Below are 72,089 nucleotides of genomic sequence, written 5' to 3'. Positions count from 1 at the left end.
TCTGCAAATATTGAAATTCTGCTCTATGTCCCCAACAAGACCATTAATAAGAGGGCCCAATACTGACCCCTGTGGTACCCCACTGCTAACCGCGACCCAGTCCGAGTGTGCTCCATTAATAATCACCCTTTGTTTCCTATCCCTGAGCCAGCTCTTAACCCACTTACACATTTTCCCCTATCCCCATTATTCTCATTTTATGTATCAGCCTTTTGTGTGGCAGCATATCAAAAGCTTTTGAAAAGTCCATATACACTACATCTACTGCGTTCCCTTGGTCCAGTCTGGAATTTACCTCTTCATAGAAATTGATTAAATTAGTCTGACATGAACGGTCCCTAGTAAACCCGTGCTGATACTGGGTCATGAGGTTATTCCTCTTCAGATACTCCAGTTTAGCATCCCTTAGAATGCCCTCCAGGATTTTACCCACAGTAGAGGTTAAGCTTACTGGCCTATAATATCCGAGTTCAGTTTTTGTCCCCTCTTTGAATATTGGCATCACATTTGCTATACACCAGTCATGTGGAACAGACCCGGTTATTATGGAGTCTTTAAACAATAAAAATGGTCTATCAATGACTGTACCTAATTCCTGCAGTACTCGGGGGTGTATACCATCTGGGCCCAGAGATTTACCAATTTTAGTGATTTTTAGACGCTAACGTACTTCCTGCTGGGTTAAGCAGGTGACATTTAATGGGGAATTTTTATCACTGATCATTTTGTCGGTCATGGGATTTTCTTGAGTAAATACTGTTGGAGTCATTTAGCATATTGGCTTATTCCTCATCCACCATTTCACCCAGGCTATTTTTAAGGGGGCCAACACTATCATTTTTTAGTTTCTTACTATTTACATAGTTAAAGAATATTTTAAGATTATTTTTATGAGTCTCTCTGTCTCATAGTAACATAGTAAAATAGTAACATAGTTAGTAAGGCCGAAAAAAGACATTTGTCCATCCAGTTCAGCCTATATTCCATCATAATAAATACCCAGATCTACGTCCTTCTACAGAACCTATCTGTAGCTGTCTCAATCTTTGCTGCCTTGATTTGCTTTTTAAAGAATTTATTTAATTTTCTGTATTTAATGCCTCATCACTACCTACTTCCTTTAATTCTCTAAATGCTTTCTTTTTGTCACTTATTGCGCCCTTTACAGCTATATTTAGCCATATTGGTTTCCTCCTATTTCTAGTATGTTTATTCCCATACGGTATATACTGTGCACAGGTCCTATCCAGGATGCTAATAAACGCCTCCCATTTTCTTTGTGTATTTTTATGTCTCAGGATATCGTCCCAGTTAATTGCACCAAGATCCTCTCTCATCCGTTGGAAATTTGCCCTCCTGAAGTTTAGTGTCCTTGTAACCCCTCTACTACACATCTTATTAAAGGATACATGAAAACTTATTTTGTGATCACTATTCCCCAAGTGACCCCCAACCCTTATAATTGCTATGCGGTCTGGCCTGTTGGTTAATATTAGGTCTAGCAGTGCCCCCCTTCTTGTTGGGTCCTGAACCAGTTGTGAAAGGTAATTGTCTCTCATAGTTGTCAAAAACGATTACCTTTGCTGGAACTGCAGGTTTCTGTTCCCCAATTTATTTCAGGGTAGTCGAAGTCCCCCATAATAATGACTTCTCCTTGAGTCACAGCTTCAAAAATAACGGAAGCAACGGATCACATCCTCAAAGCAAATAGATGGAGACCTATAACAAACCCCTATCAGTAATTTATTTTTCCCCCTTCCCTTATCTCCACCCACAGGGACTCTACATTTTCATTAGATTCACCTATATTATCATGCAGGGTGGGTTTTCAGGATGATTTTGGATGGGGGAGGGGTGTGTCTATATGCATTTGGTAATTTCTGAACAGACTATAGCCCTGCAAGTTAACAGCTCAGTCATGGCTCTCATCCAGCCAAATTTCAGATATCCCCACCATGTCGTAATTATGCTCAAACACCATTAATTGTAATTCGTCCATTTTGTTGGCAAGGCTTCTGGCATTAGTATACATATATTTCATGTATCTCTCTGCACCTCTATTCTTTCCTAAATTATTAATTGATCTAACCCCACACCCCATGCCACCGCCACCCCCAACTTCCTCATTTGTACCCAGGTCTCTATCTGCACGAACTTCCCCTCCCCCCATTCCCTAGTTTAAACACTCCTCCAACCTTCTAGCCATTCTCTCCCCCAGCACAGCTGCACCTTCCCCATTGAGGTGCAGCCCGTCCCTAGCGTAGAACCTGTAGCCAATTGAGAAGTTGGCCCAGTTCTGCAGGAACCCAAACCCCTCCTTCCTACACCAATTCTTGAGCCACTTATTAGCCTCCCTAATCTCCCGTTGCCTCTCTGGCGTGGCACGTGGTACAGGCAGTATTTCGGAAAATACCACATTGGAGGTCCTTGCTTTCAGCTTGCAGCCTAATTCCCTAAAATTGTTTTTCAGGACCTTCCACCTACCTCTAACTTTGTCATTTGTGCCAATGTGCACCATTACCACTGGGTTCTCACCAGCCCCTCCCAGTAATCTGTCCACCCGATCAGCGATGTGTCGGACTCGAGCGCCAGGTAGGCAGCACACCGTTCAACGATCCCTGTCTTTGTGACAGATTGCCCTCTGTTCCCCTAATAATTGAGTCCCCCACTACCAGCACCTGTCTGGCCTGCCCTGCTCTCCTATTTCCCTCCTTACTGGAGCAGTCACTCCTCCGGCTTTCAGAGGACATGCCTGGATGCAGCAGTGCTACCTCTGTACTGGCACTCATCTGCCAACTTGGCAAACTTATTGGGGTGTGTCAGATCTGGACTAGCCTCCCTGGCACTCTTCCCTCTACTCGGTCTTTTAACTGTCACCCAGCTTGCTACTTCATCGTCCTGCAGCTCCATCCTACCATCCCCCGCCTCATCTATCCCATTGAGCGTCTGCTCAGTGAGCAGAAGACTCCTCTCCATATTGTCTATGGATCTGTGTTGCCAGCTGCACATTTAGATTCAGAATCTGGGTTTCCAAATGCACAACGTGCTCACATCTCACACAGCAGTATGCACCCTCGATCGGCTGCTCAAGGACTGCATACATGTGGCAAGAACTCTTGACTCAATACATAGTGGTCAATTGTGCCAATAAAGACTGGATTTGTAATAGTAATGTGAGGGTGCTCAGACAAGGTGATTGAAAATGAAACTTCTGTCAGAAAGGATTTCAGTAGAGTTTTGTCCTTTCTCACTAATTTTGCAGCCACTGTTTTTCCTAAAAAAAGAACAAACAAAAAACGGTTTATAGTAACCTCCCAGATCTCACATAGAAGCATTATATTCAAACACCTAATAATCACATACAATGAGGATTAGGAATTGATGTCCCCCAACAAATCCCAATCTCATGTCTGAAGCAGTCTGCTAAATTGGAGGCATTTTGGATTTAAAAAAGTCAAAGTTTAATCCTAAATGTATGTATGTTACTGATGTACCATATATACCACAATGGAACTTATGTTGGCTAGTTCTCATTACAGATAAATGGCTGCCAAACATCTAGAGAGACTGGACTTTAACCTCTTTATCTTTTTGCCACCTCATCTCCTTTCAGATAATCAATAGGGCAGCCTATACATATTTTAGATATTCATTTGTGTGGCCAACTTCACTCACAATTCATAAAAATATAATTTCTGGATCCGTTGCAGAGCCAGCTGAATGTTACAAATGGCACAATCAAATAAGCATTAGGTCAATAGCTGTTGGTCAGCACATGAGTTTTTTTTTTTTCTGACCACATTACCTAGACTAATGGTAATGTGGAGTATATAGTAGAACAGGGTGCTACATAAAGCATGGGAAAAGCACATGTGACCAAAAAGAAAAAACCAATGCATATAAATGTGCACACCTGCTACATGAAGTACAAAAAATAGAATAAGTTTTATTGCACTAGCGAAGACAGAATACAAAACATAAAATCAGTTAAAAACATATCCCAAAACACAACACCCCTACCAAACAGTGTTACTTATAAGATATATAATACACACAGCAAATGCTGTAACCATAGCAAGAGACACTGAAAAAGTTTAGCATATGGCACAAAAATAACAAATCAAGGCAACACAATATACATAACAACCATAAATGCTAAATCATGCCCCCAAAAAATGACACAACGTAGGCATCTCTACTTATGTCATATATGAAACCAATATGCATGTAGCGTGCAAATGTGAAGAGTAGAGCAATGTCCCTATTAAAATGCAAGAAGGACTGCAAACCTGCAAATGTAGCCTGAGTACAGCCCAAGATGGAAGAAAAGGGTCTAGTGATAATGATGATGATCCACATTAGGGCCAGTCACACGGATGGCATGAAAGTACAGACCTCAGGGAAGGCAGGGTCTATTTAGTGCATGAAAATAAATGCGGCTGGAGTGCAAGTCTTAAAAAAAAAATAGGGCACATGAGGGTGAAAGGCAGCCCTATCTTTTTTTTTTTTTTTTTTTTTTTTTTTTTTTTTTTTGGGGACCTGCACTCCAGCCGCATTTATTTTCATGCACTAAACAGACCCTGCCTTCCCTGAGGTCTGTACTTTCATGCCATCCGTGTGACTGGCCCTAATGTGGATCATCATCATTATCACTAGACCCTTTTCTTCCATCTTGGCCTGTACTGGGGCTACATTTGCAGGTTTGCATACGGCTGTGTTCACCTTGTTTGCAGTCCTTCTTGCATTTTAATAGGGCCATTGCTCTACTCTTCACATTTGCACGCTACATGCATATTGGTTTCATATATGACATAAGTTGTGTAATTTTTTGGGGGGCATGATTTAGCATTTATGGTTGTTTATATATATTGTGTTGACTTTATTTGTTGTTTTTGTGCCATATCCTAAACTTTTTCAGTGTCTCTTGCTATGTTTATAGCATTTGCTGCGTGTGTATTATATATCTTATAACACTTTAGGCTGTTTGGTAGGGGTGTTGTGTTTTGGGATATGTTTTTAACTGATGTTATATTTTGTATTCTGTCTTCGCTAGTGCAATAAAACTTATTCTATTTTTTGTACTTCATGTAGCAGGTGTGCACATTTATATGCATTGGCTTTTTCTTTTTGGTCACATATAGCCATAAACTGACTCAACATATCTTGTAGGACAGACTTGTCCCAACTGACATTATTACTGAAAAAAACTGAATTGTCAAAAATTTTTTTTTTTTTTTTCAAGCATTAGAACTGGTCATCTACCGAGAAAATCAGACAAGCTGGACCATTGTTTTAAGAAAGGGTATAAATGTTGTGGGAATATGGTTCAGCAGGGATCTTTTGCTTTGGCACAAGCAGGTGGCAATGGGGTCACAAATAACAGGTTTGCGAGTTCCATATAGGCATGAGCCAGGGTATTTTATTGTGCACACTTGTCATACAATGTTGCACTTATCAAACATAAAATAAATGGCCATCTGGCCACTAACTAACAAGAAGATTCTAACTACAAAATAAACCTACAAATAACAAAAAAGTAAATGCAGTCTTACTGTGTCAGCTCTCCCAGACCAGCGGATCCGCTGAGAGTCCAGCAGTTCCTGATTATATCAGCTGAAAAAGTCAGAAGTCAAAACCTGGATTGTATGTGTGGAGGCACCAGTCCTTTTTCACGCTGATCACTAAAGAAACCAGGAGCGGATTACATACACAAAAACAGCTTCACAACTAATACCTGGAAACATAGGAAAAGAATCGGGGAGAAACAAATCTGTTATCTAGTACTTCTCCCCTTGATACCTCACACTGTTCATTGGTCAAAGTGCACAATCCCTTGTTTCCACCACGCAGACAACGGTCGCTCATTATGGTTGAGATCGGATATTTCATTCTAGATATGTATCTGGTTTTAGGTTTAATGAAGTGCACACAGTCCGTAATTGGCAGATTTTTTTTTAATGGTTTTTTTTTTTTTTTGCAGGACATCTGAAAAAATCTGAAATCAGTAAATCAAATCTGCGCTGAATTGTTTAGATATGAATGAGGCAAATAGATTTAACTTTAACATCATATAAGATTTTACAAATTATTTTTTTTTTTCCTAATTTGATTTAAAATGATTTCTTTTAAACTAATAAATCTGTGCGAATTGATCTAAAAATCCAGACTCTAAATCAGATTCCACTCTGACAATGTGCTAAAACCACACACGCCAAGGACCATATTCAAGTAAAATATTCAATATATCCCTTTTTGAAAAAAAAATAAAATTGTGCATATAAAATGAAAGTCACGGTGTTCTGTGAAAGGTAGTGGATACCACAAAAGTAAGAAGAAAACCAAAACAACAAAAAACATGGATGGCCAAAAAGTATATCAGGCTGGAAGTAGATTATAAAAATGCCTTTATTTGTATAAAGTGGCAGGTAATTAATTTAACATAAATGTGCGCTTAACAGGACTAAAAAATATAGAAGTGCATATGTAATAAGCCAATTGCAGCAGACCAATAATCATATTTACATATATTCCGTAGTTGTGCACTCCCAGAAAAATAAATTAAATAAATTCATAGTGATAAACCATCATGCTAAAACGTGTAATTAATAAAAAAATATGAATATAAATCAAGTGTTATTAATCCAGAGATGTGCAAGCAAAGTGCAATGTGCTAAACAAAAAATAGGACCTTTGTATGGTCACCACAACAATATGAATACCTCCAATAAAGTGCTACATACTGAAAAAGGAGGCAAAACAAAATATTGGTAGTATACATTAAAGGGTCGCCACGTCCTGTAACTGCGCACCCCAACGCGCATTTTGAGACACTTACTTCATCGTTTTGAACAGCTGACATGTGCCTGCAATAGCAGCAGGTGGAACCATGATTCACCCACCACTATTACGAGTTAAATGCCGCTGTCAAACATGGACAGTGGCACTTAACTACTGCTTCTGGCCATCATCACATGATCGGGGTCAGCGATGAATCGGCATAGCAACCAGAGGTCTCCTTGAGAACTGTTGTTGGTGCCAGATTTCTATGAGTGCCACACTGGTCGGCGCTCATAGTAATGCAGTAAATCCACTACATAGGGGCGCTCTGAGGGTCGCTCCTATTTAGTAGAGACGATAGTTGTGCCAGCTTCTAGCCTCCCATGGAGGCTATTGAAGTATGGCAAAAGTAAACTTAATAATATATATATATATATATATATATATATATATATATATATATATATATATATATATATATATATATAAATTTTTTTTTTTTTTTTTTTTTTTTAAATCACCTCCCCTTTCTCCCCATTCAAAATAAATAAATAAAAAAATCAAACCTACACATATTTGGTATTGCCGGGTTCAGAATCATCTGATCTATCAAAATAAAAGGATTAACCCGATCGCTAAACAGCGTAGCGAGAAAAAAAATAAAATGGCAGAATTCCATTTTTTGTCACCACGGCATTGCATCAAAATGCATTAACGGGTAATCAAAAGAACGTATCTGCACAAGTGATGTCAATAAAAACATCAGCTCGGCACGCAAAAAATAGCCCTCACCTGGCCTCAGATCACGAAAAATGGAGATGCTATGGATATTGGAAATTGCGCAAATTTTTTTTTTTTTAGCATAGTTTTGAATTTATATTTTTTTACCACGTAGATACCAAACATATCTAGGTTATGTAGGTTGTTTTAGCTATGAACTTGTAATGACCTGGAAAAAGCAAAATGGCAGGTCAGTTTTAGCATTTAGTGAACCTAGGGGAACAAGCTACATTGTGCACTTATTAACGCTGTTATATCACCCTCAGGATATCAGAAATATAGCATGGAGAGTATCCCAATACAATAAAAAATAACCTTTAATCAATATTCTAAAATGGACATGCATAACACACAAAAAACCACATAAAGTGCTCGTGCCAACCAGTGCTCAAATTTTAAAAATCGGTTTGACCTCACCAATATACAAAGACTGATAACCACAGACAGTTCTTCGCAAAGTGCATGGCAGGAACAGTGGAGGTCCAGATGGCAGGGTGGGGTAGGAGGCGCAGGTTTAATTCACTAGACCCCGGTCATGCCCCTGCAATACTCCTGTCTTAGCAAGGACAGGCCCCAAGTCAGCCCTGTTATGGGCTCCCCCCAGCATAAGAATTAAGTCCTCAGTTTCCCTACGCGTTTCTTCCCCCGATTATGGGGATTCATCATTTTTTCATTTAGTGAACCTAGCAAAAAATCCAAACAAAAAACTAGTGTGGATCCATAGAAGAAAAGAGAGAGCACTCACCATCCGTGTGTTCAAGTCCGGTCTTTATTAAAGTGGCTTTACGATAAAAAACAGAGCATGGCAGGGAGATGCAGTGGAGGGACGACAGCTGTTTCGCGCTCCTGCGCTTCAACAGGTCCAATGATGACTGCAGGTGGGCAATACCTTTACTTATACACTTCCGCTCAGGGAGTGCAAGCCCAGCTGGAGTCATCACCACTAACCATATTCCTACTAATGGATAAAAACAATTTAAAAACAACTTAAATAGAGCAACATTGAGATTGAATCCTTAGTGAATACAGAACACACCATAAATGATTATAAAAAAACAGACATATCGGTTCTCTCATTGAGCCCCAAGGGACCCGTAGCATTAACCCTTAATATCCACCTTCCTTCACTTCTTAACAATAGTCTATTGTGGTCTCCTCCCTGTTCCGGTAACTCGATTTTTTTCTATTCCCGCAAATCGCATTCAAGTCGCGTCACCGTCATGAACAGAACGTATATGGTTAATGAGTCTTGGGACTCCTTTACCAGTACTAACAGATCTAAAGTGTTCCCTGAATCGGACAAATAAAGGGCGGATGGTTTTCCCTATGTAATAGAGACCACAAGGGCAAAACAATACATATACCACATATGTGGTCCTGCAAGAAATGAAATCTTTCACTACTTTGCGTATGGGGCCAATTTGCAGAGTTTTACCTTTAAGATGATATTTACAGAAATTACAATGGCCACACTTTATATTGCCCTGTGGAATCCCCCGGGATAGCCAATTTTATTGATTAGTTTTAAACCTATTATGCACCAAAATGTCTTTTAAGTTCGTGCCCCGACGACAAGCAAACAGAGGACCTGCATTTACCGGATCATTTAATACCGGATCACTTTCTAAGATATGCCAGTGCTTGCGTATAGCCGTTCTAATACATTTGTCCATAGGGCCATATTTAAAGCTGAAAACGAATTTTCTAGATTTGGCTTCTGGTGCAATGTCCTGTTTCCTTTCCCTGTTTACCCCAGTATTAGCTCCTACTGTTCTCGCCAAAGCCTGGTCTAAAACGGGGGGAGGATAACCTCTAGCCCTAAATCTATGATATAATTCGCGTGACTGACGTGTAAAACCTTCCTGACTGCTATTAACTCTTTTCACCCTAAGAAACTGGCTATAGGGGAGAGATGTCTTGGTGTAATGAGGATGCGCACTTTTGAAATGTAAGTTTGTTGCTGAAGGTTTCCGAAATATCTCAGTTTGGATAGTGCCTTTGCTAATCCAAACTTTCACGTCTAGAAATTCTAAACTAGAACCCCCAAATACTGATGTAAATTTCATGTTCATATCGTTCGTCGACTCTAGATACTTTACAAATGATTGAAAGGCCAATTGGTCTCCATCCCATACAATGAGGATGTCATCCACAGATCTTATATAAAGTTTTATGTTTTAAGAAAGGGTTGTCCTCTGTGTATACGTAACGCTTTTCAAAGACCGCTAGGTACAGATTAGCGAAGGTACAAGCTACGGGCGTACCCATTGCTGTACCTTCGGTTTGAAGAAACCATGAAGAATCAAATTTGAAAGCGTTATGCGTGAGGACAAACCGCAGGCCATCACATATGAACGCTGTCGTTTTTTCATCCGTGGGGGTAGAAGAAAGGACATTTCTTACTGCCTCTACACCCTGTTGTTGAGGAATGCGCGTGTAGAGGCTTTCTACATCTATAGATGCAAGGCAAAAGCTCTCCTGCCAATTAAAACCTCTCTGTTTTTAAGAAATGTTTGGTGTCTCGTATATAAGAGGGAATGTCAGGAAGGAGAGGATGTAAAAGCCAGTCCAGGTAACGCGACAGGGGTTCCGTTACTGCTCCTACCCCCGACACAATTGGGCGGCCCGGTGGGGCTGGCTGTGATTTATGTACCTTAGGTACATGGTACCAATATGGTTTTTGTGGGAAGGCAGGAAAAAGTTTTTCTGCCTGTCTCACCGATAGTATCCCTTTTTCAACGACCGGTCTTAGGAATGCTCGCAACTCATTCTTAAATTTAGCTGTGGGATCCGATCTCAACGGGAAATACGTTTCTACTTTACTTAACTGTCGGTGCGCTTCCATCATGTAATAATCTTTAGATAGAAGTACTAAATTGCCCCCCTTATCTGCTGCACGAATTACGACATGATCCCAACTACTGATTTCTTTCAGTGCACGTTTTTCTGTTTGTGTGAGATTCGGAGGGGATTGCTGATATATCAAAGCTTCCACCTCTTTCGTTACTTGTCTTTCAAAGATGTCTATGGCATTACCCGGTGTAATAGGTGGCATGAAGGTGGATGATACACCTCCTGTAAAAGGAATATCGGCTACACGGGCTATGTTCGTTTTGGACATATCCAAATCTGTGAGACTAAGCAACACGAAAGCATCATTATGTGCCTCTATGTCTTCCACCGGATCTACCATAAAACCTAAGGGACCCACCGTGCAGCGCACCTCTCCTGGATGTTGCGTTATTTCGTTACCTGCTGTGGAATAATATTTAAACAAATGCATCTTTCTGACTGCTTTGAACAAATCTATTTTAAATTCGACTAGGTCGAAAGGTTCTGGTAAACAAAAATTTAAACCATTTGATAACACCTCTAAGTGGGCTTCATGCAGATTACGTGTAGACAAATTCAATACTGCGGTCAGCGATGTCTGTGGAAAAGTCTGTTTCCAAGACACTTGTTTCCTTTTTCGCCGATTTTTTTTTTTTTGTTCTATTTCTCTTGCCACCCCGCCGCGTCCTTCTTCTAAAGGGACTGTTTCCATCGGTGGCACTTCGTTCGCCGCTGAACTGGTTGAAGGTAATTGATCTTCATTCAAACTGGAGTCAGTCAGTGGTCAAGTAGTCCTTTTTTGATCTATAGAAGTTCCTATTTCTGTTGCCCCGAGACCTAAGGAACTTACGGGGACCTTGTGGTGTTTTGTTCTTATTCCAAGAAAATATTTGTCCGTTATCAAAATCTGCTTTGTCCCTAATGAATTTGTCCCGTTTTCTTTGTTTTATTTCTGATTGAAGAACCACTAATTTGTTATCTAGTTTCTTGTCGATGGAGGTCCCCTGGGTATCTGTTAACCGTGTTTTAATTTCATCTTTGGTTTTGATAAGGTCTGCTTTGACTATATCATAGTTAGTGATGTTCTGTTGTATAACTGAAGAAGGTCTTGAGAGCACTTTAATAAAATCCTTTCCCATTCCTTTATGAAATTAGCATTGTCTTTAAATTGGGACATATCCTTATACACTCTCAGACCTCGTGGAACTCGACCATTATCCATGTAAGACTTCAATGATTTATTGGTCCAGAAAAGATTTACCTCTTTCAGCCAAACTGAAAAGTTTATGTTCCAGAGTCTTTGTACTTAAGGAAAAAATCTCATCTTGTTGCTCAACCTCCAAGAAGTAGGAGTCCACATTCTCCCTGCCTGCCATTAAGCCATGGGACAGTGGTAACGTTCCTGATTCCATTTTGGGTGGATTTCCACCTGATTATGATTAATAAAGCCTGGGTGAAACTGTTCTGCTGCTGAGTGCTGCACCGTGAAGATAAATATCAAAATAAACTCAGTAGAACAAAAGACGTGCGCACTATTCAGCCTGAGCCTCCTGTTTCACCTCCCTTCAGTTTAAGAACGTTTTACTACCACTACGGACCAAGGGTGCTCATACAGAAAAAAAGCTGTTCCACATGAATCCATAGAAGAAAAGAGAGAGCACTCACCATACGTGTGTTCAAGTCCGGTCTTTATTAAAGTGGCTTTACGATAAAAAACAGAGCATGGCAGGGAGATGCAGTGGAGGGACGACAGCTGTTTCGCGCTCCTGCGCTTCAACAGGTCCAATGATGACTGCAGGTGGGCAATACCTTTACTTATACACTTCCGCTCAGGGAGTGCAAACTAGTGTGGGATTGCACTTTTTTTGCAATTTCTCTGCACTTGGAATTTTTTTTCCCAGTTTCTAGTACACGACTTGGTAAAACCAATGATATTAAGAATTGAGTCCTCAGTGGTTTTCAGTCAAAAGTACAACTCGTCCCACAAAAAATAAGCCCTCACATGGCCATATTGACTGAAAAAAGTTATGGCTGAGGAGGGGAGCGAAAAACCAAAAAGGCAAGGTCTTGAAGGGGTTAAAGGTTCTTGCCACTAGCTGTTCCATAATGGGACACCTCGTGTGCAACAGTGGCAGCTGCGGATGGAGTGGTTGTGCGACTGCAGTCTGGGGACAAGCTCTCGCTTCTGCTGGGGGAGAAGTGGGGGCAGCAAACGCCTACAGCCAACTGTTTCCTAGACCGTGGGCTAGGCAGAACTGTCCCAATATTGCTGTCCCCTGTGGACCCTGCATCCACCACATTAACCCAGTGTGCCGTGATGGAGACGTAACGCCTCTGGCCATGCCTACTGGTCCATGCATCTGTTGTCAGGTCACCTTTGTACTCACAGATTGCCTGAGTGCATGGACAATGCTGTATTTTACATGCTGGTGGAGGGCTGGGATGGCTTTTCTAGAAAAGTGTCGACTGGGTAGCTCGTAGCGTGGTACAGCATAGTCCATCAGGGCTTTGAAAACTTAGCTTTCAACTAACCGATAGGGCATCATTTCTAATGAGATTAGTCTAGCAATGTGGACATTCAAACCCTGTGTACGCGGATGCGAGGATGAGTACTTCCTTTTCCTAACGAGAGTCTCTTGTAGGGTGAGCTGGACTGGAGAGCTGCATGTGGTGGAACTAGCGGGGGTGCCGGTGGACATGGCAGACTGAGAGACGGTTGGTGATAGTGTTCTTGCTGTTGCCCTACATAGTTTCCTACCACGAACCTGGTGATTCCCTGCCTGCTTTGGCCTTGCGACAAAACCTCCACATTTACTGCAGGTGGTGTGGTAAACAGTGGGCTTACAGTGAGGGAAGGGATGTAGCGTTGCTGACTAGCTTCATTGTGAGAGGGTGCAACAACGTTAAGGGACGTTTGGTAGTTAGTCCAGGCTTGCAAGTGCATGATGGTTAAATGTCTACGCATGCAACTTGTATTTAGATTTTTAACATTCTTACCTCTGCTGAAGGTCCCTGAGCATTTCTTACAGATGACTTTGCACTGATCATTTGGATCTTGGTTAAAAAATGCCAAACTGCACTCTTCCTTCTCTCGGATACCTTTTCAGGCATTGCAGACTGAGCTACTTTAACCGGATGGCCACGCTGTCCTACAACTGGTTTTGGTTTTGCCACACGTTTTTGGCTAGATACGGGCCTGCCAGATGGAAACTGTTGTGATGTTGATGCCTGCTGCAGCTCCTCCTCCTCAGCTTCAGAGCTACTGCCAGCTGCACCCTGTTCCCCCAATGGCTGCCAATTGTGGTCAACAACTGGGTCATCTATGACCTCCTCTTCTATGTCCTGTGCACCTTCCTCTGTGTCACCGTGTAAGCCGGTGATATAGCGTTCGTGACGGGACACCATAGTCTCATCAGGGTCAGATTCTGGCTCTGTACACTGCGAGGGCAATGTTCTGGTCTGAGTCAAAGGAACCGCATAGTAATCTGGCTGTGACTGTGCATCTGTGCACTCCATGTCCGATTCATCTTGTAATGGGCATGGCCTGTTAACTTTCCCTTTCTAACCCAGGCACGGTATATGTAAAGAGCTCCATGGAGTAACCCGTTGTCGCCTGACGCATCCTTCTCTGTTGTTCTGGGTGAAGAACACAAGGAAGCGACTTGTCCCTGACCGGGAACATCCACTGATGACGCGCTGCTGTTACATTTAGCAGTTTCCGAAGAGGAGGCAAAAGAGCTAGAGGCTGAGTCAGCAAGGAAAGCCAAAACTTGTTCCTGCTGCTCCGGCTTTAAAAGCGGTTTTCCTACTCCCAGAAATGGGAGCGTTGGAGGCCTTGTGTAGCCAGACGATGACACTGGCTCAACAACTCTTGACTTAGGCGCTATATTGCTTTTCCCACGACCACCTGATGCTCCACCACCACTACCATCTTTACCAGCTGGCAATGACCGCCCACGGCCACGACCTCTTCCACCAGACTTCCTCATTCTTTGAAAAATGTCACCAAACAAACGGTATTTGGTACTGTAAAACCATTTAGGAGGTGTATGGAAACTTGTGATGAATTTAAATCTCCCTTTATAGGTGGGTGAGACTGCAGGGGAAAATCAGGCCCACTGTATTACAATACACAGCTTAAGTGGCAGACAGTGGCTGACAGATATGCCACTAACAGGACTGACGCAGATGCACACACTGGCAATAACAATCTCCCCCTTTTTTTTTCTGGGAGACTAGTGAATAAATCTGGCCCACTGTATTACAGTATAGTTTCTGTGGCAGAAAATGACTGACAGACACCGCAGACAGGACTGGCGCAGATGCACTGATTGGCAATATAAATCTCCTTTTTAGGTGTGGGACAGTGCAGAAAAATACAGGCCCACTGTTTTACACTGCACAGTTTCAGGGGCATAAAGTGACTTGAAGATATATTAAAAAAAAAAAAAAAAGACTGTACTACAATTACTATCTCCCTACAGTAATCTCAGATAAGTATGGCAGGCAGCAATAAAAAGGACTGCTGCACACAAGTGTGGATAAACAAACAAGATAGCTGTGCAGAAAGGAAGGAGCAGCAGGATTTGTGCTTTGAAAAAGCAGTTGGTTTGCACAGCGGCGTACAAACAGCAATGCAGCTATCAGGGAGCCTTTTAGGGCAGCCCAATAAGCTACAGAGCTGATGAAGAAAAATCTAGCCTCCACTGTCCCTGCAAAGAAAAGGTGGGGTTGGACAGTGGGAATCGCTACAGCACAAGCGGTTGGCGGTGAATGTACCCTGCCTAATGCTATCCCTGCTTCTGACGAAGCTGCAGCAACCTCTCCCTATGCTCAGATCAGCAGCAAGATGGCGGTCGGTGTGCACTCCCCTTTATAGCCCCTGTGACGCCGCAGAAAGCAAGCCAATCACTGCCATGCCCTTCTCTAAGATGGTGGGGACCAGGACCTATGTCATCACGCTGCCCACACTCTGCATCCACCTTCATTGGCTGAAAAATGGCGCTGAACGCGTCATGTGAAACGCGACTTTGGCGCGAAGGTCGCCGACCGCATGGCTGACCCCACACAAGGATCGGGTCGGGATTCATGAAACCCGACTTTGCCAAAAGTCGGCGACTTATGAAAATGACCGATCCGTTTCGCTCAACCCTACCAGAGACAATATATTTAACCTAATAATGTTTTCAACACAGGGTTCAAAAATGTGCTTTAAGGACAGATATTTTAAACATATTTCCTCAGCCACAACTTCTGTTAAAGGATGACAAATATTTCATCAATAATACAAATAATGTGGAGAAGAAACAACCTTGGCATATTGCCCAAGTTATATTAAAAGGGTTTGATATACAGTATTGTGGAAAACTAAGGCAGTTGCAAAGTTGGAAGCTGCCAAAAATAGGTTTTAATCTTTCTATTTTTAATCATTACTAAAATACAAAAATTATTGAACAAAACAAATTTAATTGCCTTGAACATCATTTGCATTCATCAGTTCTTCTAAATACTTTTACATGGTTTTTGAAGGAACTCAGAAGGGAGGTTTTTCCAAATACCTTGGAGAACTAATCACATCAACTGACATACTCAAAGACAAATTACTTTCTAATTTTCCCAGGAAAGTAATTGAAGATGGAAAGAGCTGACTGCCGAGAAGAGGGACATTGAGAAAGTAGATTGTTAAACATACTTATGGCTTCTCTGGACAAAATATTCCACCAAGCAGGTGGGGAGGTGCAGTCTGTACATTGTCTCCAGTCGATGTAGACTTGGTACATGGAGTCATATACCTTTGCTTCCAACCAGGGGAAATATCCAGTCAGGGCAACAAAGAGAAGAACACCAAAAGCCCAGGTATCTATAGTAGGGCTCAAGAGTAAGTATTCTCCATCTTTCAAGTCACACAACTCAGGAGACATGTATGGGACAATGTGACATGGCCGACAAATGGTATCCTGCAGGTTGGGTCAAACCAAAGTCACTCAGCTTGATTTGATTAAAGTCTTCGTCCATGAGCAGCACGTTGTCCGGCTTCAGGTCTCTGTGCACCAAACCTCTAGTTTGCATAAAGTCTAGAGCTGAAGAGATCTGTCTTGCACACCTCTTCACAGCAGCCTCAGGAATTCCAATCTGAAGAAAAAAGATAAAAATTATATTTGGATTTGATTCGTGCCTTATCCAAAATGAAAATATCACACATTGAAGATGTTGCTGTTGATGGGACAGTGGATTCCATAGCGGATAAAACTGTTGCTGTTATGGCAAACAGTACATTGTGGACCCTTATTCCACCTAAGGAAAGGTTTGATGTGTTTCCAAATAGCTCCTTACACGTTAGTTTACATAGGTATTTAGATTCTCCCGACTGTTGATGTTTATTATTAGCCTTTGGTGTTTCATAAATTAAGCATTGTTAGATTGTAGGATATCATATGGAGCAACCTTTACTTGCCTCACTTCGGATGATATCATGCAAGGTGCCTGCTGTTGCCAACTCTTGACTCAATACAAAGTGGTCAATTGTGCCAATAAACACTGGATACGTAGTGATAATGTGAGGGTGCTCAGACAAGGTGATTGAAAAACAAAACTCTGTCAGAAAGGATTTCAGTAGAGTTCTGTCCTTCCTCACTAATTTTGCAGCCACTGCTTTTCCTAAAAAAAAGAACAAACAAACGGTTTATAATAACCTCCCAGATCTCACATAGAAGCATTATATTCAAACACATAATCATCACAGGCAATGGGATATTGTTTGGGGGACATAAATTCCTAATCCTCAATCTCATTACTGAGGCAGTCCGACTTTGCTAAATTGGAGGCATATTGGATTTACAAAAGATTAATCCAAAATGTTTTCATTTTACGGACTTTCTGTATATACCACAATACAACTAATGTTAGATGTTTGGCAGCCACTTATCTCCAATGAGAAAAAAGCTATTGGGAGATAAAACTTTAACCGCTTTATCTGACAGGAGATATCAGGTGGCAACAAGATAATTCGTAAACGTCCATCCAACATATTTATAGGCTGGCCCATTGATTAAGAGTGAAGTTATACAGACAAATGTTCATTTGTGTGGCCATCAGTGGCAGAGCCAGCTGAATGCTTGAAATATCAAGATCAACAGCTAATGACCTAATGCTTATTTGCCCAACACCTATTTTCTAACCTACATTTTCATACAATCTTTCTATAACCCAACATGGTGTCTGGCATTAATAGTTAATTGTACCCCATGCACAAAACCATACTGACCAATCCCCACCAAATTTGGGAGGTTTGTATGATTTAAGTCCTATATGTATGAGAATTTTACAGCTAATGGATACTAGAATAAACTGGATTTTCCAATGACCTACAGATAAATCTGTCATATAGAATTTACCAATTTTTTTAACCAATTTAGGTAAATGACCATCTTTGTCTTGTTCACATACCTGTTGATCTCTCCTGTGACAGTACAACTTGTCCATATGACCCCTGGCCCAGCTCCTTGATGTCGAAGCTTTCAGAAATATTCAGAATCTCCAAGATATGGAAGGCGGCCATTGCTGCTTGGAAGTCGATACTTTTTGTTAAACAAACTGTATGACTGTGGGAAAATATATAAGGAATGATTATTAAAACATCACACAATGAACATATTCCTGGTTTCTGTGGGCATTTATCATAATTGGGTTCCATCGTAATTTAGAAACCCATAATTAAGAAAGATGTTCCCATTCAGGAAAGGGATGGTTGACAACATTTGTAAAAGGTATGTTTGATTACAATGTCTTCATAGAAAGATTGTTGACATCCTAATTTTGACTCTGGGCATATTGGTTAATTCTAAACAGTTCTACAGTAATACAAGTGATTGTATCTAGAGATGATTTCTATAATTTTCATAATTAAAACACATGAAAATTATAATTTGTCACGTTTAACGTTACTAGAAAGGGGAATAATTGTTTAATGGTCACATGGCACGAAGCCCCCGAACACCATAAATGACACCAATGGATATAATATTGAAGAGTAGTCTTACCTGGTTGGGATTTTGCTGATGTTGATGATTAGCTGGGTTCTGATCCAAAAAGGTTAAGTGAAATTGCTTTCTAGTTTGGTCTGAGAGGTGTTATCACAAAAATGTTCTCAGAAGTTCATGTGTCTTGCTGAATTATTCCTAACTTTTTTATAGGGCAGTAGCTAACTGAAATTTCTGCCCATCCTACTCATTGGCCAATTGGATGTCAAAAACCTCCATTGAATTACAGATTGTGTCTTCTTGGAGTTGGACATTCATGTAGACCTAATTGTTGTTAGACTGTTGAAGGAGGTGGCTGTGCCACTATGGTATCAGGGTGGTGCCCACCTTAGTAGTGTTTGTTTTGCTATTAAAATGCTAATTTTCTCAGTTCTTAATTTATTCTGGCACCTACAGTCACATCTCACCTTCCCGACCTCCTGCTGCTTTCACTAAAAAAGAAACTGGTCCATTGTTTTTATATAAATATGCATTTGTCATGCTCAGGTCTTGTATCCAGTGTTTATAGCCATAAACTGACTCAACATATCTTGTAGGATACCCTTGTCCTAACTAACATTATTAATACATGGAAATAACTGAATTGTCAATTTTTTTTCAAGCATTAGAACTGATTATCTACCGAGAAAATGTACATTTTGTTCATAGGTCAAAATGTACAATCCCTTATTTCCACCACGCAGACAACGGTCACTCATTATGGTTGATATTGGATATTTCATTCTAGATATATATCTGGTTATAGGTTAATGAAGTGCATACAGTCTGTAATTGGCAGATTTTTTTAATGTATTTTTTTTTTTTTTTGCAGGACATCCGAAAAAATCTTCTGGAAAATTAGTAAATCAAATCTGCAGTGAATTGTTTAGATATGAATGAGGCAAATAAATATTTCACTTTAAAATCTGTACAAAATTTTACAAATAAAATATATATATTTTTAAAATTTGGTTTGAGATTATTTCTTAATTTAAACTAGTAAATCTGAGAGAATTGATCTAAAAATCTAGACTCTACATCAGATTCCATGCAAACAAAGTATTGTAAACATTGAATCTCTAATCTGCTGCAGTAATACACTGCGGACGGACATTGCCTGCACAAAGACAAATTATTTCCTGGAAACACATTCAGATATTCTGTTTTAACATCACTAAAATTGCAAGTTTTTCATCAGAACACTCAATATGATTTTTATTCATTTTTGGTCCTTGTGTCACTTTTTCCCTTCGAGGCATCCGTTTCTTATGCAACAAATAATTCAAAGCTTCTTAACTGATGTCTATTTTTAATATTTAACACTTAGCCATGCAATTGCTATTTATCACATGTCATCTATTTATTCCTTAGACAGTTTGTATTGAATAAGCGAGTTTAATTCTGGAAAATTGATCAAGACGACACAACATAAATGCAAAAAATGGACATGTGAAGAGCGCCATAGCCTGTAATGGGTATGTGGGATTTTCAGTAATAACAGTCATGTGTGTGATGCCTAAGTGTGAGCTGGACCAGCAGTCTTCTCTCCCGACCACCTGACTAACCCCCATTTGACATGAATCTACTGTGGGGAACAAGAGTCCAACCAATATTAATATTGCAGTTATGAATAAGGCAGTAACTCCATGAAAACTCATTGGCTCTTTCTAGCTAGCTGTCTCTCACTTGTCTCCTTTCTCTTATCTCAGAACTATCTCAGATCATTGGGCTGACCACTACCCAATATGTATGGGTGGCTTCACTGTATTTGGCCTTGTCTCTAGTACAGTTGTTTTCACAATTAGGATCCATCTATGGTCAATGATGACATTTCTACAGCTTCTAGAATTACATGTGGCTGTAATTCAATGTCACTCCTAGGTGATCACTGGTTATTGTGCAGCTAATTAGTACAACCAGGAGCTTTCCATAGCCTGGTCTCCTTCTCACTGTGAAACAAAGAAAAAAGAATGAACCAGCTCACCCACAGCGGCATACGGCTTGCTGATGCATGGACCTTGTGTGGCCACATGTTTAGTACTGTTGAGAAAAAGGAAATGTTCCTGCTTCTTTTAATCCAAAAAATTGTTTGCCATTGCCATGGTTTTTTAAGATGCATTTTCTAAGTTCACATGGCATATCAAACTATCGGTTTGATAAAGAACGCCTTTAGCGTTTGAAATGCGTAACTACTTTATGTTGCGATTTGAACATTGCCATCGTTTCTTAAGAAGCATATTCTAATACATTTTTGGATTCAAAGAAGCTGGACCACATCTCCGTTTTCTCATCCAGACCCCAACTCCTTTTTCAGATTTCTTGTTTTATAATTTTGTGAATAAAACAGGTCTAAGATTTCCATATCATTGCATTCTTGTTTACTCTACACATCGTCCCAACTCTTTTGGATTTGGGGTTGAGCATTATTTATCTCACCCCACACATGGGACATCTTGTGTAATTTTTAGATTAACTTATCCTTAGTGTGGTGAGAAGGAAGCAGACAACACCCGTCCTGGGGAGCGGTCCGTGTGTACAGAGTTATACAAAAACATTTTTGGAATGATAGAAAATACAGTAAATATTCTGTCCTAATCTTATATTACAGAAGTGAAGTTATTCTTCCTTGGCAGAAAATTATGTATTACATTGATTTAAAAAAAAATCTTATAATTACTAATGGGGAAAAAAGTTTCAGCTGCATATTGTAGGAAGAAATTATCTGTATTTGACCTCATATCTATCTCATATGCTAGAACTTTCATCTATCTAGATAAACACAATTACAATATACCGTATTTTTCGCTTTGTAAGATGCTCCGGATTATAAGACGCACCCCAAATTTTGAGGAGCAAAATAGGAAAACTTTTTTTAATAAATTGGGGGGGTTTCTTATAATCCATGCGTCTTATTGCTTACCAGGGGTTGTGGCTGCGGTGGATCAGGGTCCCAGGGTTGTTGTTGGAGGCAGGAGTGGAGCATTGCTGCAGGCTGGGATGAGGGGGTCTGCAGGGGGCTCCTGTGCTTCAGTGGGGGGCTCCTGTGCTTCAGTGGGGGGCTCCTGTGCTGTGGGGGGGGGCTCCTGTGCTGCGGGGGGCTGCTCCTGTGCTGCGGGGGGGGCTCCTGTGCTGTGGTGGGGGGCGCTCCTGTGCTGCAGGGGGGGGCTCCTGTGCTGCAGGGCTGGCTCCGGTGCTGCAGGGGGCTCTGGCGACATTTTGTCAAAGGCCAGAGCCCCCCGACAGTTCGTCCATGCTTTCCTGTGTGGTGGACTTCGGGAAAATGGCCGCCGGGATCTCGAGAGATGAGATCTCAGCCCTGAAACCTCATCTCCTGAGATTCTGGTGGCCATTTTCCCAGAGTGTCATACAGGAAAGCATGGACGAACTGCCGGGGGGCTCTGGTCTTTCACAAAATGTCACCAGAGCCCCCCACAGCACCGGAGCCTCCAGCATCACCCAGGGCAGCAGCGGACAACCGCGATGGCGGACAACCCCTCATCCCAGCCTGTAACGGTAAGCGGTATATCCGCTTTGTAAGACGCACCCCCATTTTCCCCCACCCCCCAAATTTGGGGGAAATAAAGTGCGTCTTACAAAGCGGAAAATACGGTATGTGCTATATAAATACTATTCTTAACATTGCAATTGCAACAGCGAGACAGAATTCATGGCATAATGTAAATCATGAGGTTTGAAAATGACATTCTAGAACAGTTGAAACATTAATATCTCACATCTTGCAAGGAATATACTACTTTCTGAATTTTTTTTAAGTCCTGCTTTATTAAGTCTTTTTGCAAATAGGTAAATTGATGGATGAATGAATACACAGGTACAGTGGATGAAATAAGTATTGAACTGGTCACCAAGTTACATAGTAACATAGTAACATAGTAACATAGTTAGTAAGGCCGAAAAAAGACATTTGTCCATCCAGTTCAGCCTATATTCCATCATAATAAATCCCCAGATCTACGTCCTTCTACAGAACCTAATTGTATGATACAATATTGTTCTGCTCCAGGAAGACATCCAGGCCTCTCTTGAACCCCTCGACTGAGTTCGCCATCACCACCTCCTCAGGCAAGCAATTCCAGATTCTCACTGCCCTAACAGTAAAGAATCCTCTTCTATGTTGGTGGAAAAACCTTCTCTCCTCCAGACGCAAAGAATGCCCCCTTGTGCCCGTCACCTTCCTTGGTATAAACAGATCCTCAGCGAGATATTTGTATTGTCCCCTTATATACTTATACATGGTTATTAGATCGCCCCTCAGTCGTGTTTTTTTCTAGACTAAATAATCCTAATTTCGCTAATCTATCTGGGTATTGTAGTTCTCCCATCCCCTTTATTAATTTTGTTGCCCTCCTTTGTACTCTCTCTAGTTCCATTATATCCTTCCTGAGCACCGGTGCCCAAAACTGGACACAGTACTCCATGTGCGGTCTAACTAGGGATTTGTACAGAGGCAGTATAATGCTCTCATCATGTGTATCCAGACCTCTTTTAATGCACCCCAAGATCCTGTTTGCCTTGGCAGCTGCTGCCTGTCACTGGCTGCTCCAGGTAAGTTTATCATTAACTAGGATCCCCAAGTCCTTCTCCCTGTCAGATTTACCCAGTGGTTTCCCGTTCAGTGTGTAATGGTGACATTGATTCCTTCTTCCCATGTGTATAACCTTACATTTATCATTGTTAAACCTCATCTGTCACCTTTCAGCCCAAGTTTCCAACTTATCCAGATCCATCTGTAGCAGAATACTATCTTCTCTTGTATTAACTGCTTTACATAGTTTTGTATCATCTGCAAATATCGATATTTTACTGTGTAAACCTTCTACCAGATCATTAATGAATATGTTGAAGAGAACAGGTCCCAATACTGACCCCTGCGGTACCCCACTGGTCACAGCGACCCAGTTAGAGACTATACCATTTATAACCACCCTCTGCTTTCTATCACTAAGCCAGTTACTAACCCATTTACACACATTTTCCCCCAGACCAAGCATTCTCATTTTGTGTACCAACCTCTTGTGCTGCACGGTATCAAACGCTTTGGAAAAATCGAGATATACCACGTCCAATGACTCACCGTGGTCCAGCCTATAGCTTACCTCTTCATAAAAACTGATTAGATTGGTTTGACAGGAGCGATTTCTCATAAACCCATGCTGATATGGAGTTAAACAGTTATTCTCATTGAGATAATCCAGAATAACATCCCTCAGAAACCCTTCAAATATTTTACCAACAATAGAGGTTAGACTTACTGGCCTATAATTTCCAGGTTCACTTTTAGAGCCCTTTTTGAATATTGGCACCACATTTGCTATGCGCCAGTCCTGCGGAACAGACCCTGTCGCTATAGAGTCCCTAAAAATAAGAAATAATGGTTTATCTATTACATTACTTAGTTCTCTTAGTACTCGTGGGTGTATGCCATCCGGACCCGGAGATTTATCTATTTTAATCTTATTTAGCCGGTTTCGCACCTCTTCTTGGGTTAGATTGGTGACCCTTAATATAGGGTTTTCATTGTTTCTTGGGATTTCACCTAGCATTTCATTTTCCACCGTGAATACCGTGGAGAAGAAGGTGTTTAATATGTTAGCTTTTTCCTCGTCATCTACAACCATTCTTTCCTCACTATTTTTTAAGGGGCCTACATTTTCAGTTTTTATTCTTTTACTATTGATATAGTTGAAGAACAGTTTGGGATTAGTTTTACTCTCCTTAGCAATGTGCTTCTGTTTCCTTTTTGGCAGCTTTAATTAGTTTTTTAGATAAAGTATTTTTCTCCCTATAGTTTTTTAGAGCTTCAATGGTGCCATCCTGCTTTAGTAGTGCAAATGCTTTCTTTTTACTGTTAATTGCCTGTCTTACTTCTTTGTTTAGCCACATTGGGTTTTTCCTATTTCTAGTCCTTTTATTCCCACAAGGTATAAACCGCTTACACTGCCTATTTAGGATGTTCTTAAACATTTCCCAATTATTATCTGTATTCTTATTTCTGAGGATATTGTCCCAGTCTACCAGATTAAGGGCATCTCTAAGCTGGTCAAACTTTGCCTTCCTAAAGTTCAGTGTTTTTGTGACTCCCTGACAAGTCCCCCTAGTGAAAGACAGGTGAAACTGCACAATATTGTGGTCGCTATTTCCTAGATGCCCGACCACCTGCAGATTTGTTATTCTGTCAGGTCTATTAGATAGTATTAGGTCTAAAAGTGCTGCTCCTCTGGTTGGATTCTGCACCAATTGTGAAAGATAATTTTTCTTGGTTAAAAGTTAAAAAGTAAATATATTTCTAAAGGTGCTATTGACATGCAATTCTCAACAGGTATTGATAACAACTCATCTAATACACACAGGGTGGGGAAAGGACTTGCGGATCCCCTGCTGACGAGGTCATGCAAAACTATGGTATCTTATACATGTTAAAGGGACACTGAAGATTGTTCCCTCCAAATTCAGGTGACAGCCATGGAGGCGGGGTTTTTGGGTGTTTGATTCACCCTTTCCTTACCTGCTGGCTGCAATATTGGATTGAAGTTCATTCTCTGTCCTCCATAGTACACGCCTGCACAAGGTAATCTTGCCTTGTGCAGGCATGTACTACGGAGGACAGAGAATGAACTTCAATCCAAAATTGCAGCCAGCATGCAGCCAGCGGGTAAGGAAAGGGTGAATCAAAAACCCCAAAACCCCGCCTCCATGGCTGAATATTGTTCCCTCCAAATTCAGGTGACAGTGTCCCTTTAACGTATGTATATGTTCATATATTAACTATCCTCCTTCAATGTATCAAAGCTACCAAGTAATATTGTTTGTTTTTTCTACCTGGGAGTTTTAACTTGATTGCATTGACTTGCTTCTCCCTTTGTTTCTCCCTTTGTCATACTCTTAGTCACACCTTGGAGAATTACTTTAGTCCCATCTGCAGGCCCTTGTTTCAATTTTCTGCTTGTATATACACAGTTTATTTCATTATCTTATGAATTATAACTCTATTCTCAAGCGTTTTTCCATTTCATCTTGTGTATATACCTTTCCATCTTACATATTTACAGCTAGTAATGTTGTGTTTTGAATGAGTCCTTCAGGTATATATGAAAGGTAAATTCTAGTTTCCACTATAACCATTTGTTTTAAATGGCAGTATTATGTATATTTCTTTAAATCGACGTACTAATAAAGGGCTTTTACATTTATAAACACTGGAGAAAAGTTTTTTTTTTTCTATTGGATTTGTAGATATGATAGATACATAAAGATATGAGATGGATAAAATAGAGATCCTTTTTTTTCTTTCTATCTACAGATAAAACATTTCATCCCATTAGTTATTATAGTTTGTTCTTTAACCTCTTCACCCAATCCTGTTTACACCTTCCTGACCAGGTTATATTTTACAATTCTGACCAGTTTGACTTTACATGGTAATTGTCAAACGGTTCAGTGGTTCTAATTGTTTTTTTTTTTAATTGTAACACATTGTGCTTTTGTTAATGGAATTTTTTTTTTATTTACTCATAAAAGTATCAGTTTTGCCCCCAAAAAGTTGAAATTTTCAAACTTTTAATTGTCCTTACACCAGATAATTTTATTATGCATATAGTTAATAAAGATTTGCCCCATGTCTACTTCATATCAGCTTAATTTTTTTTTTTTTTTTTTTGGGGGGGGATGTTATAAGGGTTAAAAGCTTGTCAGCAATATGTTTTCCAACAAAATTTCCAAAAACTTGATGGTAAAGAGCACCATTTGACCCATTGGAGAACAAACTATTGTAGAATAGTTCATGGACTCTATATACAGAGCCTCCAAGTGCCAGAAAAGCAGAATTCCAGCTCGTGACCCCATTTTAGAAATTGCACCCTCTGGGAATTTATGTACTGGTGTAGTAATGATTTTGAATTTTTCTACAGTTGTAGTGATTTTCACTCCATGGATGTTTTCCAGAAATGACCAGCAATGGATTTTGCTAAGTGAAAATTGCAAATCTGTCGTTGTAGTGCCCAGAATGGATTGGTGCCTCTTGGTTATGAGCAAGCAGTGAAATATTTGGAAAATGGGCACAAATACTTTATATTATCCGTGTATTCGTATCGAATAATGGATCCAATGCATATCAATGGGAAACCCAAATATTTATCTGCTTGACCCAACAAACGGGTCTGGGAGTGTGGAAAAAAAAAAAAGCTAAAATGGATGGGAAAATGCTAAAACTAAACTCATACCACATGACCAATGAAAACCGGCATCTCATCTGCCATGCACAAGAGCCCACAGGATAGAATAGAAAGAATGCATACAGTAAACACACATATGAAAGGTACATATAATGTCAGTGACACACACGCATTTATCCACAGTTCATTAGAGAAAAAGATGACTGCACCACTACATGGTGATACTCTTGACTCATATGTGTTATGGATAAGTGCCGGCTGCACCTTGGGATTCCTGGTACTCTTCCAGAAAAAAACATCATAATAAACATTGAAAACTGAGAAAATGGATAGCACTCACCGATTTTTAAAATTCCAAGCTTTATTCATGTGCTTAAAACATCCTGGCCAGGATAATGGGTTAATGGATGTGCGAGCCAGTGCTGATGACGGCCGTTTCACGCTAAAAGGCACTTCCACAGGTCAATCTGTTTTCAACACACATTTATGTGTATGTAAAATATATATATATATATATATATATATATATATATATATATATATATATATATATATATATATATATATATTTATATTCTCTTAGTCAGATATTAGCCATAGGTAAGCATTAAGGGTATGTGCACACGTCAGGTTTTTTTCCTGACAAAATCCGGAGAATTCTGGCAGAAAATCGCGTTTTTTTCCACGCGGATTTATCGTGTTTTTTGCGCGGAATTTTTGCGTTTTTTTTTTTTTTTCCTGAAAGTCATTTTGGCTTAGAAATCCGCAAAAAGAATGAGCATGTCCATTTTTTTTGCGGAATGCGTTTTTTTTGCGGTAAACGCATCCATCTGAACAAAAAATCCGGAATGCATTCTAAATGATAGGATGCATATTTTTAGCGTTTTTGATGCGGAATTATAGAGTTTTTATAGCGAAATTCCGCAAAAAAAACGCTAAAAATCCGGAAGTGTGCACATACCCTGACACTGGGCAGCTAGGTTTATGAGATTACCTTGACGATGGTTGATGGGCTCACACTGGCCAAATTTTGTGCAAAACGTCTCGTGTATTTTTCCTGAATTTTAAAAGCCATTTTGTTATTCACACTTCATATATTTCACATTGACGTGCTTCAACACAATTTAGTATTTTGATATAAGTTGCTTTTTAGAGGACATGGGGACTTACCCTTGTAACATTGACTAGTCAGAGAGTATAGTGTTTAAATCTGTGAAGATATAAGGGATTTATCCCTAAAATGCTAATCAGAATACAAGTCACGGACTATTCGTGTCTTTATAAACTGATCATATAAGGTGGAGATTTGTACATATTACAAGAATGGACAAAATAAAATTGGTATAAATACCCTATCACTGCTGCTCTCCCCATGTGTTTTATAATGTTTGAGGCACCCCTGTTTTTATAATAGTCTGTGTTTTGTTTTAATTTATTTTAAAATAAAACATTTTGGTATTTTATCTAGTTCATGTATTACGCTTTGCAGCTTAATTTGTTGAATGATCTATATGGTTCTATATGTTATGGAGTGTTCAACGTGGATATTTTCTCTCTGAGCCCTGTTCATACAGGTACTATACAAATGATCAGGTTTTTAATACATCAGATAGGGATTATATACATTAGACAGGACTGCTCTATTAAGGGTATACCTTGGTGATTGGTGAAGCAGCTTAACATACTTTTTTTTTTTGCAAAAAAAAGTATTAACTAAATACCCTGTATTTTTTCATTTTTTGACAAGCACTTGCTTATTTATTGTGACTTTTTTACAACAGAGTATTTTTTTGACCTCTCTGTGCGCTTTTGTGTTTTCAAGTTCTTTGGTGGTGTGAACAGGTTCCTACAGACTTGTTCGCTATGCAGGTGGCCCATGTGTTTTTTTGTTTTGTTATGGAGTGTTGCCTGTTTATTGGTTGAGAAAAATGGTCTTGGGTAGTATGTTCAAGCTTTAAGTAGATATTTTTAACTTTATTTTTGTCTACTTTATTTTCTTCCCTCTGAGTTTTATTTTTTACTTTTATCACTTTGATCGCAGGTATGCAGCACCAGCATTGCAATGCGTTATGCCTGTCAGTGCTGCACTGACAGAAGCCTCTTACACAATGCTACTGCTGTGGACAAAGCAGGCCACCATCGCTGGCAGACCTGGAGGACATCATGACGTTTAGTTGCCATAGTAACGTTCAGGCGCTATCCATGTCGGCCCGGGTTAGCTGCGATTACTGTATTTCACAGTATTTAGGTTATGTCCTAGGGGATGAATAGTCCTAAATGTAACTGCAGTCGGGGTTTGGCTTTAATTTATGCCAAGCTTCCTCTAGTCTGTGATCATGCGGGCATCGCTCTTGCGTCTGGATGATCGCCATGACATAGGTTTAAGTAATTTTGCGAGAACCCCTTTCCGACCATGGCATAAACTCATATCAAACATTGTGTTTATCCATTTGAGGCATAATTTTCTTGCATAGAATAGTAACTTCACTTCTGTCTCACGCTTATATTAGAGTATATGTACAGAATTTTCTTACCCAACAATTTGATACCATTAACTCTGGATCTGCGGACAGGTCTGTAGCACATGTGTGTTGTCTGCCTACTTCTCACCACACTAGAGACAGGACAAGTTATACACTAATAAAGACCTAAGTTGTCCCTAGAGTGCGAAAAGTAATTGATCTGCAATAACTAATTCCAAACAGTTGGCAATGTGTAAAGTACACAAGAATGAAATTATTTGGAAACCTTAGCTGGATTTTTCAATTCATAATTTTGTGAATAAAATAAGTCTAAGACCTGGGGCAATAGAGCAATAAGAAACCACCTACATCACTGAAGAATGGGATAATCCTTTACCAAAGCGGCAGCGGTTGTCCCCTCAGTTCTCAGACATTTGCAGACTGGTGAAAAAGGTAGAGGGGATATTGCACAATGGTGGACAGGGCCCAGGCACAACTTTTTGAAAATTGTCAGTGACATCTCAAAAATACATTCATTTTTTTTCAAATGAGATGAAAACAAGTCTAACGTTCACATTCTGATCTGTCCTCGATTATGCTGTAAATTTCATATATTTAATGCAGGATCACAATTGTTTTGGAATTGGGGTTATATTATGTAATAATGGAAGCCGTGCTGGGTCAGGCAAATCAATTTCGGGAGCAACTGACATATTTAAAACTATTTATAACCCCAAGGAACCAATGTTCTCCCATTTGTTTGATGGCCCCAGAAGGTTCCTTGTTAGCTCTCTGCAGTAAATCAGTTAGTGGCCAATCCTCAAGGATTTATTTATCAACATAGACATTAATTGCAGTATTGTCACTATCACAACTTAGCCAGAGGGGAAAAAAATATTACATCTACTGACACCGGTGTTTAACCTGATAATTTTCTCCTACTTGAGAGAGAATTCGATTTCAACTTTCCTCATTTTCATCAAATTTCTTGTATGTAAGATCCAATCCATCTTCCAGTCAAACATTTTCCACTTTGCTGCAAAAAAAGTTCTAACCTCCACTATTTTGTAACTTGTGCATTTCTGACTCTGAGACATTACCCATCTTGGCATGCCGGATGCTTCAGTTGCAGAACTATAAATTAACCAAACTTATCCAGTACCAGCATCACACACAAATCCATTGGGCACTGTAAGAATGAAGGGGAAGACAGCTGAGAATGAAGATTAAATTCTAACTATATAAATAATCCATGCAAGATAATGAAGAATTTTCTAGCGGCCATTTCAGCGAAAACAATGTAAAGGATGAGGGGGAGAAGTCAGATCATGATGGATACAATTCTACTCAACATGAAATGTTTATTTTTTTTCTATATTTGCACTTGTACACTAACCTTTTTGTTACCAGAGACCATATATTTAACCTAATAGATATTTTAAACACGTGTTGAAACCCTTGTCTATCTAGAACACAATTTTTAACCCCAATTCCTGAGCCACAAATTGTGTTAAAGGATCCTAAATAGTGTTGAGCATTCCGATACCGCAAGTATCGGGTATCGGCCGATATTTGCTGTATCGGAATTCCGATACCGAGTTTCGATATTTTTGTGATATCGGGAATCTGTATCGGGATTAAGATTTATGTGTAAAATAAAGAATAAAAATAAATATTGATATACTTACCCTCTGACGTGCCCTGGTTGTCACCGCTGCAACCACCATGCTTTCCTTCCTGAGAATGAGCGTGCTAAGGACCTTCGATGACGTGGCGGCTTGTGATTGGTCGCGTGAGCGGTCACATGACGCTACCGCGACCGATCACAATCCGCGACGTCATCGAAGGTAATTAACGCGCTCATTCTAAGGAAGGAAAGCATGGCGGTTGCAGCGGTGACAACCAGGGCGCGTCAGAGGGTGAGTACATCAATATTTTTTATTTTTATTCTTTATTTTACACATGAATATGGATCCCAGGGCCTGAAGGAGAGTTTCCTCTCCTTCAGACCCTGGGATCCATTACAGGATACCTTCCGATATTTGTGTCCCATTGACTTGTATTGGTATCGGCGATATCCGATATTTTTCAGATATCGGCCGATACCATCCGATACCGATACTTTTAAATATCGGACGGTATCGCTCAACACTAATCCCAAATGCTTCATCACTAATGCAAATGTGGGTAAGGAAAAACCATAGCATATAGCCCAAGTTATGTTTAAAGGGTTAGATATACAGTATTGTGGAACAGTTTAAAACAGTTGCAAAGTAAGGAGATGCCAAAAATAGAAGTTATAATCATTTATTTATATCAATTAATAAAATACAAAATTATTGAACAAAAATCTAAATGACATGAATATTTGGTGACCACTCTTTGCATTCATCCGTTCTAATTACTTGCATGTGCACACAGTTTTTGAAGGAACTCAGAAGGGAGGTTTTTCCAAATATATTGGAGAACTAATCACATAATCAACTGCCATACTCAAAGACCTTTACTTTCCAGGGAAAATTAAAGTAATTGAAGATGGAGAGAACTGACTGCCGAGAAGAGGGAAATTGAGAGGATATTGTTAAACATACATATGGCTTTTCTGGACAACATCTTCCAATTAGCAGGTGGGGGAGTGCAGTCTGCACATTGTCTCCAGTCGATGTAGACTTGGTACATGGAGTCATATACCGTTGCTTCCAACCAGGGGAAATATCCAGTCAAAGCAACAAAGAGAAGAACACCAAAAGCCCAGGTATCTATAGTAGGGCTCAAGAGTAAGTATTCTCCGTCTTTCAAGTCACACAACTCAGGAGACATGTACGGGACAATGTGACATGGATGACACATAGTATCCTGAAGGTTGGGTCAAACCAAAGTCGCTCAGCTTGATTTGATTAGTCTTCGTCCATGAGCAGCACGTTGTCCGGCTTCAGGTCTCTGTGTACCAACCCTCTACTATGCATAAAGTCTAGAGCTGAAGAGATCTGTCTTGCACACCTCTTCACAGCAGACTCAGGAATTCCAATCTGTAGAAAAAAAAGATAAGTATCATGATATTTAGATTTATTTGTGCAGTTCTTTATTCAAATTGAAAATACCAAACATTGAAGATGTTGCTGGTGTTGGGACAGTGGATTCAATAGTGTATTAACTGTTGCTGTGATGGCAATGTGACATCAAATGGTACATTATAAACTCCTGTTCCATCTATAAAAAGGTTTGATGTATTCTGTTATGATCTGGTGGTTTAGGAGCAACATGGGACGAGCTCTAAAGGAAGTGGTACCTGTACTGACCGCAGTCCCTAAGCTCAACACAACACTAGAAGCAGCCGTGGGATGCTCCTGACACTCCCTAGGTACCTCGTCACAGCCTGAGAACTAACTACCCCTAAATATAGAAACAGGAAAATTATCTTGCCTCAGAGAAAATCCCCAAAGGATAGATAGCCCCCCACAAGTAATGACTGTGAGTGGAGAGGGAAAAGACATACACAGAATGAAACCAGGATGAGCACAGGAGGCCAGTCTAGCTAGATAGATAGGACAGGATGGAATACTGTGTGGTCAGTATAAAACACTACAAAAAATCCACACAGAGTTTACAAAAATCTCCACACCTGACAAAAGGTGTGGAGGGTAAATCTACTTCCCAGAGCTTCCAGCTACACAGAATTAATGCATACTGACAAGCCAGACAAACATAAAAAGCAGAGAACGGATAAGTCCACAACCTGTGGACAAAAAAGAGCAAGCAAGGACTTGGCTTTGCTGAACTGGTCAGGATAACGGGGAAATCCAAAGAGATGTGAATCCAACCAGGAACCATTTACAAGTGGCACTGGCTGAAGAGAGAGCCGAGCAGAAAGACAATCAGTGGAAGCAGCTGCAGACTGCTAAATCTAAGGAGCAGCCATACCACTTAAAACCACCGGAGGGAGCCCAAGAGCAGAACTCACAAAAGTGCCACTTACAACCACTGGAGGGAGCCCAAGAGCGGAATTCACAACAGTATTCCCAAATAACCCTTTACACATTAGTTTGCTAATTGACATGGGTATTTAGATTCTCCCGACTGTTGATGTTTATTATTAGCCTTTGGTGCTTCATAAATTAAGCATTGTTAGATTGTAGGAAATCATATGAAGCCACCTTTACTGACCTCACTTTGGATGATATGATGCAAGGTGCCTGCTGTTGCCAACTCTTGACTCAATACAAAGTGGTCAATTGTGCCAATAAACACTGGATACGTAGTGATAATGTGAGGGTGCTCAGACAAGGTGATTGAAAAACAAAACTGTCAGAAAGGATTTCAGTAGAGTTCTGTCCTTCTTCACTAATTTTGCAGCCACTGCTTTTCCTAAAAAAAAGAACAAACAAAAAACTGTTTAATATCCTCCCAGATCTCACATAGAAGAATTATATTCAAACACATAATCATCTCAGGCAATGGGATGTTTTTGGAGGGACATCAATTCCTAATCCTCAACCTCATGTCTGAGGCAGTCCGACTTTTGTAAATCCAAAATGGCTCCAATTTATCAAAGTTTAATCCTAAATATGTTTATTTTACTGACTTTATGTATATACCACAATACAACGAATCTTAGTTGTTTGGCAGCCAGTTATCTCTAATGAGAAAAAAGCTATTGGGATACTATCTTTTTGCCACCTGATATCTCCTGTCAGATAAAGTGGTTAAAGTTTAATCAATGGGCCAGCCTATAGTTATTTTGGATGGGTATTTTTCGAATTAAGAGTGAAGTTGGCCACACAAGTGAACATTTGTCTGTATATCAGTGGCAGAGCCAGCTGAATGCTTGAAATATCAAGATCAACAGCTAATGACCTAATGCTTATTTGCCCAACACCTATTTTTTCTGACCTCTTCATTTTCATACAATCTTTCTATAACCCAACATGGTGTCTGGGATTAATAGTTGGTTGTCCCCCATACACATACCATACTGATCAATCCCCACCAAATTTGGGAGGTTTGTATGATTTTAGTCCTATATGTATGGGAATTTTACAGATGATGATTCTAGAATAAGCTGGATTTTCCAATGACCTACAGATAAATATCTCTTCTCCATGGTCAGTTAAAATCAATATCACATTTTATATAGAATTTACCAATTTATTTAACCAATTAAGGTAAATGACCATCTTTTTTTGCATTGTTCATATATCTGTTGATCTCTCCTTTGCCAGTACAACTTGTCCATAAGATCCCTGGCCCAACTCCTTGATGATATCGAAGCATTCAGAAATATTTGGCATCTCCAAGATATGGAAGGTGGCCATTGCTGCCCGGAAGTCGATACTTTTTGCTAAACAAAGTCTGTATGACTCTATTTGAGAATATAATGAGTATAATTATTAAAACATCATGTATATAACATCTTCTTGGTTTCTGTGGACATTTATGATGATTGGGCTTCATCATAATTTAGATACCCATAATTAAGAAAGATGTTCCCATTCAGGAAAGATGGTTGACAACACTTGTAAAAGGTATCTTTGTGGGCATATTGGTTGTCATCAATCTTTCTTTGAAGATATTGTATTCAAAGAGTCAAGATTAAGGATAATTCTAAACAGTTCTACAGTAATACAAAGGTGTTTGTATCTAGAGAGTTTATATATTTCATCATTAAAACATGAAAATTATAATTTGTCACGTTTAAAGTTACTAGAAAGGGGAATAATTGTTTAATGGTCATATGGCAAGAAGACCCCGAACACAAATAATAACAATAGATATAACATTGAAGAGTAGTCATACCTGGTTTGGGATTTTAATGATGTTGATGATTAGCTGGTTTCTGATCCAAATAAGTTGAGCAATGTTGCTTTCTGGTTCAGTCTGAGAGGTGCTTTCTCCACAAAGATGTTCTCAGGAATAATTCCACAAGACACATGAACTTCAAGTTCTAACTTTTATAGGGAAGGAGCTACTTGAAATTTCTGCCTTTCCTCCTCATTTACCAATTGGATGTAAAAAAAAAACCCAAAAAACTCCATTGATTTACAGATTAAGGTGTCTCCTAGAAGTTGGACATTCATGTAGACCTAATTGTTCATTATTAGACTATTAAAGGAGCTGGTTGTGCCACAATGGTATCAGGGTGGTGCCCACCATAGTAGTGTTTATGTTGCTATTACAATGCTAATTTTATCAGTTCTGAATTTATTCTGCCACCTACAGTCCCATCTCACCTTCCCGACCTCCTGCTGCTTTCACTAAAAGAGAAACTGGTCCCATGTTTTTATATACATATACATTTGTCATGCTCAGGTCTTGTATCCAGTGTTTATAGCCATAAACTGACTCAACATATCTTGTAGGACAGTCTTGTCCCAACTGACAGTATTACTATATGGAAATAACTGAATTGTCAATTGAGTGTTTGTTTTTTTTGTGTTTTTTTTTTTTTTCAAGCTTTAGAACTTATCTACCAAGAAAATCGAGCACACTGTACCGTTGTTTAAAACAAGTATAAACTTCCATAGGTCAAAATGTACAATCCCTTGTTTCCACCACGCAGACAACGGTCGCTCATTATGGTTGAGATCGGATATTTCATTCTAGATATATATCTGGTTATTGGTTAATGAAGTGCACATACAGTCTAATTGGCAGATTTTTTTAATGATTTTCTTTCAGGACATCTGAAAAAATCTGGAAAATTAGTAAATCAAATCTGCATGGAATTGTTCATAAATGAATGAGGCAAAGAAATATTTCACTTTAAAATGCATACAAAATTTTACAAATGAAATATTTTTTTTCAAATTTTATTTGATATTATTTCTTATTTAAACTAATAAATCTGAGAATTGATCCAAAAATCCAGACTCTACATCAGATTCCATGCTGACAATGTGTTGTAAAAAGTGACTCTATTACAACACTCTATTACTCTATTAAAACACTGCGGACGGACATTGCCTGCACAAAGACAAACTATTTTCCTGAAAACACATTCAGATATTCTGTTATAACATAATTAAAAATTGCATGTTTTTCATAAATTCACAACCCAACAGGTTTTCATTTCATTTTTGGTCCTTGTATCATTTTTTTCCCATTGATGAGGCATCTGTTTTTTTTTCATGCAACAAATTATTCAAAGCTTTTTGACCAAGAAATAGTAAAAGTAGACTGCACTTATATCAATCGCATGGCTATCATGTCATCCATTTTTTGTTATAGACCCTTTCTCTTGAATAAGCGAGTTTTATTCTGGAAAAAGGATCAAAAATGGAGACGTCACAACATAAATGCAAAAAATGGACATGTGAAGAGGCCCATAGCCTGTAATGGTATGTGTTCGATCAATGACAATCCCAGTCATGTGAGTGATGCCTAAGTGTGAGCTGGACCAGCAGTCTTCTCTCCCGACCTCCTGACTAACCTCCATTTTACATGAATCTGCGACTGGGGAACAAGAGTCCAACCAATATTAACCCCTTCCCGACCCATGACGCCACATAGGCGTCATGAATGTCGGTGCCAATCTGACCCATGACGCCTGTGGCATCATGGAAAGATCGCATCCCTGCAGATTGGGTGAAAGGGTTAACTCCAATTTCTATCAGAACGATTTGCAATATTTCACCTAAACTGGTGAAGTATTACAATCCAGCGATGGCCGATGCTGCAATATCATCGGCCATGGCAGGAAACACTGATGTGCCCCCCCAAGCCACCGATCTGTGGTCTGCTCCCCTCCATCCTGTGCTCTGCTCCCCGTCCTCCTGTCTGCTCCCCCGTGCTCCTATGCCACCCCCCCGTGCCCTGATCCCCCCCTTATACTTACCAAGGCTTCCGGTGTCCGTCCGTCTTCTCCATGTGCACCGCTATCTTCCAAAATGGCGGGCGCATGCGCAGTGCGCCCGCCGAGTCTGCCGGCTGGCAAATTCGTTCCATGTACATTTTGATCACTGTGATAGGTTTTATCACAGTGATCAAAATAAAAAGAAGTAAATGAACCCCCCCCTGTATCACCCCCATAAGTAGGAACAATAATAAAATAAAGAAGAAGAAAATTTTTTTCCACCACAGTTAGAACTAGGGTTAGGGTTAGGGAATGTGCACACGTATTCTGGTCCTCTGCGGATTTTTCCGCAGCGTTTTTTATAAATCCACAGTGCAAAACCGCTGCGGATTTACCATGGTTTTTCTGCGGATTTCACTGCGGTTCTGTATTGGAGCAGTTGTAAAACCGTTGCGGAATCCGCAGAAAGAAGTGGAATGTGCGGAATGTAAACCGCTGCGTTTCCGCACAATTTTTTCTGCAGCATGTGCGCAGTGTTTTTTGTTAACTCATGGGAAAATGCTGCGGACCCGCAGCGGCGGAAACACTGTGGATCCGCAGCGTTTTCCGCGTCGTGTGCACATGCTTTTAGAATTAGGCTATGTGCACATGATGCGGATTTGGCAGCGGATTTGGCTGCAGATCTGCCGCTGCGGATTCGTAGCAGTTTTCCATCAGTTTTACAGTTCCATGTAAACCTATGGAAAACCAAATCCGCTGTGCCCATGGTGCGGAAAATACCGCGCGGGAACGCTGTGTTGTATTTTCTGCAGTATGTCAATTCTTTGTGCGGATTCTGCAGCGTTTTACACCTGTTCCTCAATAGGAATCCGCAGGTGAAATCTGCACAAAAAACACTGGAAATTCACGGTAAATCTGCAGTTAAAATGCAGTGCCTTTTACCCGCGGATTTTTCAAAAATGGTGTGGAAAAATCTCACACGAATCTGCAACGTGGGCACATAGCTTTAGGGTTAGGGTTGGAATTAGGGCTAGGGTTGGAAATAGGGTTAAGATTAGGCTTGTGGTTAGGGTTATGGTTAAGGGGTGTGTTGGGGTTAGGGTTGTGGTAAGGCGTGTGTTGGGGTTAGGGTTTGGATTGGGGTTAGGATTATGTTTAGGGTTGGGATTAGGGTTAGGGGTATGTTGGGGTTAGGGGTGTGTTGGGATTAAGGTTGTGGTTAGGGTTATGGCTAGAGTTGAGATTAGGGTTAGGGGAGTGTTGGGGTTACTGTTGGAGTTAGAATTGAGGGCTTTCCACTGTTTAGGCACATCAGGGGTCTCCAAACGCAATATGGTGCCACTATTGATTCCTGCCAATCTTGCGTTCAAAAAGTCAAATGGTGCTCCCTCCCTTCCGAGCCCCGACATGCGCCAAAACAGTGGTTTACCCCACATATGGGGTATCAGCGTACTCAGGACAAACTGGGCAACAATTATTGGGGTCCAATTTCTCCTGTTACCCTTGTGAAAATAAAAAATTGCTTGCTAAAACATCATTTTTGAGGAAAGAAAAATGATTTTTTTATTTTCACGGCTCAGCGTTGTAAACTTGTGTTGAGCACTTTGAACCCCCCAAGTGCTTCACAGATCTAGATAAGTTCCTTGGGGGGGGGTCTAGTTAACAAAATGGGGTCACTTGTGCCTAAACCGTAGAAACCCCCCCACATCAGGGGCTCTGCAAATGCAACATGACACCCGCAGACCATTCCATCAAAGTCTGCATTCCAAAACATCACTACTACCCTTCTAAGCCCCGTCGTGTGTCCAAACAGTGGTTTCCCCCTACATATGGGGTATCAGCGTACTCAGGACAAACTGGACAACACCTTTTGGGGTCCAATTTCTCCTGATACTCTTGTGAAAATAAAAAATTGCGGGCTAAAAAATAATTTGAGGAAAGAAAAATGATTTTTTGTTTTCACGGCTCTGCGTTATAAACTTCTGTGAAGCACTTGGGGTATTAAAGTGGTCCCTGCACATCGAGGTTAGTTCCATGGGAGGTCTAGTTTCCAAAATGGGGTCACATGTGGGGGAGCTCAAATGTTTAGGCACACGGGGGCTCTCCAAACGCGACATGGTGTCAGCTAACGATTGGAGCTAATTTTTCATTCAAGAAGTCAAATGGTGCACCTTCCATTCCAAGCCCGGCCGTGTGCCCAAACAGTGGTTTATCCCCACATGTGAGGTATCGCTGTACTCAGGAGAAATTGCCCAATAAATTTTAGGATCCATTTTATCCTGTTGACCATGTGGAAATGAACAAATTGAGGCCAAAATAATTTTTTTGTGGAAAAAAGTACTTTTTCATTAAGGATCAATTTGTGAAGCACATGGGGGTTCAATGTTATCACTATGCATGTAGAGCAGTTCCTTGGGGGGTTTAGTTTCCAAAATGGGGTCATGTGGGGGGAGCTCCTATGTTTAGGCACACAGGGGCTCTCCAAACGCGACATGGTGTCTGCTAAAGATTGGAGCCAATTTTTCATTAAAAAAGTCCCTTCCAAGCCCTGTCGTGCGCCCAAACAGTAGTTCCCCCCCCCCCCCACACATGGGGTATCGGCGTACTCAGGACAAATTGTACAATAACTTTTGGGGTCCAGTTTCTCTTTTTACCCTTGGGAAAATAAAAAAATTGTTGCTAAAAATCATTTTTGTGACTAAAAAGTTAAATGTTCATTTATTCCTTCCATGTTGCTTCTGCTGCTGTGAAGCACCTGAAGGGTTAATAAACTTCTTGAATGTGGTTTTGAGCACCTTCAGGGGTGCAGTTTTTAGAATGGTGTCACTTTTGGGTATTTTCAGCCATATAGACCCCTCAAACTGACTTCAAATGTGAGGTGGTCCCTAAAAAAAAATGGTTTTGTAAATTTTGTTGTAAAAATGACAAATCGCTGGTCAAATTTTAACACTTATAACTTCCTAGCAAAAAAAATATTGTTTTCAAAATTGTGCTGATGTAAAGTAGACATGTGGGAAATGTTATTTATTAACTATTTTGTGTCACACAACTCTCTGGTTTAACAGAATGAAAATTCAAAATTTGAAAATTGGCTAAAATTTTGAAAATTTCGCAAATTTCCATTTTTTTCACAAATGCAAAAATTATTGACCTAAATTTACCACTAACATGAAGCCCAATATGTCATGAAAAAACATTCTCAGAACCACTAGGATCCGTTGAAGTATTCCCGAGTTATTACCTCTTAAAGGGACACTGGTCAGAATTGCAAAAAAACGGCCAGGTCATTAAGGTCAAAATAGGCTGGGTCATAAAGAGGTTAATATGGCAGATATGAATAAGGCAGTAACTCCATAAAAACTCATTGGCTCATTCTAGCTAGCTGTCTCTCACTTGTCTCCTTTCTCTTATCTCAAATCATTGGGCTGACCATTACCCAATATGTATGGGTGGTTTCACTGCATTTGGCCTTGTCTCTAGTACAGTTGTTTTCCCAATTAGGATCCATTTATGGTCAATGATCTCGGTGCCAGACGACTTTCACCCAGACCAGATCACCTGTGGAGACCACCATAGTTCTACAGCTTCTATAATTACATGTGGATGTTCTCAGTCTTCACTTGCAACCTTTGGCACCACATTTATCCCTCAGTGCCGCTGCTGTTTTTACTGGATTTTGTTAGGCTAATTAGTACAGTCATGAGCTTACCATATCCTCAGGTGTCTCCTTCACACTGGAAGCCAAGTGTCCATTCAGTACATTTATATCATTTTCTTAAATATTGTTAAAAAATTTTTATTTCCGTGATCTGATCACAGCTGCAATCTGTGTAGAGCTCAGAAGTAAGTTCTCCTTTATGGCATTCCATAACTCACTACTTACCGAAATTAAAGAAATCAAAATTTTAAAACCCAACATGACAGGGTGGATGAGAATTTGGCCATGGTATTCATTAAACTTACAAATTTTCTTAAATAAACACTTCCTGGTCTTATTACAAAATTTAAGCTCAGCAGACTTTACCCAAACTGATCCAGCAATTGTTTGAGCAGAAACTATTTTAACACTGGGAAACAACCTCCTGACATCCAGCAAACTTCTCTTCATCAGAAACAGCAAATCTACTGCCCCCATTTTCCAAATATGATTTCCTCCGAGATGTATGATGACATAAGGATTCAGGAACGTATCACTCATCATGAAGGTTTGATTAATCAGGCCATCCCATCGCTTATCTCTGAACCCTGAGCCAGCAGACCCTTTCTCCATTGTCAGACTTCTTGTTTCATAATTTTGTGAATTGAACGGGTCTAAGTGATTTCCAAATCATTGCATTCTTGTTTACTTTACACATCGTCCCAACTCTTTTGGAATTGGGGTTGAACATTATTTAAATATCTCACCCCACACATGGGACATCTTGTGTCATATTTAGATTAAAACTTGTCCTAATTGTGGAGCTGTCCGTGGGTCCAAAGTTATTGTGAAAACATTTTTAACCCCTTCAAGACCCAGCCTATTTTGACCTTAAAGACCTTGCCGTTTTTTGCAATTCTGACCAGTGTCCCTTTATGAGGTAATAACTCAGGAACGCTTCAACGGATCCTAGCGGTTCTGAGTGTTTTTTTCGTGACATATTGGGCTTCATGTTAGTGGTAAATTTAGGTCAATAAATTCTGCATTTATTTGTGATAAACACGGAAATTTGGCGAAAATTTTGAAAATTTCGCAATTTTCACATTTTGAATTTTTATTCTGTTAAACCAGAGAGATATGTGACACAAAATAGTTAATAAATAACATTTCCCACATGTTTACTTTACATCAGCACAATTTTGGAAACAAAATTTTTTTTTGTTAGGAAGTTATAAGGGTTAAAATTTGACCAGCGATTTGTCATTTTTACAACGAAATTTACAAAACCATTTTTTTTAGGGACCACCTCACATTTGAAGTCAGTTTGAGGGGTCTATATGGCTGAAAATACCCAAAAGTGACACCATTCTAAAAACTGCACCCCTCAAGGTACTCAAAACCACATTCAAGAAGTTTATTAACCCTTCAGGTGCTTCACAGCAGCAGAAGCAACATGGAAGGAAAAAATGAACATTTAACTTTTTAGTCACAAAAATTATCTTTTAGCAACAATTTTTTTATTTTCCCAATGGTAAAAGGAGAAACTGAACCACGAAAGTTGTTGTCCAATTTGTCCTGAGTACGCTGATTCCTCATATGTGGGGGTAAACCACTGTTTGGGCGCACGGCAGGGCTTGGAAGGGAAGGAGCGCCATTTGACTTTTTGAATCAAAAATTGGCTCCACTCTTTAGCGGACACCATGTCACGTTTGGAGAGCCCCCGTGTGCCTAAAAATTGGAGCTCCCCCACAAGTGACCCCATTTTGGAAACTAGACGCCCCAAGGAACTTATCTAGATGCATAGTGAGCACTTTGAACCCCCAGGTGCTTCACAAATTGATCCGTAAAAATGAAAAAGTACTTTTTTTTTCACAAAAAAATTCTTTTAGCCTCAATTTTTTCATTTTCACATGGGCAACAGGATAAAATGGATCCTAAAATGTGTTGGGCAATTTCTCCTGAGTACAGCAATACCTCACATGTGGGGGTAAACCACTGTTTGGGCACATGGTAAGGCTCGGAAGGGAAGGAGCGCCATTTGACTTTTTGAATGAAAAATTATTTCCATCGTTAGTGGACACCATGTCGCGTTTGGATAGCTCCTGTGTGCCTAAACATTGGCGCTCCCCCACAAGTGACCCCATTTTGGAAACTAGACCCCCCAAGGAACTTATTTAGATGCCTAGTGAGCACTTTAAACCCTCAGGTGCTTCACAAATTGATCTGTAAAAATGAAAAAGTACTTTTTTTTCACAAAAAAACTATTTTCGCCTCAATTTTTTCATTTTCACATGGGCAGTAGGATAAAATGGATCATAAAATTTGTTGGGCAATTTCTCCCGAGTACGCCGATACCTCATATGTGGGGGTAAACCACTGTTTGGGCACACGGCAGGGCTCGGAAGGGAAGGCGCGCCATTCGACTTTTTGAATGGAAAATTAGCTCCAATTGTTAGCGGACACCATGTCGCGTTTGGAGAGCCCCCTGTGTGCCTAAACATTGGAGCTCCCCCACAAGTGACCCCATTTTGGAAACTAGACCCCCCAAGGAACTTATCTAGATGCATATTGAGCACTTTAAACCCCCAGGTGCTTCACAGAAGTTTATAACGCAGAGCCATGAAAATAAAAAATAATTTTTCTTTCCTCAAAAATGATTTTTTAGCCTGGAATTTCCTATTTTGCCAAGGATAATGGGAGAAATTGGACCCCAAATATTGTTGTCCAGTTTGTCCTGAGTACGCTGATACCCCATATGTGGGGGTAAACCACTGTTTGGGCGCACGGCAGGGCTCGGAAGGGATGGCACGCCATTTGGCTTTTTAAATGGAAAATTAGCTCCAATCATTAGCGGACACCATGTCACGTTTGGAGAGCCCCTGTGTGCCTAAACATTGGAGATCCCCCAGAAATGACACCATTTTGGAAACTAGACCCCCAAAGGAACTAATCTAGATGTGTGGTGAGGACTTTGAACCCCCAAGTGCTTCATAGAAGTTTATAATGCAGAGCCGTGAAAATAATAAATACGTTTTCTTTCCTCAAAAATAATTATTTAGCCCAGAATTTTTTATTTTCCCAAGGGTTACAGGAGAAATTGGACCCCAAAAGTTGTTGTCCAGTTTCTCCTGAGTACGCTGATACCCCATATGTGGGGGTAAACCACTGTTTGGGCACACGTCGGGGCTCAGAAGGGAAGTAGTGACTTTTGAAATGCAGACTTTGATGGAATGGTCTGCGGGTGTCACGTTGCGTTTGCAGAGCCCCTGGTGTGCCTAAACAGTAGAGACCCCCACAAGTGACCCCATTTTAGAAACTAGACCCCCCAAGGAACTTATCTAGATATGTGGTGAGCACTTTGAACCCCCAAGTGCTTCACAGACGTTTACAACGCAGAGCCGTGAAAATAAAAAATCATTTTTCTTTCCTCAAAAATTATGTTTTAGCAAGCATTTTTTTAGATTCACAAGGGTAACAGGAGAAATTGGACCCCAGTAATTGTTGCGCAGTTTGTCCTGAGTATGCTGGTACCCCATATGTGGGGGTAAACCACTGTTTGGGCACACGTCAGGGCTCGGAAGTGAGGGAGCACCATTTGACTTTTTGAATACGAGATTGGCTGGAATCAATGGTGGCGCCATGTTGCGTTTGGAGACCCCTGATGTGCCTAAACAGTGGTAACCCCTCAATTCTAACTCCAACACTAACCCCAACACACCCCTAACCCTAATCCCAACTGTAGCCATAATCCTAATCACAACCCTAACCCCAACACACCCCTAACCACAACACTAACCCCAACACACCCCTAACCCTAATCACAACCCTAATTCCAACCCTAACCCTAAGGCTATGTGCCCACGTTGCGGATTCGTGTGAGATATTTCCGCACCATTTTTGAAAAATCTGCGGGTAAAAGGCACTGTGTTTTACCTGCGGATTTTCCGCGGATTTCCAGTGTTTTTTGTGCGGATTTCACCTGCGGATTCCTATTGAGGAACAGGTGTAAAACGCTGCGGAATCCGCACAAAGAATTGACATGCTGCGGAAAATACAACGCAGCGTTCCCGCGCGGTATTTTCCGCACCATGGGCACAGCGGATTTGGTTTTTCATATGTTTACATGGTACTGTAAACCTGATGGAACACTGCTGCGAATCCGCAGCCAAATCCGCACCGTGTGCACATAGCCTAATTCTAAAGGTATGTGCACACGCTGCGGATCCGCAGCAGTTTCCCATGAGTTTACAGTTCAATGTAAACCTATGGGAAACAAAAATCGCTGTACACATGCTGCGGAAAAACTGCACGGAAACGCAGCGGTTTACATTCCGCAGCATGTCACTTCTTTGTGCGGATTCCGCAGCGGTTTTACAACTGCTCCAATAGAAAATCGCAATTGTAAAACCGCAGTGAAATGCGCAGAAAAAAACGCGGTAAATCCGCCATAAATCCGCAGCGGTTTAGCACTGCGGATTTATCAAATCCGCAGCGGAAAAATCCGCAGAGGACCAGAATACGTGTGCACATTCCTAACCCTACCCCTAGCCCTAACCCTAACCCTAACCCTAACCCTACCCCTACCCCTAGCCCTAACCTTAACCCTACCCCTACCCCTAGCCCTAACCTTAACCCTAACCCTACCCCTACCCCCTACCCCTAGCCCTAACCTTAACCCTAACCCTACCCCTAACCCTATTCTAACATTAGTGGAAAAAAAAAAATTTCTTTATTTTTTTATTGTCACCACCTATGGGGGTGACAAAGGGGGGGGGGTCATTTATTATTTTTTTTATTTTGATCACTGAGAGAGATTATATCTGTGATCAAAATGCACTTTGGAACGAATCTGCCGGCCGGCAGATTCGGCGGGCGCACTGCGCATGCGCCCGCCATTTTGGAAGATGGCGGCGCCCGGGAGAAGACGGACGGGACCACGGCTGGATCGGTAAGTATGATAGGGTGGGGGGGACCACGGGGGGGGGAATCGGAGCGCGGGAGGGGTGGAACGGAGCGCGGGGGGCGTGGAACGGAGCACGGGGGGGCTGGAATGGAGCACGGGGGGGGTGGATCGGAGTGCAGGGGGGTGATTGGAGCACAGGGGGGTGATTGGAGCACGGGGGGAGCGGACACGAGCACGGGGGGGAGCGGAGCACTGGACGGAGGGGAGCCGGAGCAGTGTACCGGCCAGATCGGGGGGGTGGGGGGGCGATCGGAGGGGTGGGGTGGGGGCACACTAGTATTTCCAGCCATGGCCGATGATATTTCAGCATCGGCCATGGCTGGATTGTAATATTTCACCCGTTATAATGGGTGAAATATTACAAATCGCTCTGATTGGCAGTTTCACTTTCAACAGCCAATCAGAGCGATCGTAGCCACGAGGGGGTGAAGCCACCCCCCCTGGGCTAAACTACCACTCCCCCTGTCCCTGCAGATTGGGTGAAATGGGAGTTAACCCTTTCACCCGATCTGCAGGGACGCGATCTTTCCATGACGCCGCATAGGCGTCATGGGTCGGAATGGCACCGACTTTCATGACGCCTACGTGGCGTCATGGGTCGGGAAGGGGTTAAGATGATAGAAAATACAGCAAATATCCTGCAATATAAGATTAGGACAGAAGTGAAGTTATTCTTCTGTGGTAGAAAATAATTATGCAGAACATTGATTTTTGTTTTAAAGAAAAACATAAAATTACTAATAGGAAAAAATGTTTCAGCTGCTTATTGTAGGAAGAAATTATCTGTATGTTATCTCACGTATATCTCATATCTGCCAGAACTTTCTTCTATCTAGATAAACACACTTATAATATATGTGTTATATAAATACTATTCTTAACATTGCAATTGCAACAGTGAGACATAATTTGTGTCATAATGTAAATCACGGGGTTTGAAAATGATATAGAATAGTTGAAACGTTAATATATCTCACATTTTGAAAGGAATACACTACTTTTTGGGGATTTTTTTTGAAGTGCTGCTTTATTTAGTCTTTTTGCAAATGGGTAAAAGGATGGATGATTAAATAGGTACAGTGGGTGAAATAAGTATTGAACTCATCACCTAGTTGGGAAGTAAATATATTTCTAAAGGTGCTATTGACATGAAATTCTCAACATCTATTGATAACAACCCATCTAATACACACAGGGTGGGAAAGGAATTTGTGTAACCCTTCTGATGAAGCCATGCAAAACAATGGTTTGTTAGGGAGCTCCCTGGGTCACATTCATGTGTTAACTTATGTATGTATATGTTCATATGTTAACTATCCTCCTGCATTGTTTACTGATGTAGCAAAACTGCTAAAGATTATTATTTGTGCTTCTTGTTTGTTCTTTGTACCCATGAGTTTTTACTTGGTTACATTGACTTTGTTCTCCCTTTGTGAGACATATACAGTCACACCTTGGAGCATTACTTCACTCCTATCTGCAGGCACCTTGTTTCCATTTTCTGTTTCTGTATAAACTGTTTAGCTCATTATCTTATGCATTATCACCCTATTCTCTAATTTAATTCCATTTTATCTTGTGTATATACCTTTCCATCTTACAGCTAGTAATGTTGTGTTTTGAATTCTTTTTTTCAGGTATATATGAATGGTATTTTGCTGTAAAATCTAGTTACTAGAAAATACCATACATCTGCGCTAAGTGTATATGTACCCGCAATAGCTCACAAAATTAGGAACATAAGTCTGATTATGTTCCTAATCTTGTGAGCTATTGCGGGTACGTTTTTTCCATTCATAGGGGTATACACTTATTGCAGGTATTTGGTATGTTCTCTTTTCTATCAAGATTTGGACAACCAGGTAGTGTTTTAATGTTTGCAGCAGGTTTTTTTCCCCTTCATACTCTAGCGCCTTTGTCAGTAGTAACTAGATTTTACAAATTTGGGTTGACAGCTATTCTACTGTAAATGGCATTAATACCTAAATCTAATTTATGTGATGTACTAAAGGAATTACACTTTTATAATCATTTGAGAAGTATTTCTATTCAATTTATAGATATGATAAAAAGAGACACAGATAAAAGAGAAGCAAAATTGCGAATTTTATACTTAAAGGAATACAAATACAGATATTACGGGTGGCAATCCATGTCTGATGGAAATCTTTATTAAGTGAGAATTACTGGTATGCTTTGCAGTAGAGAGCTGTAACCCTTATAGGAATACACATCGCTACTCCCACATCATAGTAACACAAATAACGTGACAATTAACAAATTATCACATTTGTAAACAAGGTTGAAAAATGTTGCCATGTTTAATTAATCATTAAAATCTAAAATACCTTGTGCATGTGATCAAATTATCCATTTAGTTTCTCTAATAATAATTTTTTGAGATTACCTCCTTGCACAGGTTGATGAACCCTCTTGAGACCACCAAAACATACAACCTCCAGTTTAGAATAGTGTCTCACGGATATATTCAATAAGTCTGGTGGAGCCTTTGCAAGAAGGGAAAGAGTTAAAATGCTCTCTAAATCATACATACAACCTTCTAATGATTTTTCCTTTTTAATATCTTCCACAGGGACAGAAAATATTATACATGGCATACTGACTTTTACAGGGTATAAATTCTTTCACACTGTGTGTGATACCACCTAATTTAATTGGATTCATGTTCAAGTGAAGACTACAAAAATTGCAGGAAACGTATCTGTTGTTACCCACAATGTTGGAGATCTACAGTCTAGTCAGGAACCAGTTACAAAGTTCCATAGTGATGGTGTCTTTCTAGTTGAATCCGCACCTATATGTAATTGGCGGTTTTTGTGTAATCATACCACCTAAATGCTTATCCAAGCTTGACATGCCAGTTTTTATTAATTGCAGAGATAATAGCCTTGTTCATTGGACCGAATTTAAAATTAAAGATAAATCTTTTATGTTTTTCTTTTATTGACCTTCGGTGTATATCAACAAATCAGTTTATTTTAATTTGCGGCCTCTCTTCAGTGCCTCATCTGGGATGAAATCTGGGTATCTCCTTGACAGAAATTTATTTCTTAAATCACCGGCTTGGTTATTCTCAAACTGACTGTCAGTTATTCATTTTGAATTGACTGTATCGGTGGGGAAATTTTAGTGTGAGATGGAGTGAGTTTGTGGATATTGGTTTTCTGAAGGCCTCGGTTACCAATTTTCCATTTTTAACATAAATCTTAACATCTGAAAAGTTCAGTTCTAAGCCTCCAAAACCGATGTAAATGACATTAATATCATTCACCGCATTCAGATGCAGAACATAATCATGGAACTCCTTTTCGCCACCTCCCCACATGACTGTCATCCACATAGCGATTGAAGAGTTTTATAAATTTGAGAGAGAGATCATGTGGAGAGAAAACATTTTTCTTCAAAAACTGCCAAACAAATTTTCCCAAACACAAGCTGTCCGCGTACCCATTGCTGTTCCTGTGCATTAAAGGTACCATTTGTCAATGAATTTAAATGCGTTGTGTGACCGAATGAAATCAAAACAATCGAATAAAAAATGAATACAATCCCGGTTTTTGTATGTGAATGAACATTCCGCACCGCCTGATTACTGAGGCAGTGTGGAATTCTGGTATACAGACTCTACAGGTCCTCTGACGCCAGTGAAAAGTCATCTTGCCACACAAATTCCTGTGAGGTCCTTAGGAACTCTCCAGTATCTTTCATATAGGAAGGGACAGCTTGAAGGAGGGTTGGTAAAATCCAGTCCATGTATTTGGATAAAGGCTCAGTTAAGGATTCCACCCCTTAGATAATTGATGACATGTGGTATAGACATGGATTTGTGGATTTTGGGTGCATAGTACCTGTAGGGTCTAAGTGGGATCTCCGCGAACAATTGTCCGTATTTTTTTATTGTACAAAATACCCAAATTCACTTGCTTCTCAGAAAAGACTGAAATTTGTACTTAGTAGTGAGATCATTAAGCAAGGGTTTTTTTGTGGAACTGTGAGAATTATCATTGCTTCCTGCATATAATTTTCTGTTGTCATGAGAACTCCACATGTCTGTATCATGCATAACTGTCATTTCAATTTTGCTATTGACATGAAATTCTCTTATGTCAGTACCAAGCCAATCAATCCACACAAGCAAAGAAATCAAATCACAGATTTCCAAAAACTAAGTTGTGTAATAATGAGAAATGACACAGGAGGGTTTAAGGAACTTGTGAGGAAGTCTTTCAAACCAAGGGTATGTTTGGGAGTTTCATTGATGACCTTTCTATGTTAACAACCCTCCTGCATCATTTTATAATGTATCAATCCTACCAAGGGTTATGTGTGCTTCTTTGATTTTGCACCTGTGTCTGGTGTTAAAGAAATTATAGTAGTTTTGTTAAAGAAATGGTTAATCTCCATTTTCTTTATATCTAAAAAATAGCTTAAAAACAAGTCTTGCATAACCGTTATCATCGGAGTCAAATTTAGTGCCGTTTCCCGGATATCTACAATAACTCTGGTCAACATTTCTCAGAATGTCAAGGCCATCTGTATTTGTCCGAAAACACCCAGAAATGTGTAGTTCTAGCCAACATCCCATAAAACCGCAGTTATGAACAACTCCACGCATTCTTTCACCACATCCATCTTGTATCCCAGGATGTTATTTTCTGACAATGTATTGTGTAAGACCTTCATTTATGACAATCTATTATGTAACTCTACATTTCCTTTTGATCTTGGGCCTTTATAAGCCCAGCCCTAAAAATAAAAGACCAGAGACTATTTGGACAGACAACAAGCGTGTGTCTCTCTGATTATTGCTTCATTGCGTAGGTACCTAAAAGACAGAACACCGGAGTAGGTTGGAAATCCTTTCTCTAACAACTTGGAGGCCCCAGCGAGATAAAATAATTTCTCTTTCGACATTCATCTTAGACTGAACAATTGACTGCCTCCGTCCTGAACAGAAAACCAAATCCCAGGTGAGTAGATCTATTACTCAGTTTTCTCTCCGGGAAAGGAGGCTTTCTAGAGTCAGTCTTTGGGGATTTCGAACGGGAAAGCCCTCGGGTAAAAGAAAGTATCTGTTATTTGTTTTGTCTCTTGTCTTTGTCTGTTTTGTATGTTGTTTAAGTGCTGTTAATTGTTTTTTTCATTATGAAGTACGATGATTTTCCATCATTTGTTTTGTCTGTATCTATAACAAGGGTTTCTGTCTGTAACTATGTCAATGTTTGTTAATACTGTAAATATTGTAATAGAACTGTCTTGATTCTGCTCAGCTATGCTATGCTATACTTGTCCTATGATTGTTCTATATTTTTTTCCTTCTTTATCACTCTTATTCTGCTTTTGGTTAGTTAATTATATTAGTTGAGTTTATTGGTGCCTTGTCAGTTGATGATTGATAAGTAGTACTGATAGAGCTGTGCTGAACTGTTCTGATTATACTGTTTCTGATATATTGCTGAATCTATGTTGTGGGGTATGGAGCAGCGCTCATGAGTCATGATGTATGGAGACTAAATGATGTGTGCTCAGTATATAAATGGCCTCCTCATTAAAAGCAGTGAGTAAGATGAAACTCTCCGGTTAGTTGCTTCTTGAAAAAACTTGAAGGTCCCGGTTGGTAGTTTGTAGTGAAGTGGGAGAGAGCACTTGAAGACCAAAGACAATCTGTGAACATGAATGCTCACTTTTGTATGCAATCCTGTACTCAGATAGGAAATGAATTAGAGGATATAGTGAACCAAGTAAGATATTCCATAAATAGATGTGATTTATGTTTTTGTGCAATGGCACTAGATCATTTTGATAAAATGTGAGGAGCGAAAAAGTACTAAGTAATGTGTGTATGGATGTAATTGAAAAATCAGACAAATGCTTCCCATGAATGCACTACATGCTGTGTGAAAAGTGTCTGTGTTCAGTTCACCAGTTTAGGCGCAGAGAATACTCTTGTCATATTGTAACTCATCCTCATGGATTGATGAGAAGCTGGGTAGATATATTAGACTCTAGATGGTATATGCCAAGGTGGGAAGATAATGTCACAGACGAATATTATCTTATTGAACCCAGAGTAGGTTCAGGAATTGGCTTTGCATATTCAGAGTCTAGTGAGGACTCAAATCCAGATGTATGAGGAGTATATAGCGCTTGTGGTTGGAACTGCGTTGTTCATAGTAATCTACTTTTACAGGACATTGTGCATCAGGACAGAACAGTGAGTTGCGGTCAGCTTATTGCTTTGGAAGCAAGATTGCTGGCTATCATAGTAGACCAGTGGGATTCAGCTTATACATAACAGGGCTGAAGATAGGGGTCGCTACCTTTGACAGCTGTTATGGGTGATACATTAACCAGGTCAGGATAGATTACGGATCCGAGATATAAGATAAAGGACCTGGTGGGAAATAAAGCAAATAAGGATGCCACTAATAATTGAAAAGGCAGGAATGCCAAAGGAGTGGATGTTTTGATGCTGAGAGATGGAAGCATTTATGTAAGAAGCATGCCACATGGACTGATAAATGACTATGGGATGCAATTTGCAGTATGGATCAGAACCTCTGAACGACATGATCTGTATTTTAATACTGAGAAGGATGATAGTGATGAAGCACACTTGAGAGGCAGGAATGTGAAGAAATCTGCAGCTTCGCCCCCCTCGGAACAGGCAGCCCCTCCTTCCCAAATTCAGCAAGTGCAGACCCAGAGTGCCCCTCCCTTCGTGAGTCAGAACAGATATCGCCCTCTGCTCCAGCAGCAGGAGAAGGAGGGGGGATGCAAACCCGCTCTAGCATCAGCGCAGTGAAGAATGAGTGTGACAAAGGAGCTATGTCTAGTCCCAGCGCCTCTGAATCCCTAGTTTCAACCTTTGGGGCTAGTACAATACCTTATTTAGCTAGTTTCATATCCACCCCTTCATTCCCATCTCTCATTGGGGTGCAAGCCACGGTGATCTGCCTGCAGCCCCTTCTCCAGCAAGGGGCACCATGGATGTCTGTGATGGGAGGAGGGTGGATGCCAGTGCCAGGGCAGGTACAGTTAGCATATCCAGCTTGTGAGGCTTCCCCTCCGGGGTATTTAACTACAAACCAATACCATGTGCTGCCCAAAGGATCCCCGGATAGTTTTTCCACTCCAGTACATAGTCCTAGACAGCAGCAGGAAGCCCTTACCTAAGGAAGTGAAGACAGGTTTCACTTACATACCCCTACACCTCCTCCGGGTGACAATAAAGCAGAGTAGGCAGGGAATTGAGGTGTATAGGAGATGACCAGTCCAGTGAAGGTTTGATGGGGGCTACATAAAGTAGTCCCACGCACCCACAACCCCCAGTGCACGCAGTCAATCCCTAGAGTTTTATAAAGCCATGAAGGGTACAGCTGATGGCTATGATGCTGCGTGGAATGATTTGGAACCATTATGCTGCATCTTTGATGGGGTGTCGCTAGCTGAGAAAATAAAAGCAGTTCAGGTGAATGCCATAAATGCCATAATACAGGAGATGCCAGCAGACAAGAAAACTAGGGAGTCGGGACAGTAATTTCTAGCCAGGTTACTTGTGGTTGCCAGAAAGCAGACAGAGGACTTACCTTCAGGATTACCAGAAGTATTTTAGGGTACAGAGGAGCCTATTGACAGATTTTATGCTAGATGTACAGCAGTGTTCAGTCTCACAGATCATGATTATAACCTGAAGAATTTAGGGAAGTTAGGTTTCTTAAAAATATGTTCCTGACAGGATTAAGAGAAGAGTGAGGCCAGAATGTATCTATGCTACACTCGATCAGTCCCTTCCCATGTTATGGTGAATATACCTCCGGATGTATTTAATAATACTGTGAAAACTGTGGTGCAGGGGACAGGTATATATCACAGGGGAACAGGTGGAGAGAAAAGGAAAGATGGTTGGAGTTCACCAAGAGAAGAGTAAACAAAAATAGTGGTCCCCACAGGATGGCTATCACTTTCACACAATTATAATGCCTGATACATGGGCGAGTCTTACTGATATAAGAAAATGGATATGCCACAACGATTCATGACAGGGAAAACAGTCCAGGGTGTAGGGACAGATGGGGCAGTCTATCCCTTGCACGTAACAGAACCCAAGAATGTGTAAATAGCACGTACCACAGACTTGTGTGCCCAATTGCTGGTCTCAGATAAATGTCCTAAGCTTGATAGGTGCTGATATCCTGAGTGCAATGAATGCAGTTATTAATTGTTTGGAAGAAAAGTATTACTGTTACAGGCCCATTGTCTGGAGCAACCCTCTCCACTATGATGTCGCTAATTTAGCTAGATGAAAAACTGAAAATTGACAAAGATGAGGACATTCAGCAAATGCTTAACCAAATATCAGCTACTGTATGGGTAAATGATAAGAGATGTTGGTTTGTTAAGGATAACACAAATATCCATCAAATTCAAGCCAAGGTGTGTATTAGACAATATCCCCTGAGCAGAGAGCAACCAGGTATGTCTAATTGAAAATAGATTCTTTGCTAATCTTTTTGTACCCCGAAGGATGTAAGGTTTCAAGGAAAAAAAAAAAAAAGGAAAAAAGTTTCCTTAAATCGCTGAATGGGTAAAAGGCTGTAAGCTAAGCAATTGTGCCCACTTCCATAAGTACACTGGAACATTCCTAGGGCTGATCAGCTACTGTAGAGAATGGATTCCCTCTGCATCACAAATCATGCACCCTCTATTTGATGTGCTGTCAATGTGAAACAAGGGTCAGCCATACCAACTGACCACAGAAGAAAAAGAGGGGTTTAGGGACAGGAAGGAAGCCATTCTCTCAGCCCCAGCACTAGGAATCCCAAGTTATGACCTCACTTCTTTCCATTTGTACTGTCATAAATCCAGGGGGACATGTTATGGGTGTACTGTTTTAACACAAATACTTGCCAATATGCAAGAGCCACCAATCCCTAATGTAAATCTAGAGCTTTATGTAAATGAGTCACAGGTTTTTTTTTTTTCAAAAAGGCATAGTACCTCATAGAGGTTGTGCACTAGTTGATCAACATGAGGTGGTAAAAAGTGAAGGTATATGTTCTAGGATGTCTGCTCGGGGAGCTGAATTGAAAGCACTCGCTGAGGCATGTATAATGGCAGAGCATTTACTGATAGTGCCACGCATTCGGCATTTTCCATGATTGCGGTCCCATGTGGAAGAGCAGAAAGTTTATTGGTTCTTCTGGTAAACCCGTTAAAAAAAGCAGAGTTGGTAGCTCAGCTTCTGAGAGCACTGGAACTGCCCAAGAGAGTTGCAATAATTAAAGTGCAGGCTCATACTAAGGAGCACACTAGAGAAGCTGAAGGCAATAATAGAGCTGACATTGCGGCAAAGGCTGCTGCACTGCTACCTCTCCCCGCAGAAATATACACTGTACAGGTGTCCGGGGGGATGGACCTACAACTACTCCAGAGCCTGTAGATCAGGCCTCTGCAGCGGAAAAGGAAGGATGGCAAAGGCACTCGTGTGCGAAGGAAGAAGATGGACTGAGGAGAGCGGACAGTAAGTACTGCCTTCCTAGGGCACTGTTCCCCATGATGTGCGCTCTCTCATATGGACTGGTGCATCAGTCTAAAGACGCAATGGTAAGTTAGGTAAAAGATAATTGGGTGACCCCAGAATTCCATTGTGCTGCTGCTAGATTCGTATAGGGATGCGTAGTCTGGGTATGCCTAAATGTGGGAAAAGTGCACCGCCTGACCATTGTACCTGCTCCAGCTGCCTCAAATTAATTTCATACAGCTTCTAGAGGTAGGCATCTATGAATGTGTTGGTATATATCGACTTGGTGACATTTTTTATAGTATAACTGATTATTTGATGCTCTAAATGTTGAATCAGCCTACATGAAACAGCTTATAGCGATTATTAATCCTCATTCTATAGTACATAATTATCTCACAGCCTCTCAAGGAGGCTTCTGTCAGATGGTAGGACCTGCCTGTTGCCGCTATATAGATCCTTCCGGACTAATGAGAGTTACTCCTGATACAGAATAACTTGAAATGATAAAGGGAAGGGGTGAGAAAAGTTAATTCACTTGATGATTTACCCCCCCATGAATGGCTCTTATGGATAAACCCTGTGAACCAGTTCAAAGGAATAGGTGGATGGATATCGGGTGTAATTCATGTCCCTATTCAAGCAGTTTTAGTGATACTAATCATTGCAGGGATGATAAAGTTATTTGTTATGCAATAAAGAAAATTTTTAGTTCTAATTGCAAGTTTTTTCCAGGTAAACATAAAGCTACTGTAAAATCGATACTGACTCTGAGATAAGGCAAACCCAAGTGATGACTACCTCAATAACTGCACTCCAACCTGAATGCATATTCTGCAACAAGCAAACATCTGTGGACCTGGCCAATTGCATGCACTGCGGAAAGCCCATGGTCTAAAGGAGAATTCCCGAGAATTGGAGAGCTACTTGACTAAAAGAGCAAGAGAACCTAATATTAATTGTCATAAGCAGGAAAAGTCCATAAGATAATTCATTTATTCTCTATATTCTAGATTTTATACTCGCATATCTATATTAATATATTAACAACGATTATTATTATTTCCATATACATATCTGTATCACCTTACATAGTGGGTCCTGTAAGAATAGGGTTGTGAAGGGAAAGGAAGGCCTGGGACCAAGTATAGTCTGAATGGATACGCAACAGGACTGGTATCCCATGATATACATAGGAAAAGCCGTGTATTTTGTGAAGTAGGGCTATCTTGCAGGCCTAAGGACAGGAAGGAATCAGCTAGGGCAAGGTAGATCAGATGATAAAAAGAGGGGAATTGTTAAAGAAATCATAGCAGTTCTGTTAAAGAAAGGGTTAATCTTCATTTTGTTAAAATATCAGAAAATAGCAAAAAAAACAAGTCTTGCGTAAAAGCTTATATAACGTGTTGCACATAGTGTTGAGCGATACCTTCCGATATCGGAAAGTATCGGTATCGGTTTGGATCGGCCGATATTCAAAAAATATCGGATATCGCCGATACCGATACCCGATCCCAATGCAAGTCAATGGGACCAAAATATCGGAATTAAAATAAACCCTTTCTTTCCTTGTAGGTTCATTCTACATGAAGGAAAACAACTAAGAATAATGCCGGATGTATTTGGGGAGGTGGCGGAGACATTAAAGTCATAGAGGTTTATCCCAATCAAATAGAATAGCATGTTTTTTGTTTTTTTTTAAGACGTTCGGAGTGACAAAGATATTGACTATGTAAATTTTTTTTTTATTTTGTCAGATATTGATGTTTCACTATTCCACGCCCTTCCCCTTCTTTTTTTTCTTTTTTTTTTTCTTTTCCCACACTTTCATCTTCATCATCATCAGCATCTTTGACATCAACTTCTTCACCTTATTCATCTTCTTCTTCATCTTCTACCTATTTTTTTTTTTTTATTACATTCTTCATATTCATTTTATTCAACTATTATTATTCTTCTTATTCTACATATTCTTTTTATTCCACTGTTATTATTCTTCCTATTCTACTTCTTCATCATATTCTCATTTGTGACAGGCATTCCCGTAGTTGTTATCTATAAAAGTTGGAAGATTACACCTTCCGTTCTGCCAGTCACAAAAGTTACATTTGTCCGCGTTCAGTTTGGCCTGCAGCATCAGGCTTTATCCAGGGGCACCACGAGGAGGAACGGACTCACCCCCATACACTGCTTAGTCTTCTTCTGCATATAATTTAGATAATATCTTTTGCTCTGATATTAAGTCTTATGCTTAATGTTCTTCTGCTCTTTGTTCTGCAGCCTCTTGTTCTTCTGCTTCTCGGTCTTCCATGTTGTCGTCTCCAGGGTCGTCGTCTCCAGTGTCGTCATCTCCGCCGTCGTCGTCTCCGCCGTCGTCGTCGTCGTCATCGGGGTGGTCTTCCGTGTCGTCGTCATCGTGGTGGTCTTCCGGGTCGTCGACGTTAGGGTCTTCAACTTGGAAATGTAGCAGAAGGTACAAGAAGGCTGAGAAAATGCCAAGAACCAGCTGATGGAACTGGAACTCGGATGGCTACCCGAAGGTTCAAGAGCCTATGGAACTACCGAGGACCAGCTGACGTTACTGGAACCCGGTTACTAAGCAGGAGGTACCCGTGCTAAAAAGCACTACCAAGGACCGCCTGACGTTGACGGAACTCGGATACCCAGAAGGAGGCACCTAAGCCAAAGGCTCTGCCCGGAACCAGCTGACGTTACTGGAACCAGGATGGGGAGCAGAAGGTACAAGAGCAAAAGACACTGCCGAGAACCAGCTGACGGTACTGGAACCCGGATGGGTAGCCGAAGGTCCAAGAGCCAATGGAACTACCGAGGACCAGCTGACGTTACTGGAACCCGGTTACTAAGCAGGAGGTACCCGTGCCTGAAAGCACTACCAAGGACCACCTGACGTTGGTGGAACTTGGATACCCAGAAGGAGGCACCTAAGCCAAAGGCTCTGCCCGGAACCAGCTGACGGTACTGGAACCAGGATGGGGAGCAGAAGGTACAAGAGCAAAAGACACTGCCGAGAACCAGCTGACGGTGCTGGAACCAGGTGGTGGACCCGAAGGCCCACAGGAGAGGAGAGAACAGCTAGGCCGCGAGGCAGCCGCAGTTACCGAACCCCAACAGTCCTACAGGGGGAGCTGGGCCTACTGGCACTACATAACCAGCCTTGACTACCAGTTCACGCAGCCCACATAGGAAGCTCCTAAACTGGAGGCACCCTGGAGTTGGCTAACTCGACCGCACCACGACGGGGCAAGCATAGGCGTCTCAGTGAAGTTGACACAACCCGGAAACAGCTGACGGTGCTGAAACCAGGCTTGGCACGAGGGAGTACCTGTGACAAGAACACTGCCGAGAACCAGCTGGCGGTGCTGGAACCCGGATGCGTTGCCCCAGTGTGCAAGAGCCAATGGCACGACCGAGGACCAGCTGACGGTGCTGGAACCCGGTTACTAAGCTGTAGGTGCCCGCGCTTAAAAGCACTACCAAGGACCGCCTGGCGTTGGCGGAACTCGGATACCCAGGAGGAGGCACCTAAGCCAAAGGCTCGGCCCGGAACCAGCTGACGGTGCTGGAACCAGGTGGTGGACCCCAAGGCCCACAGGAGAGGAGAGAACAGCTAGGCCGCGAGGCAGCCGCAGTTACCGAACCCCAACAGTCCTACAGGGGGAGCTGGGCCTACTGGCACTACAGAACCAGCCTTGACTACCAGTTCACGCAGCCCACATAGGAAGCTCCTAAACTGGAGGCACCCTGGAGTTGGCTAACCCGACCGCACCACGACGAGGCAAGCATAGGTGTCTCAGTGAGCTTGACACAACCCGGAAACAGCTGACGGTGCTGAAACCAGGCTTGGCACGAGGGAGTACCTGTGACAAAAACACTGCCGAGAACCAGCTGGCGGTGCTGGAACCCGGATGCGTTGCCCCAGTGTGCAAGAGCCAATGGCACGACCGAGGACCAGCTGACGGTGCTGGAACCCGGTTACTAAGCTGTAGGTGCCTGCGCTTAAAAGCACTACCAAGGACCGCCTGGCGTTGGCGGAACTCGGATACCCAGGAGGAGGCACCTAAGCCAAAGGCTCGGCCCGGAACCAGCTGACGGTGCTGGAACCAGGTGGTGGACCCGAAGGTCCACAGGAGAGGAGAGAACAGCTAGGCCGCGAGGCAGCCGCAGTTACCGAACCCCAACAGTCCTACAGGGGGAGCTGGGCCTACTGGCACTACAGAACCAGCCTTGACTACCAGTTCACGCAGCCCACATAGGAAGCTCCTAAACTGGAGGCACCCTGGAGTTGGCTAACCCGACCGCACCACGACGAGGCAAGCATAGGTGTCTCAGTGAGCTTGACACAACCCGGAAACAGCTGACGGTGCTGAAACCAGGCTTGGCACGAGGGAGTACCTGTGACAAAAACACTGCCGAGAACCAGCTGGCGGTGCTGGAACCCGGATGCGTTGCCCCAGTGTGCAAGAGCCAATGGCACGACCGAGGACCAGCTGACGGTGCTGGAACCCGGTTACTAAGCTGTAGGTGCCCGCGCTTAAAAGCACTACCAAGGACCGCCTGGCGTTGGCGGAACTCGGATACCCAGGAGGAGGCACCTAAGCCAAAGGCTCGGCCCGGAACCAGCTGACGGTGCTGGAACCAGGTGGTGGACCCCAAGGCCCACAGGAGAGGAGAGAACAGCTAGGCCGCGAGGCAGCCGCAGTTACCGAACCCCAACAGTCCTACAGGGGGAGCTGGGCCTACTGGCACTACAGAACCAGCCTTGACTACCAGTTCACGCAGCCCACATAGGAAGCTCCTAAACTGGAGGCACCCTGGAGTTGGCTAACCCGACCGCACCACGACGAGGCAAGCATAGGTGTCTCAGTGAGCTTGACACAACCCGGAAACAGCTGACGGTGCTGAAACCAGGCTTGGCACGAGGGAGTACCTGTGAAAAAAACACTGCCGAGAACCAGCTGGCGGTGCTGGAACCCGGATGCGTTGCCCCAGTGTGCAAGAGCCAATGGCACGACCGAGGACCAGCTGACGGTGCTGGAACCCGGTTACTAAGCTGTAGGTGCCCGCGCTTAAAAGCACTACCAAGGACCGCCTGGCGTTGGCGGAACTCGGATACCCAGGAGGAGGCACCTAAGCCAAAGGCTCGGCCCGGAACCAGCTGACGGTGCTGGAACCAGGTGGTGGACCCGAAGGTCCACAGGAGAGGAGAGAACAGCTAGGCCGCGAGGCAGCCGCAGTTACCGAACCCCAACAGTCCTACAGGGGGAGCTGGGCCTACTGGCACTACAGAACCAGCCTTGACTACCAGTTCACGCAGCCCACATAGGAAGCTCCTAAACTGGAGGCACCCTGGAGTTGGCTAACCCGACCGCACCACGACGAGGCAAGCATAGGTGTCTCAGTGAGCTTGACACAACCCGGAAACAGCTGACGGTGCTGAAACCAGGCTTGGCACGAGGGAGTACCTGTGACAAAAACACTGCCGAGAACCAGCTGGCGGTGCTGGAACCCGGATGCGTTGCCCCAGTGTGCAAGAGCCAATGGCACGACCGAGGACCAGCTGACGGTGCTGGAACCCGGTTACTAAGCTGTAGGTGCCCGCGCTTAAAAGCACTACCAAGGACCGCCTGGCGTTGGCGGAACTCGGATACCCAGGAGGAGGCACCTAAGCCAAAGGCTCGGCCCGGAACCAGCTGACGGTGCTGGAACCAGGTGGTGGACCCGAAGGTCCACAGGAGAGGAGAGAACAGCTAGGCCGCGAGGCAGCCGCAGTTACCGAACCCCAACAGTCCTACAGGGGGAGCTGGGCCTACTGGCACTACAGAACCAGCCTTGACTACCAGTTCACGCAGCCCACATAGGAAGCTCCTAAACTGGAGGCACCCTGGAGTTGGCTAACCCGACCGCACCACGACGAGGCAAGCATAGGTGTCTCAGTGAGCTTGACACAACCCGGAAACAGCTGACGGTGCTGAAACCAGGCTTGGCACGAGGGAGTACCTGTGACAAAAACACTGCCGAGAACCAGCTGGCGGTGCTGGAACCCGGATGCGTTGCCCCAGTGTGCAAGAGCCAATGGCACGACCGAGGACCAGCTGACGGTGCTGGAACCCGGTTACTAAGCTGTAGGTGCCCGCGCTTAAAAGCACTACCAAGGACCGCCTGGCGTTGGCGGAACTCGGATACCCAGGAGGAGGCACCTAAGCCAAAGGCTCGGCCCGGAACCAGCTGACGGTGCTGGAACCAGGTGGTGGACCCGAAGGTCCACAGGAGAGGAGAGAACAGCTAGGCCGCGAGGCAGCCGCAGTTACCGAACCCCAACAGTCCTACAGGGGGAGCTGGGCCTACTGGCACTACAGAACCAGCCTTGACTACCAGTTCACGCAGCCCACATAGGAAGCTCCTAAACTGGAGGCACCCTGGAGTTGGCTAACCCGACCGCACCACAACGAGGCAAGCATAGGTGTCTCAGTGAGCTTGACACAACCCGGAAACAGCTGACGGTGCTGAAACCAGGCTTGGCACGAGGGAGTACCTGTGACAAAAACACTGCCGAGAACCAGCTGGCGGTGCTGGAACCCGGATGCGTTGCCCCAGTGTGCAAGAGCCAATGGCACGACCGAGGACCAGCTGACGGTGCTGGAACCCGGTTACTAAGCTGTAGGTGCCCGCGCTTAAAAGCACTACCAAGGACCGCCTGGCGTTGGCGGAACTCGGATACCCAGGAGGAGGCACCTAAGCCAAAGGCTCGGCCCGGAACCAGCTGACGGTGCTGGAACCAGGTGGTGGACCCGAAGGTCCACAGGAGAGGAGAGAACAGCTAGGCCGCGAGGCAGCCGCAGTTACCGAACCCCAACAGTCCTACAGGGGGAGCTGGGCCTACTGGCACTACAGAACCAGCCTTGACTACCAGTTCACGCAGCCCACATAGGAAGCTCCTAAACTGGAGGCACCCTGGAGTTGGCTAACCCGACCGCACCACGACGAGGCAAGCATAGGTGTCTCAGTGAGCTTGACACAACCCGGAAACAGCTGACGGTGCTGAAACCAGGCTTGGCACGAGGGAGTACCTGTGACAAAAACACTGCCGAGAACCAGCTGGCGGTGCTGGAACCCGGATGCGTTGCCCCAGTGTGCAAGAGCCAATGGCACGACCGAGGACCAGCTGACGGTGCTGGAACCCGGTTACTAAGCTGTAGGTGCCCGCGCTTAAAAGCACTACCAAGGACCGCCTGGCGTTGGCGGAACTCGGATACCCAGGAGGAGGCACCTAAGCCAAAGGCTCGGCCCGGAACCAGCGGACGGTGCTGGAACCAGGTGGTGGACCCGAAGGTCCACAGGAGAGGAGAGAACAGCTAGGCCGCGAGGCAGCCGCAGTTACCGAACCCCAACAGTCCTACAGGGGGAGCTGGGCCTACTGGCACTACAGAACCAGCCTTGACTACCAGTTCACGCAGCCCACATAGGAAGCTCCTAAACTGGAGGCACCCTGGAGTTGGCTAACCCGACCGCACCACGACGAGGCAAGCATAGGTGTCTCAGTGAGCTTGACACAACCCGGAAACAGCTGACGGTGCTGAAACCAGGCTTGGCACGAGGGAGTACCTGTGACAAAAACACTGCCGAGAACCAGCTGGCGGTGCTGGAACCCGGATGCGTTGCCCCAGTGTGCAAGAGCCAATGGCACGACCGAGGACCAGCTGACGGTGCTGGAACCCGGTTACTAAGCTGTAGGTGCCCGCGCTTAAAAGCACTACCAAGGACCGCCTGGCGTTGGCGGAACTCGGATACCCAGGAGGAGGCACCTAAGCCAAAGGCTCGGCCCGGAACCAGCTGACGGTGCTGGAACCAGGTGGTGGACCCCAAGGCCCACAGGAGAGGAGAGAACAGCTAGGCCGCGAGGCAGCCGCAGTTACCGAACCCCAACAGTCCTACAGGGGGAGCTGGGCCTACTGGCACTACAGAACCAGCCTTGACTACCAGTTCACGCAGCCCACATAGGAAGCTCCTAAACTGGAGGCACCCTGGAGTTGGCTAACCCGACCGCACCACGACGAGGCAAGCATAGGTGTCTCAGTGAGCTTGACACAACCCGGAAACAGCTGACGGTGCTGAAACCAGGCTTGGCACGAGGGAGTACCTGTGAAAAAAACACTGCCGAGAACCAGCTGGCGGTGCTGGAACCCGGATGCGTTGCCCCAGTGTGCAAGAGCCAATGGCACGACCGAGGACCAGCTGACGGTGCTGGAACCCGGTTACTAAGCTGTAGGTGCCCGCGCTTAAAAGCACTACCAAGGACCGCCTGGCGTTGGCGGAACTCGGATACCCAGGAGGAGGCACCTAAGCCAAAGGCTCGGCCCGGAACCAGCTGACGGTGCTGGAACCAGGTGGTGGACCCGAAGGTCCACAGGAGAGGAGAGAACAGCTAGGCCGCGAGGCAGCCGCAGTTACCGAACCCCAACAGTCCTACAGGGGGAGCTGGGCCTACTGGCACTACAGAACCAGCCTTGACTACCAGTTCACGCAGCCCACATAGGAAGCTCCTAAACTGGAGGCACCCTGGAGTTGGCTAACCCGACCGCACCACGACGAGGCAAGCATAGGTGTCTCAGTGAGCTTGACACAACCCGGAAACAGCTGACGGTGCTGAAACCAGGCTTGGCACGAGGGAGTACCTGTGACAAAAACACTGCCGAGAACCAGCTGGCGGTGCTGGAACCCGGATGCGTTGCCCCAGTGTGCAAGAGCCAATGGCACGACCGAGGACCAGCTGACGGTGCTGGAACCCGGTTACTAAGCTGTAGGTGCCCGCGCTTAAAAGCACTACCAAGGACCGCCTGGCGTTGGCGGAACTCGGATACCCAGGAGGAGGCACCTAAGCCAAAGGCTCGGCCCGGAACCAGCTGACGGTGCTGGAACCAGGTGGTGGACCCCAAGGCCCACAGGAGAGGAGAGAACAGCTAGGCCGCGAGGCAGCCGCAGTTACCGAACCCCAACAGTCCTACAGGGGGAGCTGGGCCTACTGGCACTACAGAACCAGCCTTGACTACCAGTTCACGCAGCCCACATAGGAAGCTCCTAAACTGGAGGCACCCTGGAGTTGGCTAACTCGACCGCACCACGACGGGGCAAGCATAGGCGTCTCAGTGAAGTTGACACAACCCGGAAACAGCTGACGGTGCTGAAACCAGGCTTGGCACGAGGGAGTACCTGTGACAAGAACACTGCCGAGAACCAGCTGGCGGTGCTGGAACCCGGATGCGTTGCCTTGCCTATTAAAGATTGTCTTCCTAGAGCCCCAACTAGCGGTGTTGGAGCAAAGGGTAAGCAGGGGGAGATGAGTGTAGGCCGAAGCCTGCACTGGAGGCAGCTTTGTGTCTGCGTTGCGTTTGCAGGACACTTTGCCGGCTACACACTGGGGGAACAGCTGGCGTTGCTGAACCCCACTAACACAATGGCGTGTGTTTTTCTCTGTGCAGCTAGCACTTGCGGGCAAAAACTAGCGATGTTAGAGCCCGTGTTGAAGCAGGAGGAGGAGGAGAGGAGCAGAGTGTAGGCCGAAGCTTAGTTGAACCAATTTCAAAGGAAACCTTTAACCCCCCCCTCAGGTGTTACAAAGTACAAGAGACACACCTTGTGCAGTATTAATGCTGCACAAGTGAAAGGTTGCTCTATTAATTTGTCTACTTGCACACGCTGAATGAAAGACATACACAATTTACCCCATTCTACAGTCAAACTGTAGTGGATGCGTGACTTGGTTTTTTGATGAGACGCAGCACAGGTGTCCAAAATAACGCCTTGGTGCTTGGAGCAGCTTCCTGAGCGTTGTTATTTGCTGTACAGGAGTCTGCGCTCTTGTGTTATCCCTTGGCAATGCCCTGTTAGCGCTGCCCATCTTATGACATCATTTCATGTTGGCCGGTGCGGTTAACGATGGCCATAAATCCCAGACCCACAGTGTCTTTTCATAAAGCCACACTGCGGTGCTGGGATTCGTGGCCTTGAGCAGTAAATATTTTGGCCGCTCACACACGTCCTTACACCTGCTTCAGACTGGGCGGCCTCTGCTGATCCCTTCTCGCATGCCGCGGCCATGAGGCTGCACAGTCTGAAGAAGGCTGAAGGAGATGAGTTAAGACAGGCGAAGATATGCACTGCTCGTGCCCATCAATCACACCCTCGCAGTCAAAATAATTAAGACAACGAGGAGCATTTTATTCAGGCAGGGCGGACGAACAGGCGCAAGTAGCCAACCAATGATGTCAGAAGACGGGAAGCGCTACCAAGGGGGGTGCTGCGTATCATTAGAAAGGAAAGTCACACCTCAGGGACAGTGGAATGGTCTCAAAGAGACACATTTTGTACGTGTTGAGTTCCACGTGGGCAAGGAGAAAACATCAGCCACCTTGTACAAATGCAGCAGTACTGCTGTACAAGGTGGCTGTTATACATAGAAACACCTGGGGGTGGGGGCCAGGCTCCCTTCAATTTCAGTTCATGTGCCTGCGTGGCGTTTGCAGGTCACGTTGCAAGCTGCACAGCAGGGGAACAGCTGGCGGTGCTGAACCCCACTAACACATTGGCTGGTGTTTTTCTCTGTGCAGCTAGCATTTCCGGGCAAAAACTAGCGGTGTTTGAGCCCAGGGTCAGCAGGAGGAGGAGGAGAGGAGCAAAGTGTAGGCCGAAGCCTGCACTGGTGGCAGCTTTTGGTCGGTTGTGCCAGCGTGGCTTGTGCTGGACACGATGCCGGCTACACAGCGGGGGAACAGCTGGCGTTGCTGAACCCCACTAACACATTGGCTGGTGTTTTTCTCTGTGCAGCTAGCATTTCCGGGCAAAAACTAGCGGTGTTTGAGCCCAGGGTCAGCAGGAGGAGGAGGAGAGGAGCAAAGTGTAGGCCGAAGCCTGCACTGGTGGCAGCTTTTGGTCGGTTGTGCCAGCGTGGCTTGTGCTGGACACGATGCCGGCTACACAGCGGGGGAACAGCTGGCGTTGCTGAACCCCACTAACACATTGGCTGGTGTTTTTCTCTGTGCAGCTAGCATTTCCGGGCAAAAACTAGCGTTGTTAGAGCCCAGGGTCAGCAGGAGGAGGAGAGGAGCAGAGTGTAGGCCGAAGCCTAGTTGAACCAATTTCAAAGGTTACCTTTAACCCCCCCTCAGGTGTTACAAAGAACAAGAGCCACTCCTTCTGCAGCATTAATGCTGCACAAGTAAAAGGTTGCTCTATTAATTTGTCTACTTGCACAAGCTGAATGCAACACGTAGACTATTTAGCCCATTATACTGTTTAACAGTAGTGGAGGCGTGACTTGTCTTTTTAAAGAAAAGCAGCACAGGTGTCGAAAACAACACCTTTTTGCATGGGCGCAGCTTCCTGAGCGTTGTTAGTTGCTGTACAGGAGTCTGCGCTCTTGTGATCCTTTGGCCATGCGCTGTGAGCGCTTCCTGTCTTATGACCTCATTTCATGTTGGCCGTTGCGGTTAGCGATGGACATGAATCCCAGACCCACAGTGTGTTTTTAAAAAATCACACTGCGGTGCTGGGATTCGTGCCCTGGTGCAGTAAATATGTTTGCCGCTCACACATGTCCTTACACCTGCTTCAGACTGGACGGCCTCATCTGATCCCTTATCGCCTGCCGAGGCCATGAGGACACCCAGTCTGAAGAAGGCGGAAGGAGATGAGTGAACACAGGCAAACATATGCACTGCACATGCCCATCAATCACACCCTCGCTGTCCAAAAAAATAAGACACCGAGGGGCGTTGTTTCGAGCAGGGGAGATGCACAGGCGCAGCCAGCTAACCAATGATGTCAAAAGACGGGCAGCGCTAACAAGGGTGGTGCTGCGTGTCCTTACAAAGGAAAGTCACACCTCAGGGACATTGTAATGGTCTCTAATGAGACACATTTTGTACGTGTTGAGTTCCACGTGGGCAAGGAGAAAAAGTCAGCCACCTCGTACAAATGCAGCAGTACTGCTGTACAAGGTGGCTGTTATACATAGAAACACCTGTGGGTGGGGGGCAGGCTCCCTTCAATTTCAGTTCATGTGCCTGCGTGGCGTTTGCAGGTCACGTTGCAAGCTACACAGCAGGGGAACAGCTGGCGTTGTGAACCCCACTGACACATTGACTGGTGTTTTTCTCTGTGCAGATTGCATGTCCGGGCAAAAACTAGCGGTGTTAGAGCCCAGGGTCAGCAGGAGGAGGAGGAGAGGAGCAAAGTGTAGGCCGAAGCCTGCACTGGTGGCAGCTTTTGGTCGGTTGTGCCAGCGTGGCTTGTGCTGGACACGATGCCGGCTACACAGCGGGGGAACAGCTGGCGGTGCTGAACCCCACTAACACATTGGCTGGTGTTTTTCTCTGTGCAGCTAGCATTTCCGGGCAAAAACTAGCGGTGTTTGAGCCCAGGGTCAGCAGGAGGAGTAGAGGAGCAGAGTGTAGGCCGAAGCCTAGTTGAACCAATTTCAAAGGTTACCTTTAACCCCCCCCCTCAGGTGTTGCAAGGTACAAGAGCCACACCTTGAACAGCATTAATGATGCACAAGTCAAAGGTTGCTCTATTTAATTTTGCTCCTTGCACACGCTGAATTAAACACGTACACTATTTAGCCCATTATACTGTCAAACAGTAGTGGAGGCGTGACTACTAGTCTTTTTAAGGAGACGCAGCACAGGTGTACAAATTTACACCTAGGTGCTGTGCGCAGATTCCTTACCGTTGTTATTTGCAGTACAGGAAACTGCGTTCTTGTGTTATCCCTTGGCAATACCTGTTAGTGCAGGCCGTCTCATGACCTCATTTCATGTTGGCCGGTGCGGTTAACGATGGCCATAAATCCCAGACCCACAGTGGCTTTTCCTAAAGTCACACTGCGGTGCTGGGATTCGTGGCCTTGTGCAGTAAATATGTTCGCCGCTCACACATGTCCTTACACCTGCTTCAGACTGGGCGGCCTCAGCTGATCCCTTATCGCATGCCGCGGCCATGAGGCCGCACAGTCAGAAGAAGGCGGAAGGAGGGGAGTGAAAACAGGGGAACATATGCACTGCTCGTGCCCATCAATCACACCCTCGCAGTCAAAATATATGAGACAACGGGGGGCGTTGTGTCGGGCAGGGGGGACGCACAGGCACAGCCAGCCAACCAATGATGTCAGGAGACGGGCAGCGCTAACAATGGGGGTGCTGCGTGTCATTAAAAAGGAAAGTCACACCTCAGGGACATTGTAATGGTCTGTAATGAGACACATTTTGTACTTGTTGAGTTCCACGTGTGCAAGGAGAAAAAGTCAGCCACCTTGTACAAATGCAGCAGTACTGCTGTACAAGGTGGCTGTTATACATAGAAACACCTGGGGGGGTGGGGGGCAGGCTCCCTTCAATTTCAGTTCATGTGCCTGCGTGGCGTTTGCAGGTCACGTTGCAAGCTACACAGCAGGGGAACAGCTGGCGTTGCTGAACCCCACTGACACATTGACTGGTGTTTTTCTCTGTGCAGATTGCATGTCCGGGCAAAAACTAGCGGTGTTAGAGCCCAGGGTCAGCAGGAGGAGGAGGAGAGGAGCAAAGTGTAGGCCGCAGCCTGCACTGGTGGCAGCTTTTGGTCGGTTGTGCCAGCGTGGCTTGTGCTGGACACGATGCCGGCTACACAGCGGGGGAACAGCTGGCGGTGCTGAACCACACTAACACATTGGCTGGTGTTTTTCTCTGTGCAGCTAGCATGTCCGGGCAGAAACTGGCGTTGTTTGAGCCCAGGGTCAGCAGGAGGAGGAGAGGAGCAAAGTGTAGGCCGAAGCCTGCACTGGTGGCAGCTTTTGTTCTGTTGTGCCAGCGTGGCTTGTGCTGGACACGTTGCCGACTACACAGCAGGGGAACAGCTGGCGGTGCTGAACCCCACTAACACATTGGCTGGTGTTTTTCTCTGTGCAGCTAGCATTTCCGGGCAAAAACTAGCGGTGTTTGAGCCCAGGGTCAGCAGGAGGAGTAGAGGAGCAGAGTGTAGGCCGAAGCCTAGTTGAACCAATTTCAAAGGTTACCTTTAACCCCCCCCTCAGGTGTTGCAAGGTACAAGAGCCACACCTTGAACAGCATTAATGATGCACAAGTCAAAGGTTGCTCTATTTAATTTTGCTCCTTGCACACGCTGAATTAAACACGTACACTATTTAGCCCATTATACTGTCAAACAGTAGTGGAGGCGTGACTACTAGTCTTTTTAAGGAGACGCAGCACAGGTGTACAAATTTACACCTAGGTGCTGTGCGCAGATTCCTTACCGTTGTTATTTGCAGTACAGGAAACTGCGCTCTTGTGTTATCCCTTGGCAATACCCTGTTAGTGCAGGCCGTCTCATGACCTCATTTCATGTTGGCCGGTGCGGTTAACGATGGCCATAAATCCCAGACCCACAGTGGCTTTTCCTAAAGTCACACTGCGGTGCTGGGATTCGTGGCCTTGTGCAGTAAATATGTTCGCCGCTCACACATGTCCTTACACCTGCTTCAGACTGGGCGGCCTCAGCTGATCCCTTATCGCATGCCGCGGCCATGAGGCCGCACAGTCAGAAGAAGGCGGAAGGAGGGGAGTGAAAACAGGGGAACATATGCACTGCTCGTGCCCATCAATCACACCCTCGCAGTCAAAATATATGAGACAACGGGGGGCGTTGTGTCGGGCAGGGGGGACGCACAGGCACAGCCAGCCAACCAATGATGTCAGGAGACGGGCAGCGCTAACAATGGGGGTGCTGCGTGTCATTAAAAAGGAAAGTCACACCTCAGGGACATTGTAATGGTCTGTAATGAGACACATTTTGTACTTGTTGAGTTCCACGTGTGCAAGGAGAAAAAGTCAGCCACCTTGTACAAATGCAGCAGTACTGCTGTACAAGGTGGCTGTTATACATAGAAACACCTGGGGGGGTGGGGGGCAGGCTCCCTTCAATTTCAGTTCATGTGCCTGCGTGGCGTTTGCAGGTCACGTTGCAAGCTACACAGCAGGGGAACAGCTGGCGTTGCTGAACCCCACTGACACATTGACTGGTGTTTTTCTCTGTGCAGATTGCATGTCCGGGCAAAAACTAGCGGTGTTAGAGCCCAGGGTCAGCAGGAGGAGGAGGAGAGGAGCAAAGTGTAGGCCGCAGCCTGCACTGGTGGCAGCTTTTGGTCGGTTGTGCCAGCGTGGCTTGTGCTGGACACGATGCCGGCTACACAGCGGGGGAACAGCTGGCGGTGCTGAACCACACTAACACATTGGCTGGTGTTTTTCTCTGTGCAGCTAGCATGTCCGGGCAGAAACTGGCGTTGTTTGAGCCCAGGGTCAGCAGGAGGAGGAGAGGAGCAAAGTGTAGGCCGAAGCCTGCACTGGTGGCAGCTTTTGTTCTGTTGTGCCAGCGTGGCTTGTGCTGGACACGTTGCCGACTACACAGCAGGGGAACAGCTGGCGGTGCTGAACCCCACTAACACATTGGCTGGTGTTTTTCTCTGTGCAGCTAGCATTTCCGGGCAAAAACTAGCGGTGTTTGAGCCCAGGGTCAGCAGGAGGAGTAGAGGAGCAGAGTGTAGGCCGAAGCCTAGTTGAACCAATTTCAAAGGTTACCTTTAACCCCCCCCTCAGGTGTTGCAAGGTACAAGAGCCACACCTTGAACAGCATTAATGATGCACAAGTCAAAGGTTGCTCTATTTAATTTTGCTCCTTGCACACGCTGAATTAAACACGTACACTATTTAGCCCATTATACTGTCAAACAGTAGTGGAGGCGTGACTACTAGTCTTTTTAAGGAGACGCAGCACAGGTGTACAAATTTACACCTAGGTGCTGTGCGCAGATTCCTTACCGTTGTTATTTGCAGTACAGGAAACTGCGCTCTTGTGTTATCCCTTGGCAATACCCTGTTAGTGCAGGCCGTCTCATGACCTCATTTCATGTTGGCCGGTGCGGTTAACGATGGCCATAAATCCCAGACCCACAGTGGCTTTTCCTAAAGTCACACTGCGGTGCTGGGATTCGTGGCCTTGTGCAGTAAATATGTTCGCCGCTCACACATGTCCTTACACCTGCTTCAGACTGGGCGGCCTCAGCTGATCCCTTATCGCATGCCGCGGCCATGAGGCCGCACAGTCAGAAGAAGGCGGAAGGAGGGGAGTGAAAACAGGGGAACATATGCACTGCTCGTGCCCATCAATCACACCCTCGCAGTCAAAATATATGAGACAACGGGGGGCGTTGTGTCGGGCAGGGGGGACGCACAGGCACAGCCAGCCAACCAATGATGTCAGGAGACGGGCAGCGCTAACAATGGGGGTGCTGCGTGTCATTAAAAAGGAAAGTCACACCTCAGGGACATTGTAATGGTCTGTAATGAGACACATTTTGTACTTGTTGAGTTCCACGTGTGCAAGGAGAAAAAGTCAGCCACCTTGTACAAATGCAGCAGTACTGCTGTACAAGGTGGCTGTTATACATAGAAACACCTGGGGGGGTGGGGGGCAGGCTCCCTTCAATTTTAGTTCATGTGCCTGCGTGGCGTTTGCAGGTCACGTTGCAAGCTACACAGCAGGGGAACAGCTGGCGTTGCTGAACCCCACTGACACATTGACTGGTGTTTTTCTCTGTGCAGATTGCATGTCCGGGCAAAAACTAGCGGTGTTAGAGCCCAGGGTCAGCAGGAGGAGGAGGAGAGGAGCAAAGTGTAGGCCGCAGCCTGCACTGGTGGCAGCTTTTGGTCGGTTGTGCCAGCGTGGCTTGTGCTGGACACGATGCCGGCTACACAGCGGGGGAACAGCTGGCGGTGCTGAACCACACTAACACATTGGCTGGTGTTTTTCTCTGTGCAGCTAGCATGTCCGGGCAGAAACTGGCGTTGTTTGAGCCCAGGGTCAGCAGGAGGAGGAGAGGAGCAAAGTGTAGGCCGAAGCCTGCACTGGTGGCAGCTTTTGTTCTGTTGTGCCAGCGTGGCTTGTGCTGGACACGTTGCCGACTACACAGCAGGGGAACAGCTGGCGGTGCTGAACCCCACTAACACATTGGCTGGTGTTTTTCTCTGTGCAGCTAGCATTTCCGGGC

The 72,089-nt window shown here is 43.6% G+C and overlaps 2 pseudogenes; both read right to left on the bottom strand.

The window, feature by feature from the left end:
- Window positions 1-15,989: 15,989 nt before the first annotated feature.
- On the bottom strand, window positions 15,990-30,165 carry LOC138637908 (serine/threonine-protein kinase SBK1-like; annotated as a pseudogene).
- A 47-nt stretch (window positions 30,166-30,212) lies between these two features.
- On the bottom strand, window positions 30,213-48,811 carry LOC138637907 (serine/threonine-protein kinase SBK1-like; annotated as a pseudogene).
- Window positions 48,812-72,089: the final 23,278 nt, after the last annotated feature.

Source organism: Ranitomeya imitator, chromosome 5, assembly GCF_032444005.1.
Source record: "Ranitomeya imitator isolate aRanImi1 chromosome 5, aRanImi1.pri, whole genome shotgun sequence".
NCBI lineage: Eukaryota > Metazoa > Chordata > Amphibia > Anura > Dendrobatidae > Ranitomeya > Ranitomeya imitator.
Note: the sequence above shows the minus strand (reverse complement) of the source record. Positions and strands in the feature narration are given on the sequence as shown.